The sequence below is a fragment of the Medicago truncatula genome, chromosome 3 (genome assembly GCF_003473485.1).
Source record: "Medicago truncatula cultivar Jemalong A17 chromosome 3, MtrunA17r5.0-ANR, whole genome shotgun sequence".
In the NCBI taxonomy this organism is placed as follows: Eukaryota; Viridiplantae; Streptophyta; class Magnoliopsida; order Fabales; family Fabaceae; genus Medicago; species Medicago truncatula.
The window spans coordinates 30,145,927-30,206,874 of record NC_053044.1 but is presented as its reverse complement, the minus strand read 5'-3'; the positions used below and the strand labels follow the sequence as shown (position 1 = coordinate 30,206,874).

The window sequence follows — 60,948 nt, the reverse complement described above, 5'->3', positions numbered from 1 at the left end:
TGTTTAAGAGATCCAAGTGACCCACCACTCTTTTCTGGAAACCCCTTTCATATATCATTTACTCTGTGAACTGAACTAATTGTTTAGCAAGAACATAAACAATGAAGTAATAAGAGATTGGACAAAATCGACACACAGAAGAATAAAATTGAGAAGAAAACTTAATTCCAAGTTTATAGGATGAAGTAAAGATATAATATAATGGAGTGGAGTGAGTTAGTTCGAATGTATAGGAGCATGGCAAGTTAATGGGCAAGATAGTCATGAGTTAGTAGAAGAACAAAAAAAAGAAGGAAAAGCTGCATAAGATATTTAATCTCATTTTAGAAGAATTAAGAGGAAAAGGAAGAGAAATACAAAGTATAGGCGAGTTAAATAAAAGAAGACTAAGTATAGTTAGTTTGGAAGTTAAGAGAAATATGATTGCATATGATTAAATGACTCGTTTATTTATAATACTGATTACTTTGGAAGTTTGGAAGAATTGTTATATTTCAGATAAAACAAGGTTGGGATACTAACAAACCCGCCAAAGGCTAGATGAATGAAAGGAGAGAACTCGCCAATCAACACGCCATAATTAAACGAGCATTGAAGCAACAGTCCCGCCATGAAAAACATAAAGATGAAACGCGGAGTTATATTCTAAAATAACCTTTTCGACCTTTGAGATTTGTTTTGCAGGTTTTTTATAAGAAGAAGAATCGACCGTCCGCTTATCAAAGGCGGCCCGATATATTCAAATCGACAATCCGCCTGTCAACGCGGCCCGATATATTCAAATCGACTGTCCGCCTATCAACGCGGTCCGATATTTTAAATCGACTGTCCGACCTGTTAAAGGCGGCCCGATATTTTAAATCGACTGTCCGACCTGTTAAAGGCGGCCCGATATATTCAAATTGACTGTCCGCCTATCAACGCGGCCCGATATTTTTAAATCGACTGTCCGACCTGTTAAAGGCGGCCCGATATATTCAAATCGAATGTCCGCCTATCAACGCGGCCCGATATTTTAAATCGACTGTCCGACCTGTTAAAGGCGGCCCGATATTTTCAAATCGATTGTCCGACCTTTTAAAGGCGGCCCGATATATTCAAATCGACAAAACGCCCTTGAAAGGGTTAACCTTTTTTAAAGGCTCTGACTCGGCGACCCAGTGAAAGAAAAAAAAAAGAAAAAAAAAGAAGAAGATCCATAAGTAATCAAAGAGGTTAATGATTCTTTTCTCATGAGCAAAATTTGTTCACAAAGAGTATAAACGGCGAGGACCGTCTTGCGATTTACATTAATCAATTGCGATCAAAAGCACCACAAAGGGTAGTCGCCCTCATGAAATTCCAGATGCTTCTGAAAAGCATCTAGTACAGGGAAGAAGTATATTCTAAGTAATTCGTAAGCTTCTAAAGCACCACGCCTTGTACCAAGACTTGTGCTTGGGGGCTGTGGACCGTCATTATATTCCTAAGAGTTTAGGGACCCACAGGAAGGACTTAAACACCATCTGTAGGGACCTAAGAGGTTCTTCAGAAAGTCTGTGAAGATTGGGCGCGTTATCCTATAAGAAGTCGCCACGCTACAGACTTCAAAACCCGCCTAAATCTATTCTTTAGCTCTAAAGCACCACGCCTTGTACCAAGACTTGTGCTTGGGGGCTGTGGACCGTCATAATATTCCTAAGGACCTAAGAGACCTCCAAAAGGGCTTCTTAGACCCTCAAAAAGGGCTTAGCGCCCTTGAAGAGAGCCCAAAAGCCCAAAGCGCAGAAGCCGCCTTTCTAACCTTCTAGAAACCGCCCAAAAGGCCTAAATACCCCTATTACTTGAAGACTAAGCAACCAAAACTCAAGCCCATAGAAAGCTATAAATACCACCCTTGAGAACACTCTCAAGTATCCAATATTCAGTCTAAACCCTAATAGACGATTCTTAACCCTAGAATCCTTATTGTACTTTTTCTGCAAGTACAATGACAAAATCACCTCATTACAGATAAATATCCAGACAAGATAAAGAGTTCAACCACCATAAATGATAGGAAAAAGCAAAGGTAGGACAGTTCGCTTTCAGTCACTAATATGATTGAAGTTTAATTTTATCTAGTAATTGATTTTGATTGAATGTTTTTGGTCTAATAATCTAACATGTTTAGCACTAATAATTTTCTAATCAAATATTAGATTATTATTATTGTTAAACATGTTAGATTATTAGACCAAAAACATTCATCGATATTTTTTTACCTACCTTTTAGTCAAATTATGTTTAAGCTAGCCTTCATATTTTGTAAAGAAATTTTTGAAAAATGTGTCAAATATTATGACAATCACTCCATAAAAACGATTGACTATGATTAAAAGTTGGGTCCTGGCACTCTTTAAGCATCCCAAATGTGAAAAATTATTCTTTTAAAAAAGTCAACTATTACAATTTTCAATGCATTTATTACATAACTTTTCATATAAAATTTACCATTTAAAGTGTTTAAAGAGTGCCTCTGAACCCTAGTTAACATTTCCCTTAAAAGTTATTTGTAAATTTGTACAAAAAAAAAAAGTTACTTGTAAATAAAGGGACTTACGTTTGCGTACATTCTTGTAAAAATAAGGTGAATTATAAATTTGTGTATTCGAATCAAGTTTAAAATTAAAAGCAATTTTTATCATTTTGTAACGTTAATTTTTAGTATATTATATTTTACATCAAACATATTACTTTCTAGTGAGGTTTTTCCCAAACATGTTTTTGCTCTGAAGATTCTGTTTCCGAGTGAACGGCGTCTACGTGATCGTGTTTTCTCCGGTTTATCTTCGTCATCTGCGGCTGCCGATCTTTCATTTATGGAGGTCTGTCGTGGTTCGGCGATTCAGTTACTGAATTTCTCTGATGCGGCGGCGATTATAATGAGGTTTTTCCCAAACATGTTTTTGCTCCCTAATACCCTTCTCTATGACCTCTCTATATATCTCTCGTAACACTTGTCCCTATCAATCCAACCTTCAAGCTCGCAATGTAGCCTCTTGAGGTAGTGGTGGGACGAGATCCTCCCTTTGCACAATTGTGCCTTTTCGTCAGGGTCGTTTGTCCGCCTTCTACCTTGTCGTCCCCTTTGGTTAGTCGTCATTTTCTTAGAACGTGGTGATTTGTGTAGGTTCTACTTTTGGCCTAATTGGTTGGTTTGTGGTTCTTGATGATTTGGTTATGTTTGTTTCATATCTAGTTTTGGATCTGGTCTCTGCATGTCTCACATTTTCATAATTCATTATTTTTGTGTCGATGAGTTTTCAGCACTTTTCGGCTGATGATGACACCCCAAACCACAAATGGGGTAGAGTAAGCAGCTGTTTCCATCCTTGGTCGCATATTGCCAGTTTTCATTTGTACCTTAAGCTCTGGTTAAATCATCATTTTGAATTCAACCCTCGATCTGAGTTCATCATGCGTTCTGGAGCTTTAAATTGTTTGGCTAGAAATGGTCGTGTGTTTTCTGTTGTTTATCACAATAAACAATTGGTGTGTGGATTCGTCACCGTGTTGGGGGACAGATTCTTTCGTGGTTATCAAAATATGAGTATGATTGTCATTAACTGATACATCTATATTTTTGCAATTTGGGTCTAATTTGAATTGTATTTCACTACATTGTGAGTAGAGCTGTCAAAACGGGCGGCCCGGACCTAGCGGGCTTCGGGCTTTAGCGGGCTGGGCCAAAAAACCCAGTTGAAAAAACGGGCTTGAAATATACTACCCGAGCCCGGCCCTACACGGACCGGCCCATATTAAAAGTTATATTTTTTTTTATTTTAAAAAAGTACTATAAAACACTTATAATTTTTTTATAAATAATATTTTTAATATGTTTAAATAATGTCTAGCACAAAAATAAATTGTAAACATTTTCGTACAAAATTCGTAAACTAAAATGACGAGGAAAATGATTTTAAATAAATTAGATATGTTATGGTTATAGATATTTATATATTCGATCTTTATAACTATAAATAACGAAATGAATAAGTATAATTTTATATTACATTTATATTTGTGTTAATTCATTGAATTTTCACTTTTATTTTTTACTTTGATAATCAACTAAGTAAATAATTATTTGAAATATATATATATAATTTATAGAATGTTTTTTTGTTATGCGGGCTAACGGGCTACCCGCGGCCCGTTCGGGCTAGCCCTAACGGGTACCGGACTTTTAAGGGCCGGGCTAAAAAGCCCTATTAAAATTCGGGCTCAATATTTTAGACCCAAACCCTATATTTATTCGGGCTAAACGGGCCGGCCCGTATACAGCTCTAATTGTGAGAGTTTAACCTCTTATGCCTGACACACCATCCGATTAGTCATAATGTAGTATTTGTAACGGTCACATTAATGTCTATTTCATAATTAATATTGTTATTTATTTTTCCAATAATGCATATTTTCCATGATGGTTTAACCCACTTAGGGAAGTCAATGGGTATCCATGGTTACGGATAGTATGATATATGTCCCCGCCCCGTTGGATAAATATGGTACTCGCGCCCGCCCCTTTACCCGTGCGGGTATCTCTATACGGGTAACCCACGAGTATTTAGATACCCATGGATATTCGTGGGTACCCATGGATTTTTGTATTAATTTTTTTGTATAAAAAAATACTTTTTAATTATCTACAAACTTCAACCTTTAAAGATCCGTACAAAACATATTCCATTCAAATTTCAAAATTCATACCATAATCTAACAAAAATCATGATTCTTACATAATCTCAAGCAAATCCATCATATCATAATGAATATGATTCTTACAAAATCCATATAAATTCTTGAAATAAAATATAAGGATAAAAACATCCAAAAAGATGATAATTAGTTTGATAATTGATTGATGTTATAAACTAAAGGTTGGTATAATATATATTATCAATTGAAATATTAGTTTATTCCTCTAAAATTAGAAAGCCTTAAATTCTAAAATCTTTAACAAGTAATTATGCTAAGGAAAATAAGAGGAAAAAAAAAGAGATGAAGGAGAAGGAAAACCTGATCGCAAAAGTAGAGGAGAGGAAGATAAATTTTTGAAAGAATTTAGTGAGAAAGAATAGAGAAGAGCGCCGTACACATAGTAAATTAGGGTTTTTTTGAGACACCCAACTCTTATATATATACACATGAATATTTTAGTAATTTACTTAATTTATTAATGAGTATGGATACCCGTTAGCACAATTATCATCAAATATGTGTCAGTGTCCATAAAGTAATGGATAGATTAATATCCGTTTATTATATCCACGGGTATCCATTTAGCTACCCGCCCTGTGTCCATGACGGATTTTATCTGCAGATACCTGTGGGCACGAATTTTTTTGCCACTCCTAAACCCACTTTTTTAACTCATATGCTTCACCCAACTTTCTTTCCCTCCCTCTCCAACCTCCCATCTCGATGAAAACACATTTCATGACTTCATTATTCATAGCTATTTGTCGCTATCCGCTACATACTCTTCCTCCATCACGAGGTTTCTACTCCGACATCATTTTGTATGTGATGTTCTTTTTCCTCTTTACCACTCATCTATCATATTTAAATGTTTTACTCATTATTTATTTTTGTTTTAGGTGTTTACAAATTGGAGATAGTTCATTAGAAGATTTTTTCTATTGTTTGTTTGTTGATTTAAGTGTTTTTGTTGGATGGACTCCTGGTAGCTAACAATAACGAGTTGAAATATCATATGGACTCCCTAAATTTTAATAATATTCTTTTTTATAAATCACAAAAAGAGAATTTTTATTATTTATGTTGATGAACACCAACATTTTAAAAGTAAACATAACATAAAAAAAGGACTATATGTTTGAAACAGACACACACTGAGACTAACTTATTAAAGACGCACATAATGTCTAAGACATTATAAACTAAAAAAAGTGAAACATGAGACATAGGCCAAAAATGTAACTAAACATAGCATAAACTTTCACGAGAATTATGGACTAGATAGATCCAAATCCATTTGGGTCGAAATCAAAATCAAAATCATCAAATGGTGGCATGAGGAAGTCCATAGGTAGTTGCTCATCACTTTGCAAACCATAATTCATGTTAGTCTCATAACCATGGGTATCAACAACCTCATCCATGTTATTCAGCGTATCTCCTCCACTCAACGGCACTTGAGCAATGTTTGTACTAGCCAACAAATCTCCATCCTTTATAGCTTCAGCTCCATTTACAACCTGCTCATCGGCTTGGGTTACCATTGAATCCAACCTCTGATCGACTTCCTTCATATTGTCATTAATTAAAGTCGTCAGATAATTGATATCATTTAAGCTCAGATCACCAATATTATAGTTACGAGTATGAATAAATTGACGTATAAAATTAGTCATTTCCGCCTTCTTGTTTTCCATCATTGCTTTCTCATACTTCTCTTTGGCTTTTTCAATCCTTTGCATCCAAAAGCTATATAGATCCACCATATTTTTGTTTCTTTTGAGTTCAGACAAATTCTCAAACTTGTGCAACACACGTTCTAGTCCTATCGCGGATGGCCAAACTTCTGCTTGACCATGGTTTTCACCATAGATTATTGCACATACCTCTACCCCACAAAGGGTGCTCAATTCATTAGCCTTCTTCATTATACCTATTGAAAAACATATATATAAATGATATATAACTGAGGAGGGAAATTAAAATTTACCCAAACATAAGAGGTTTTCTATTTACTAATAATAGTTAAAGCATAAATTTAAAATTTTAATATTTTTTAGTATTAAAATAAACAAAATTACTAACCTCAAACATTTTTTACTAAGTAGTAAAAACACTCAACTACATTATCAACAAGTACAATTTTTTTATTACACAATTAGAGGAAGTCATGACTGCCACCAACAACTTAACGTTTTATAAAATAAAATATAAAAAAACATCAAAATCATGGACTGCAACTAACATCTTATTTTTTCCATTTGTAATGACAGTGACCCCTATAGGTATTCATATCTAAAACAATCAAAATTAAACTGCAAAGCTATAAATAAATTAAAAAACAAATAATCATACAAAATATAATATTATTGGATATCATTTTATGAAAACTTCTAGGATTTGATCGATGTTCTTATCGTCGTTTCAAAACCAAACCAAATTGAACGAGAGTGCATATATATATATACACACTTATTTATTTTTAAATGTTTACAAATAAATACCTAAATTTATATATTTATTTTGAAAGAGGAATATGAATTCTGATGAGATATGAGTGATTTTCACAACAACAAAAAAAAAACAATCTAAAAGTATCCAACAATAATCGATTTTATACGTTTTTCAATTTTTTGTACCAATTTAAATCTTTTATTTGATTCGGGACACTCATAGCAGCTACCACTGACTTTGCCCTTTTTGAAAAAATGAAAGATAAAAAACCATTAATAGCAGTAATAATTTTTATTAACAATTTTTTAAAAAAGAATGAAAGTCTTGTGGTTGTTATCCACGGTTTTACTTTTTTTATCTTCAAAATAATAGGGTAAGTCATTGGTGGCAATGACGACATACCCTAATTGTATAGTAAAATCAATGTCACTAGTTAGATCATTTAGATGAATATTTTTTCTACTTTGGTAAAATATGATTCAAAAAACGATATTAATTTCTTATTTATTTATAATGGCAATAAATAGGTAACTATTTCATCAACATGGTGTGAGTCCAATCATGTATGTCGACGAAAAATTAGTTTTACAGTGGGACCTCAAGGGCATAAGTTCTAGAGATACCTTGGAACACACACCGAAGATCAAAGATTTTAATTACAATGGGATGAATAAAATAAAATAAACATGTGTGATGATATGAAATGATAATGTATGATTTAATTGAAACTAAGGAAAAGTTAATCTATAACCTTCTGTTCTTTTTCTGAATGTTGCCATCCGTTTTGACTTATTGATTATGTATTGAAGTTTGAGCTTCTTTCTGCCCATGGTAGTGATGACTCAAAAACAAAAAGAAATGAGCGAGAAAGAAATTCTGAAAACGATTTTTGTTATACTTTTCTTATTACTCGAGTTATTATGCTTTTATAGACACTGTATTCGAAAAAATATTGAATAATCACTCAGAAAAAAGAAAACTTTCTATGAAAAAATAAAAATTCAATGAATATTCATTCATTATGATATTTAATACATTACTTTTAAGAAATATAATATTTTATAGATTTAATTTATACAATAGTTTAACATAGTTTATCAGTATCCAAATTTAAAAAATAAATAATAATTTAAAGACTCACACACATCCATTTTCTGTTTAGGTTGGGATCCTCATCCCAAATAGGAATCAGGTTTCCTTACCTTACACCCTCTCCTACCATATATATAATTTAAAAATCATATTTATTGTAATTAATATGATAAATCATAAATACTAAACTATTATAAAATATTACTGAAATTAGTTTTTCTTTTGGGATAAGATCATACTATAATATTTAATTAATAATAAATAATATGAGTAAATATATGTATATAATTTTTTTTTTATATTAATAGACGGGTTTGGAGGAGGTTGAAGACACCCATGCTTTGAATATCGAAGAAATTATGCATCCACACCCAATCAAAGGATGGTTTTGTTTGGATGGATTTGGGTGGGTGCAATGAGACGAATGAATTATTATTATTTTTAACTAAACAATCGGTGGAGCTCAATAGATATATGAACTTCATTTAAAATAATGGTCATTCAAAAGAATTTGAATTTAAATCCTTAGTAGAACAATCATTAACCAAACTTTACCTACTCGACTAAACATCGGATTAGCATACCCTATTTTTTAAGAATCAGAGAATTAAAACAAAACAAATGTTTTTAAGTTAACTTTTATGATAGTTATTTTTAAGTCAAATTTGTTATAATAAAATGGCAGATAATTCTAAGTTAACTTTTACATTGTTATTTAATGATGATGAGTGTCTGAAACTCGCATTAAACATAGTTTTAAGCACAATCTATTTTATTAGTTAAAACTGATATGGACCGCACCAAATTACACAAGCCCCTTATAAATTTAGCAGGATCCATGTGAATTTAATCTAATAAAAGAGAAATCATGTTAAAAACTATGTGTTAGAAGTCCTTTCTCATTGTTAAAAGTTTTTTTTGAAAGAATTATTAAATGTTAACTATTATTAAAAAAAAAATAGTTAACATTTAATAATTTATTAAAAAAATAATTTGACAAGAAAATTATTAATTGGTCAATAGTTTTATGAATGAAAATTTTAATAATAAATACAATTATTTTTTAAAGCCACTCGGTATCGGCCCAAATACCGATTAATCTGGGGAGTGCAATCACAATATCCACTTATTGGGAGGGGGGGCTACCAGATTAAATCTTTGTATAGACTAGCCCGCCAAAATTGACACCGACTTGAATCGAACATGAGACATTGAGATGAACATACTTTAAGATCTGGTGTTAATACCACTAAGCCACCACAAAGAAACTTTAATACAATAAATGTTTACTAGAAATAGGCTAGACTTACCTTGTTAATGTTTGAAAAGTTTTGGTGTTAGTCCCCCCTTTCTTTTGTTTTGCTCTTTTTTCTATTAATGCATAGTTGATGCACTTTTTATATACAACTTTTAATAAAAATTAATTAATTCAATAAAATTAATAAATATTAATTTAATAAAAAAGTTTAAATTTAAATTTAAATAAATTATTTATATTTTTCACAAATATTTAAATGGAGAAATAAATAATAAAAACATTATAAAATTAGTATTGTCTAAAATACTTTTTTACCAAATGTATAGAAAACATTAGAAAATGAGTTTCATGCATAAATCTCCACACAAAAAGAGATTTAAAGGGAGAGACATTAGTACTCCATATTATTTTTTTCCCAATGTAAATCTTGATATTACTGCATTTTGAAGGAGTATGCATGTTTATCATCTAAAGGGATGATGACTTGTTGCACAATTTGAGATAAAGTAGGAAACATTTGAAGAAGCTGATAGGGAATTCGCTAGTGATTGTTAAAGATATATTCATTCATAATATATGGTAACATCTTAGTGATAGCATAAGGAAAATTGAGGGTTTTAGATAAAGGGGGGCCACACTAAGCATCATTCCTGACGTTGATGTATTACCATTACCCAATAGCCCAATAAAATTATCTAAGATAACCTTGAACTCTTCTTTTATGCTACTTCAAAGGGAAGTAAAAATGTGATGATTGATTGTTGAGTTAGATCTAAGCACTCTATCCTTAAGAAGAGTTTTCTAAGAATATTGAGAATGCAACATGGTCCATCATAATTTCAAATTATTTGCATTGCTGACACTAATTAAAGATTTGATGTTGAGGCCACCTTGATCTGCAAAGCTTCTTCCAAGATACAGAAACTAGCTTTCTCGAAGTCTTTGAGTATTTATACATGCCATAAATAAATTGAAAGACTATAGGTGAGCATACTTTGAATCATAAACCTCACTAATTGGACTCTACCGACCATGGTGAGAAGACTAGCTTTCCAATTTGACAACTTCAGTTTTATCATGTCAGTTATTGGTTGCAGATGATTGACTTTTAGCTTGCCTTTAAAAATTGGAACTCCAAAGTAAATAAAGGGGAGATAACCAATTTTAAAATCTAAAAGATTGAATATCTGACCAAGTCTATTGTGAGAAATCGAAGTGGAGAAAATAGTTAATTTTGCAGTATTAGTTACTTGACATGAACTTAAAGCATGTCTTCTGAATAAGTCTTTAAGAGCTTTCAATCTTGAGATTTTGCCTTTGCAATATATCATCAGATCATCTGCAAAAAATGAATTAGAAGGTACATAGATATTCCTTGTTCCTTGTACTCTTTCTAACTTTCCTTCATCCACAAGCTTTGAAATGCTTTTACCAAGAACATCCTCAGCTAGGCATAATAGGATAAGGGAGAGAGGATCTCCCTGCCTGACTCTTCGATTAGCATTGAAGTATCCATGTGATTTTCCATTGATATAAACTGAGAGGAAATAGGATTTTAGAATCAAATGAATCTAGTTACAAAAAGCATCATTGAACCCCAAAACTTCTAAGAAGTTTAGCAGGAAGGACCATTCTAGAGTGTCAATTGCCTTTGTTATGTCAATCTTAAGATCTAAATTTCTTCCATATGATTTGTTGTGGAGTAAATTAGTTGCTTTAGAGGCAATGAAGAGGCATAATTCTGATTATCGTTCTTCGGGATAAAATCAAGAACTAATAGATGGCTATCAAAGTACTAGGGAGCTTTCTTAAGGATTCTCTGCAAGTCAAGATGATGGTTAAAGTGAAAAGTACAAAGGCCTGGCCTAATTTCTTGAATTGTGACACCCATGAAGGACTCGAAAAAGTTTCAATTTTTTCCATCATCATATAAGACCTAATCGGCCTATTGGTAAGGAACGATCGATGAGGCGAAGAAGAGGATTTTCAATGGAAGCAAGTGTTTCATCATTGGGTCGTGTTGGAAAAAAAAGAAGCTTATTTATACATCTAGTCCCTCCAAAAAAGGGTCACTTAAGTTATGGTCTCTGAATTTGCTAATTCTTTCAAATTTGACATGCAAATATGAATCACTTTAGGTTGAAATGATATTGTTGTGATTCACTATGTTGGTTTTATTGATTGTGTTGTTGTTCGGTTTATCAGAGGTAAGGTGATAGTGGTGGTATGGTGTAACGCCCACTTTCGTTTAATCGTTTATTTAATCGAGTTTAGGTGATTATATTATATTTATATAATATATGTATGATTTTGATATGTTTTGATGATTTGTGGTGATTTTGGTGATTTGATTGATGACGTGTTAAGTTATGAGTTTTGGAGGATTTGATAAGATTAGAGAATTTATTTTATTGTTAAATAAAATAAAGATTTGAAAAATATTTAGTTGAGGGCTGTTTTGATATTTTAGATAGTTTTGGGGGAGAAAGTGAGATAAGATTAGTTATTAGAAAGAGATATAAATAGGAGATGACCTAATATTTTAGAAACTCATTGTACGTGAAAACTTTTGGAATAGGGAGAAAAAGCTTAGAAGGGAGAAGAGCATAGAGAGAGCTGCGATTTCTTCATAACCAGGTAAGGGTGAGACTAATAATTCAATAATGTTGATTGTTGTAATTCTGATGATTAATTGACAAAGTTAGGATTGATTTAGAGAAGTTTTGGAATTAGGTCAAAACCTAAAAATTGATGATCAAACGGTAAAACTTGTTTAGATTGATGTAAGAACCGTCCTTTAACCTTAGAATATGTTTAGGATGAATTCTGGAATCAAAATTAGGCTTTGAACCATGTTGTGTGATGGATTTTTGAGAAAAACCCTAGTCTGCCCGTGCTTCTGTTCATCGCTCGCCACGGCGAGTGATGATCCTCGCCTCGCGAGTGATGAACTTCATCGCTCGCCACGCGAGCCCCTTTCCTTCGCCTCGCGAGTTGTTTGGTCCAACTCGCCATGGCGAGCAACCCTTTCTCGCCTCGCGAGCTCAGGCAGAGAGCATGTCATGTTTCGTGTTTCGACCTTTTTAGTTGAACCTTGTATACCCTTGAGTACCTGAACATACCTAGTATTGATTAGGAATGAATGTAGGATCAGAGGGAACCCAGAACGACCTTAGTTTGGGAGTTGAGTGGTACTCGCCATGGCGAGTAAGAGCTCTCGCCTCGCGAGTACAACCAGGATGAACTTGATTATGTGTTTGTGCGATCTGTGTCGCACTTGTTGATCAAGAGTGAACCCCTAACTGGTAATGAGACCTAGTGATGTTGTTTAATGCAGACTGTAGAGTTGTTTAAGTTATATTAATATTAATTGGTTAAGAACTATTGTATTGTATATTCATGCAAAATGAGAAGATGTGATAATAATGCAATTTATGTGCTATTGATATAATGATATCATCTTGTTATGTGACCTGCTTATGCTGCTTCCGTTATTTAACTAAGTGCATAATTATATGATGAAGTTTAGCTCCAAATTATTGGATGCATGTTGATAAGTGATTACGATGTTTTGTTCATATGTGTCCATGCATAGCATATCATTGAGCTTAGTCCTCACCACGAAAATTAGGAGCTTTGTCCTCCGCACGTTTTATAGGAGCTTTGTCCTCCACACGATTAAAGTATATTAATACTTATGATGACGATTGGTACCACATGCATATAAGGAGTCTAGGAGCATTGTCACATTGTCATGATTAAGATGCCTTGTTGATGATGAATGGATACGTGATTACGTGATAAGTGTTCATTGATTATGTTATGTTGTTTATAATGATTTGGATATGTGATTACGTGATAACTGTTTAGCATTTATGCAAAGTTAATAATAGAATGATTATGATGTTAATTTATGATTCGCAATTACATTGATTAATGTTATTTTATTATGAAATCTCACCCCTTCTGCTTGAAAATGTTGCCCTTCGTATGGGTAACTTGCAGGTGATCGTGCTTAGTGTGCAGTTGCCGTCGTGAGTGGCCTTGCCTTCACTGTGTCGTCTAGGTCGCTCTGATACGTAACGGGATGGGGTTTAATGCCATAACATGCTTCATTCTTTTACGTGAACTGCCATGATATTTTATGCTTGATAAACTCTTTTGAGATACTTGTTGGGCCTGCATGCCAAAACGTTTACGATTTATGTTTATGATTTTCCGCTGCTATGTCAAAGATATTTGTGAAGGTTAAATTATCATTTAACTGTTTTTGGATTACGTTTCTATGTGATATCCCGTTTATGGTTTTTACTCTGATAATTGTTTATGAAATTTGTATATTGGGAAAACGGGGTGTTACATATGGCGGTGGGTATTGGTGGTGGATTTAAGGTTAAAAAAGATGAAGATTGGGATTGGTTTTCTGGATTTTTGGTTTGGAATGAAAATAATGATATTTTTGTCCTTTCACTTCGAAAACACAAGTCTGAAATACAGTCAACACTGTTAAGTCTGCTAATCAATGATGTGTCTATGATTAAATAACATCAGGGACCAAAACACAAGTGATTAATATTTGGACGTCAGATTTGAAAGGATTGGCAAATTCAGGGACCAAAACTCAAGTAACAACTATTAGGAGGGACTAAATGTATAAATAGGTCAATAAAAATTTGAACCCTAACGAAACTTCTTTTCGTTTCACTTTCGTGATTCTCACATGCACTCATCGTCTCATCTCCATCTTCTACTACTCCTTTGCGTTTTTGTATTTGACTTTTTGTGTTATAAGTAAAAACAAGTTCTAAAATTTGATATGTCGGATCAAGATCGAGAAAAGAACACGGTTGTGCTTGATGCTCTGTTGCGGTGGAGGTGATCCTTCACGGTGCTCTTCACGGTGGAGGAGACTTGTGCCTTCAAGCGCGTTAGAACTCTGATGCTTAAGTTAGTATGAGAATGAGGTGGATATGTGCAAAATGGGGTAAAAGTGAATTGTACCTTGAGGGTGACACTATGTCACCCTTATATGTGCGTGTAGGAGAATAACCGTCTCCATGAAATATGATGCCTCTGTAGGAGGAGGTTAGAGATTACCTTAACGACTCAGATGGACTGAAGTGTGCTCCAGTGTGGTGCTCCACATGGAGCTTAACCTGTCCCATCGCCATCGTGGGTCTGTCCTTACTAGGCCTTAGTTGATTGGGCCTTGGCTTGTCGGGTCTTGTAGCCGGTCAAGAACAAAATTCAAACCAATTTCTTGCACTAATTTTCAGCTTTTGAGCAACTTTGGTTGTAATTCTTGTTAGGCTTATTAGATCGTTTGGTCCCTTATTTAATTTCATGTTTTCATTTTTGTCCCACAATTAATAAAAATGGCAATTTAGTCCCTCATCTTTTCCTCTGTTTCCCAAATAAATTCTGACGGTTAACTTTAACTTCAAATATCTATGGTGTACCAACCTTAAAAGTGGTCTATCGTAGACCTCATTAATTTTATTTATTTCAACCATTCGATCTAATTATGATAAAAGGGACCGTTAGACTTTCACATGTGAATGGACTGTTTTGCCCTTAATGAGACCAAACACATGTGAAATTACCGATTTACCCCTTTCTTCTTCATATCCAAAACTGAACTTCCATTTTTCTCTTCTTCGATTCTTCTTCTTCGCAAAATAGAAATTAGAACAACACATAACAACAACATTCAACAGATTCAACAGAAATTCTCATTTCCCCTTTGATGATTTTCAACCAAAAATCTAATCTTTCGTGATTTTTTAATCAATTGCTTTGATGGGTTCCTCAAATCTTTGCTTATTTTTCTTCTCTTTTTTCAAATTCAACAGTAACATCAAGAACATTATGATGATTCCTTGAATCTTTATAAAGTGTGTTTTTTTTTTTTTGGATGTTGAATGTTGTTGTTGTTCAAAAAACTAGAACTTGAAAAGAAGAAAGGAATGGGTCAGATTTAAAAAAAGAAAAAACGAATGGTTCACCAACATACTGATTTCGAATATATAGAAGAAATGAATGTTGTTGTTTGTGTTTTGATATGGGGAAACGATGAACCCAAGGAAGAAAAGAAGAAGAAAAAGAAAACGTGTTTTGAAATCTAATCTATGAGAAATGGATTTTGAAAAAAAAAAAAAACCATAATTTGGAGAGAAAAGAATTAAATCTGAATTCATGTGTGATGAATTTGAGGTTTCCGGCGATTTAAAATAAGAAGAAAGGAATGGGTCAAATTTAGTTTTTTTATGGTGCTGGATTTGGGAGAAGAAGAAAGAAGTTTCATGGAATAGACCTGGTTCTTTCCTGAATGAATTTTTTTTTTACCCATTATTTTTCTGGGTTTGTTTGTATGAATGCATGATAATGGTTGATGAAGATGAAAATATAGAAGATGAAGAAAATGAAAAAAATTAGGTGTTGGTGGTACATCGTAAGATAAAATAGACATGCATAATCCAATGGTTCCCTTTTAAAAAAAAAATCAAACGGTTTAAATTAAAATAATTAATAGGATTTATGGTGGACCACTCTTAAGGTTGGTTCACCGTAAACATCATTTGAGGTTGAAATTAACAGTCGGATTTATTTGGCAAACAGAGACAAACGTGAGGGATCAAAACACCATTTTTATTAATTGTTAGACCAAAATGAAAATATGAAATTAAATAAGGGACCAAACAATCTAATAAGCCTTCTTGTTATTTGCCCTTTTACAAAACACAGTTATGTTCAAAAATTTCAACAACATAACATCCATTCAAAATTTTAGGGTCTCGTTAACGAATGCCCCAGAGCACTCTTTAAACATTCCTTATGAAGAAATTATTTTTTTAAAAAAGTAAAAACTTCAATTTTCAATACAATGAATGCACAAACTTTCATAAAAACTTACCACTTTGGATGTTTAAAGAGTACCCCGGAAGCACTCGTTAAAATTTCCCTAAATTTTAATACACAGTTACATTGCAATGGACTTAACCCACCTAAATTACCCCATTAGACACTACATACCTAATTTTAATACAAACAACCCTTTCAATTACTTCAATAATACATTGATCCTTTCAAAAGTACAATAGTCAACACCCAAGACACATTGTCCTTAATTAACTTCAACTTCCGTTCATCATCATAGTTTCTTGACACATTGTCCTTTATTCTTCAAATCATCAATCATTCTCAAAAGAGACAAAATATAACTTCATTTGATAGTTCTGTCATCTGCTCATCAATTCAATCAAACAAATTGGAAGTTTTGTACCATGTAACTGAAACAACAGAGAAGTCATGGAAGAAGAAAAAGAAGATTCAAACAAAACGAAGAAAAATCGAACATACCGAAGCCATGGAGGACGGAAAAAGAAGCTTCTAACAATAACGAGAATCGAACAAGAAGTACAACAATTGAAGATAATAACAAAGAACAAAGATTGGGGAAAATTCAACTGAGAGACCAAATTGGGAAAAATTGAAATAGAAGAAGGACTGATTTCGCTAATCTCGTAAAACAATACCCAAAATCGCAATTAAGCATAATTATGCATATACAATGTTATATTTTTTTTACACATGCCCAAAAAATAGGCAAATTTTATGGTACACCCAATATATTTGAGTGTATCGGTACACCAATTCTTTAAATTAATAGTTAAATGAGTTGTTTTTTGAAGAAAAATATTATTTTTTATCATTTATAATTATAATAACTAAATCTTATTCATCAAAAGTGTCAACGAAATAATTTTTTTGTTTTGAATTTTTATCACTCATAATTGAGAAAATTTATTATTTTTTACGATAATATGTAAAAAAAAGTACTATGATTCTTATAAACAGTAAAATGATGTTTTTTCTTATGAAATATTGTTCTATAAAATATAAATATTGACAAATAACTATTTACTACATAAAAAATAATCGTTAATTTATAAAATTAAGATGTAAGAGTACCGGTACACCTCATCTTGTGAGTGTACCGTAGAAGTTCCCCAAAAAATAACACTAAATGTCATGTTTTTAGGTTAGTTCCTAAAATATTTTTAAAATCATCTATGTGGCATGATATTATTCCATGCACCCGTAAAAAAGTTTTACGTTATTAGTATATAAATATAAATAAATTAAATTCTTTAACAATAAGTAAAGGCTATATAATAAAAGTTTCTAAATCTACAATTCATTGACTAGGAATTTTCTTATTCAAGTTATCAATTAACAACATGCATGCAATTACTGAAGAATCAAGGAACGCAATTTTATATTGATTCATTCAGGCATATTTGAACTAAAAGTCAACAACTCTAGCTTGCATTTTACACGAACTCTAAACTCCATCATTTAAAAGAAACAAAAATGATTCAATGAAAGTGAAACAAATACCAAACAACAATGTCTTCAGAGAAGCTCAGAGTCCCCATAGCCATCACGACTCTCAGAGCCTCTCTGATGAATCTCCACCACCATGTTCACCGTCGTCAATGGACCGAACTCATAGACCGTAGCACCATCTCCATTCCAGAATCACTCACGGAAGCCTTTTTCCGAATCCGGAAGAACATTTACTACTTCCGAATCAATTACATCATTGTGTTAACGTTGGTTCTCGCAGCGTTCCTCCTCTCGCGTCCTCTTTCACTCCTTCTTCTCATTTCCCTTGCTGGTGCGTGGCTTTTTCTCTACATTCTCCGGGCACCCGAGAAGAAACTCGTGATCCTCGACCGTGTGTTTTCGAAAAATGAGTTGCTGGTTGTGTTGATTGTAGCAACTGTTGTGGTGGTTGTGGTGACGAGCATTGTGTCGGTGATTGTCTATGCTGTGATGGTGGGGGTGGGGATTGTGTGTGCTCATGGAGCGATTTGTGTTCCAGAGGATTTGTTCCTTGAGCAACAAGAACCATGGTCCTGGTATTTTGGCCTTTTTCCCTTAGTTGAAAATGGGTCCAAATCTAGGAGTTCATATGATCCTAATAATAGTATAGTATAGTTTTTCTACTCTTTTTTACATTTATTACTCTTTTGGCCTTATTTTGATAGTCTCTTTAGTATTTTTTTCACTATCTTAAAATAAGTGTGGCTTTAAAATATCAATATAGTATTTTTTTTTTCACTAACATATCATTATTTATTGAATATGAGTTAGGATCGTCTTTATTTTAATGAATCAAGATTAGGTTAAGCCTAAAAAATTAATCACAATCAAATCAAATAACTTCAAACATAAAATTCATGTACAAAAATTAATGCAAAAATCTAAAAGGAAATGGAAGAGAAGAACACCAAAATTTTATAGTAGTTTCCCTTTCGTCCTCGCTTCGGGGTACGTCTACTCTTCTTGATAGAAAACGTATCTATCGAGGACTTCCACTATTGTTGACAATTGTTTACATATTGTTATGATTCTAATCTTAAACCCTAAGCAATCACAACACCACCAAACTTCAACTGACCCTTGATATTAGAGATTCTCTAAGCCTTCGAAGCTCGAGCTCCCATGCAATTCTTGGAATTCTTTCATCTTGAATTCTTCTTTGCTATGTCTGAAGCTTGGATCCCATGGAACTTGAAAAGATTAGAAAAACCCCTGCACCGCAATTCATCTTGGAGGTGGAAAGAAATCCCTCTTTTTCTTTGGATCCTTGATTCCTAACCAAGATCCTTGAAAGAAACTAATACACAGTCCCTATAACACCCTAGCAATCTATGACTCAAAATCCACAAAGAATCTTAGGAAAAGTGTTTAATCTGAATAATAAGTGGAGAGAGGTTTGGAGACTCTAGTATGTTATTTGCAATTGATTCAGTTGTTTGGAAGTGGTATGAATATAACTATATATATGCAGGGGTAACAAGTGCAACATTTTAGGCAAAAACAACGATATGATTCGATTCATATAAAGTGTGATTTGATTCAAACATGTATAAATGGGCAGATTTGGAGCTATGAAGGTTGATACGATTCAAGTAGTAATTGAATAAAAGCATCCTAAATGAAGGTTGACACAAATCAAGACCTTGTGATACAATTCAAACAAGGAAAACACAAGACCAGAGAAAACAATTGGTACGAATTAACACATTTTTGATTTGATTCATATATGAGACGATTAAAAAATTCATGAATTGAATCAAAATTGCATGAACACCAAAAGATAAGGACAAAGAGAATAAATGATACGATTCAAACTAATATGAATTGGATCAAGGACCTAGAAAAATGGTTTTCCGCACAAAAACAAAGGTTTTCCCATAAAAGATAAACTTGACACATAAGACATATGACACAATGAGACAAGGATTTCTAGGTGCTTTAACATGTTCTAGGAAATAACTAATGCTATCAAACATCATCAAGAGAATCTAGCAAATAAACATCATCAAAACACAAACCAACACTAGATGCAACTTCACATGTTTGCTTAAACTTTTTGCATGGCAAAATGACTTTAACCCTAATTTACAAAAAAAAAACACATCAGTACAAGTTTGGGTGATAATTTATTGGTTAGCCTGAGAACGTTAGAGGCCTAGGATTATCACTGCAATAGCAAGTAGCATAGGTTCTCCCATAATTATAGATGATATAACAAATAAGCCTATGTTTGATAGGACTTTTGCCCAATATGTGAGAGCCTTGGTTGACATGGATCTATCCCAAACCCTAAGTTACAAAGTGTTGGTAGAGAGAAAGTTTATTTTTTGTTAGACTTAGAATATGAAAATTTATCAGAATTTTGTGCTCATTGTAACATGGTGGGTCATTATTTGGAAATATGCAAGAGAGTTCAAGTTACACGCGAAGAGGTAGCTAATAAAGAACCAAGAAACAAAACTATTTTGCAGACAAAAGATGACAGGGTGCAACATGGCACTGACAAAGAAGAAGTAAACATTGAAAATCAAGCAATCAAAGGCGTTGGAAACACAAATAATGATAATACAAAACCATCTTTAGGGATTGTGGTCGGTGACCCTTTACCAAAATCATCTTTGTAGTTCTAATATCAAACAAATCAACAATTCGTGTAGCCATCTCTGTTGTGGTATTTTTACTGAAAATGAATCAACCACTTATTAAAAATTGATTATTTTTTTTTAAGGGAAAAATTAGTTAACTTGACGCTTCCTCACAAGCGATAATATAATTTTCAACAAGAATAAGGTACCGTTTGGCCAGGTTTTTTTTCGGTCTAAAAGCTACTTTAAAACAAAGTTAAAATAAAGCTCTTTAAGAAAAAAGTTAAAGTTGTTTGGTTTATTTATTTTTTTTAGTTCTAAAGTTATTTTTGAGTTAAAAACTGTTTGGCAAAATATTTTACAAAACTTTGAATTTATTATTTTTTTGTGGTGTCTGGGTTCGAACCCGGGACCTTGCATATATTTATGCATTGTCTATAAATAATTTTTTTTTGAATTCATTATGAATTAACATAATAAATAAAAAAATGTCTAAAATATTTTTTGAAGGGAAAAAATGTTTAAAATATAAAAGATATATTTTTACCAATATTATATTTACTCAATGACGTTTATTTTGTGTAACATGAATACAAATTTGTACAATATCTTTTCCAATTATACTCTATAACAAATTTTGTTATAAGAATACCATATTTTTTGTGTTGGTCAAAAAGATAAGAATTTATATTATATAATATTATATTTGTTACATTGCTGGTGTCATTGAAAAATATATGTTTAGTTTTTTTAATAAGAAAAAGATATGCATAGTTTGTTACAATACAAATGTGTAAATTATATATAAGTATAATTTTTTTAGGCAACTACACTTATACTTTTAATTAAAATCAAAATTTTATAAAAATAATTATACGCATTACACAACACTAACAAAAATTATACGCATTAGCATAACAAAAAAAAAAACAGAAAGAGGAACATAAAGTATTACTCTAAACGCTAACGTGTGTGTATTTCCGTGGTTGAAGAAAGGAACAAAAATATTCGATGTCATTAATTGGCAGCGTGAATACAAATATTTACGAGGTTGTGATGATCAAAAGATATTGAAATTAATATATAAGTGATAAAAAGATAATAAAATTCCTTAAAAAAAATAGATAATAAACTTAAATGGAACCTCATTAAAAAATTAAATGGAAGAAAAAAGCATATTGAAAAAATAAAACAAAAGGTTGCCGGCAGGAGTTGAAGAGAGGTGCTTGTGAAATAAATTGGGGAGAAATAGTTTTTTGAAGTAGCATTCAACAACTTTTGGTTAAAGCTCATTCCATTCAATTTTATGCATTTTAAAAAAAGTACTTTTTTTTCGAAGGTATTTTATTGATATTGTGTTTGACCTAACTTCTCCTTAAAAACGTAAAAAAGCTGAAAAAAAATCCAGGCCAAACGGTACCTAAGTTTTCATCGATTAAATATATTTTATATTCGGTATCTATAACAATATATAAAGAGAAAACACTATTCTTTTTTGTTGGACATTTTCTTTCTGGTTGTACCCCTTTATTTAAACTATTTTATCATTTTCTTTGTAGTTGTACTCCTTTATTTAAAAAAATAATTTAAAATTAGTTAAATTTCATTAAAATAGAAACACTTCAAAGTAATAGGAGAAACTATCAACAACAATATAGGAACAACTGTGGACATTATACAAATACATTATTTTAATTCTTTTTTTTTTGGCCTAGTAGCCTAATGGTTAGAGCTCACACATTTAAATGTGGAGAAGTGGGGTGTCTGAAGTTCGAACCCCGACCCCTGCATAAATTATGCAATGTCCATACCAATTGTCACAGAGACTATTTTAATCTTATTTATTAAAAATATTTAATTATTATATATAATTAAGTGTAATGGAAAATCGGATAAACATATATCCACTAGTATTACTATTTTTTCTCAACTTCTTTTCTTCTTCTTCATATGTTTATTCACTTCTTTTAAACTATTGTATTTTTTATTTTTATGTTTTTTGGTCAACTACTGTATTTTTTTTAGGGGGGGATTTAAACTACTATATTTATTTGGTATCTTATTCTGACATATTATTTTATTTATAATTTTTATGAATTTCTTATTTATTTTCCCTTCAAACAATTGAATTGAATTTCTTTTTTTTTTTTACAATCCATTAGTTGCTTAATTTTTTTTATACTTACACAAACTATTAGATGAATACATTATATTATATACTCCAAAATTTTATTATACTATTACAGAAATTAATCAAGTATTTTTAAAATATAATACCCTTATATCCGCAACATACATTCATCACGAAATCACAAACCAATACATGTCTTCTTTTGAAAAGCCGTATGATCGAACTTTCAATAATATATCTTTCGAAAATCACGGAAGGATAAAAATGAAACGATCAATCATATAAATTTGTTATTATTCGGAAGGATTTTGTTCGCGAGAAACAACATTTTTCTTTCAATGCTCCTTTAATTTACACATTCTTTAAATTTCATAAAACTAACACCAAGAGTTTGAATCTTTCATAGGCAAAATTTAATAGTCATATGAAAATTTGGTTCACATTTTTTATTTTTTGCAAAAAGTAAAATTTATGGTAGTCAAGGAATAAAACCACCTAATCGGATGTCGAGTTTGAATCCAACTTTAAGAATGCAATCGTGTTAGCGTCATCAAAGAAAGCTACGTCATTTATTTATTTTTGAAAGAAAGGAAAGCTCCGTCATTGTTAGTCTTTACAGTTGCGTTCAAATATCATTAGATATCTTTGTCAAGTACATTTGTATACGCCGGTCACTATAGTACATACTCCAAATCCAATCCAAAGGCTAGTTAAAATGCAATCGTGTTAAAATTGTATGAAAGCTCCATCGTTCATTAGTCTTTGCAGTTGCGCTCAAATATCCTTAGATATCCTTGTTAAGCGCATTTGTATAAGCTGGTCACTGTAGTACACACTCCAAATCCAATCCAAAGCCCAGTTACGAGAGTTTCACTTCGCACTTCGTTCTAATAACTTCTAGGTTTTCTCTCTCTCTCTCTCTCTCTCTCTCTCTCTCTCTCAAACTTCAACCTCTCCAATGGCGTCGAAGTTCGGCTTCGCCGGCGGCATACCAGAACGGAAGGTTCGTCCAATATGGGACGCCATTGATTCACGACAATTCAAGAACGCTCTCAAACACGTTACTACGCTTCTCGCTAAACATCCTAATTCACCTTACGTACTCGTAAGATCAATTTTCTCATTTCTTTGTGATTTCTTTGTAATAATCGCTTAATTCAGCTTAATTGAACTGATTTGTCTAATTTGTTTCGTTTTATTGTTAATTAGGCTCTTAAAGCTCTTGTTCTTGAAAGAATGGGGAAGATTGATGATGCCTCCGCTGTTTCACTCACTGCTAAGGAGAATCTTTTTTCTAATGATTTGCTTTCGATGGATGATCTCACTCTCAGTACATTGCAGATTGTGTTTCAGCGTTTGGATCGATGTTAGTTTCGTTCTTTTTCTTCGATTTTTTAGGGTTAAATGTGTTTTTAATTGCAATATAATTCACATTTAGGTTTTTTCAATTTTAGTCTCTATTTTGTATTTGTTGTAGGGTTTATATTTAGTTGGACGAGATTTAGTCTTGACATACATAGGGCTGTTTGAATTGGCTTATTCGAGCTTATCTACTGACATAAGTTGCGTGAAACTGTTTGAGAGAACTTGTGAAAATAGCTTATGACATTGTTCATAAACTGTTTTCAGCTTATTTTCATTGTTAGTTTTGTGAGACTGTTTGGGAGAATTTGTGAAAATAGTTAATGACATTGTTCATAAACTGTTTTCAGCATATTTTCATTAATTCTTCAAGATAGCTAATGAAAACAACTTATAACTCGTACAAACACAATTTAACCTTAGTTTATCTTTTGCTATAGAAACAATTTATACATAAGCACTTATATCATGATAAGTTTTTGTGCATAAGTTGCAAATTAGTTGTTTCTCCCCAACAGGACCATATACTAAAAATACTTTTTTTTTGTAATCTTTATTTAAAATCAAAATTAAACTTGAATAATTATGTTTTAGGATTAAACTTAGGAAGGATAAATTTTTATGAAGATTAGAGACATGTTTAACATTTTTTTTTTAAAATTTAATTTTGTTTTCTGTTTTTCCTTTATTACGCTGTCTTGTGTGTCTGGCATGTCGATTAAAGTTTGTTTGTTTGTTTGATTAGTGGATTTGGCTACTGAATGTTATGAACATGCCTGCGGTAAATTTCCAAATAAAATGGAACTCATGATGGGTTTGTTTAACTGCTATGTCCGGGAATACTCATTTGTTAAGCAACAACAGGTTTGTTGTTTTCTTCTATCAAGGGGTTTGATTTTTTGTTTGTTTAATTTATCTCATTTTTTTTTTTATATGTTTGTCATTTTCTGTTTTCTGATTTGCAGACAGCTATTAAAATGTACAAGCTCGCTGGTGAAGAAAAATATCTTCTTTGGTCTGTTTGTAGCATCCACTTACAGGTTCTCCCCACTTGTTTTCCCCCTTTATCTTATTCAGCGTGTGTTGAAGTGTTTGTTTTTGGTAACCTGAGTCAGCTTGAGAGGGGTTGAATCTGAATTGAAAGAAAAATGTCATCATATAGTGGATAGATGCAAGAAAGTAGAGTATATTAGAACATTGTGGACACTGCTGAGAATTTCGTAATGTGTTGATGTGTTTACAATTTTTGATGGCCTATGATTTACTGTAGTTTTGACTAGTTAATTTTAGAATCATTGTTTTGGTTCTCAATTACTTTTTCCCCATTTCTTTTGGTCAAGCTTGTAATTGTAAGAATGACTTTCTTAAGATATGATATAATGATTGATATTTTTTTCTGCCTAGAATATGGCTGCACAAAGAACATGCAACTCAGTTAAAGAACAAAAAGGAGTGTGTAAAATTATACATTCAGTTGCAAGAAAAGAATCTAGTTTATTTTTTTTAAAGAATCTAAAAAAAAGAAACTAGTTGTAAGAAGTTATTTTATATGCAGTTTGAATTGATCTCAAGGTCTCTATGTCACCAGAGCCAAGACCAAAGCGGCTGATGATTGCAGTAGCTCTAGAGTTTTGGTCTGGTTTCAGGTTCAAGAAGTTTTGACACCATTTATAATGAAACTGTATAAGTATATAGATGCAATACAGGGCTGCAATACAGGGTGTTTGAAGCTATAGCTATCCGCCATCCATTGTTATATTAGAATGTGTTGTAATGATATGGTCTTGAGTTGGGCAAGTTGTTGTCAACATTTGTATACCATTGCTTACATTATAATCTTTTCCAAACCAAACTCCTGAATGCCGTTTTGCTACTGTTCAACAATAAAATTTTGCTATTTATCTGTTGTTTATCTATAATAACTTTGTTTTGATTTTTAAAACTGGCCGGACGTTATGCATCTAGGTTCCTTGTGATGCTTTCATCAACAGTTCATTGATGCAAATTGTTCTGTTTCATTTTTCCTCCAAATAAATTAAACTACTCATGGTGATGTGCTGGATTTAATTCTGTCTAAAACATTTATATTGACTTCTTTTATGTGTACTGAACTCCTGATAGGTGCTTTGTGGTAATGGAGGAGATAAACTTTTAGTTTTAGCTGAAGGCTTACTTAAGAAACATGTTGCTTCACATAGCTTACATGAACCTGAAGGTGATCTTCTAATTTTATTATAATCGTCATCAATATAATTCTGATAAAAAAGAGATTCATTAAGACAAAAGGAGAAGATTACATAGAGATTTGAGGATAAGGGATCCTCCTATGTAAATGAAAAAAAGGGATTCAAACCTATCCTATTGTAGAAGCCAACACCTAATCCTATTGTATAGAAGCTTATTGCTCAGAGCTCTCAATGATACAAGTATAAAAGTAGATGCAGGCCTGGCTGTAATTTTGCAGCAAATATGCCACATACACTAGGGGAAATAGCCTTGTGTGCCGTACAAGCTTAAAATATTTTTGGTATTATTAACTAAATCACGGGCAAGGAAGCTGTTCAAATAAAAGATATATGATCTTAGAGGGAGCATTGGACTTCCGCATCGGTTTATTGAGATTGAAGGACCAAACTAGATATTGGAAGAAGGATTTAACACAAATAACAATAACACCCTGGAAGGATCAAGAGACTAAATCCTTTTATGTAGAGGGTAAAATAACAAAGTCAATAAAACCCAAGATCAAGATACGAAGAAAAATTCCAACCCAGTATTCAATATCATTGCATTACAAAAAATGGAAAAACATGTTGCAAAGCCAAATTAAAAGTGGACCCTCCTATTCGATGTTTCTTTCTTATCTGTTATGGGCAAGCATAAGACTCTGCTATGCCATTAAACAAAACATATGCACACGTGTTCTAAATTTATAAAATTGGTTGCAGCTCTTATGGTCTACATTTCCATATTGGAACAACAAGCTAAGTTCGGCGATGCTTTGGAAATTCTATCTGGGAAATTGGGATCACTATTGACGATCAACGTTGATAAGCTACGAATGCAGGTAATCTCAATAGCTTTCTTCCTGTCATGTAACTTCAGTTTAACTTTTGAGTTCTGCTTGCTATTTATTATGAATATAATTGTCCATCCTATTAAATTAAGGGGATATTTATATTTGGGAATTGGGAGGATGTTTTTCAATGGTTAATTTGGTGGAAGTCATATAGTAATTTGGTTAGTTTGGAGATGCTTAGCTAAATATAGAAAACTGAACAATGCTCTCATAATTAGTCATATAGTAGTGTTGTCCAACGGAAGACTTGACCTTAAAGGGAGCTTTGAATCTGCAAAGTGTTTTTTATCTGGAGAAATGGACAGAACATAGGAGTATGGTTTACCAAAAGTCACACCAGAAGAATCAGTATTTCAGACCCATTTGTCTGCATTAAAAGATAAATTAATTGAATCAAGCAAAAATATTGAAATTGCTTTGAGATTGTATTGTTTTCATGGATTCTCTCTGTTGCTATTCAGACATTTTTTTCAAGGTCTTTCTTGGTTTGACTTGTAGAGGGATTGAGAACTGGGAGGTTTTTTTCCACCATGTAGCCAACCCCATTTTAGTGGGATAAGGCTTGGTTGTTGTTGTTTTTCTATCATATCCTCTTATCCTTCTCCCTCACCCTTGTATACTTTCTTTCACCCTAAAATTGCTGCTCTTTTAAAAAACATGAAACAAAATACGGAAAATTATTTTCTTTTTTATTGTTTTGACTTTTCTCATTAACCTTTAAACTTTGACTTTAAGTTGACAGGGGAGACTCCTGGCTCTGGCGGGTGACTACACTGCTGCTGCTGACATCTTTCACAAAATTCTTGAGTCATGGTATGCCTTGGATGCTGATTTCTTGTTTAGATACGACATCTCAAAAGCTTAGTTGGTTAACCGGTGGCAGTTGTTAAATGTTAATGGATAATGAAGTAGTTATGGTAGGCTTTTCAACTAGGTGGGGTCAGCTATAATGATGAAGTAACACCGCAATGTTTATAACTTTATATCATAACTCATTTTCAAAACTAAATCTTTCTTAATGGTATGGCCTATTTCTAGGCCTTCCTCTACCCATATCCGTTGGAATACCTTTCATTTGACTTACTTTCCTTACTGGGACTTCTATAGGTCTTTTCGACTTATGCGGAAATAACTTAAGTTGGAATTCTGTTATGTAACACATTTTTCCTTATCTTCTCTTGTTTTGTGTTGCTACTTGTTAATCATAATTTTTTAATCTTTATATTATCAAACTTATCTTGTTGATTTTTTACAACCCAACATTTAATCCCACATAACATTACATGTTTAGTAACTACTAAGATTTTCCCTTAAGCTTGATTAATACTTTTCTATAACATATCAACACTCAAAGCACTTTATTTCACACAACGCATACCCTATGGCATAATTCTCCATCTATTTTCATATAATTTAGCATGTTAGATCCAAAATACTTGAACCATTTCATGTGTGGTATGATATCCAATTCTCACCTTTTAGTGAAATTAGTGCTCTTCTCACAGACTTACATGCTAAATACCCATTTTTACTCCTAGCTAAAGCTAAAATGTGTTTACAAAGCTTGTCACCGCATCTCTAACTTTCCATTTACTTCTATCTCTCCAACCATTCAAGACTACAGCATATATGCAAAAGGCATACATCATGGTTCCTATTATTGGATATGTTTTGTACACGTGATGAGTCCATACTTTTGAAAAGTCTTTGTGACCCGCTTGCATTCTCTCACTGTTCATGACTCGTAAGTTATCTCATTGCACATATCCTCGATCAATGTTAAACTCAGACCAGTCATCAGCTTGACCGCATTGTTGTGTCAGTGGGTCACTAGTTGAATCAATGGGTTGGGATTTTTTTTTCTTTTTTCCTACCAATAAAAACTCTCGATACCATTGGGCTTGGTTCGTGGATAATATGGTGGGTGATTTGATGAATCTAGATATACCGTTTTAGATTTTGAACCTAACTCAACCATACAAAACCACTGGCATGTAAGTTCAGGGTTGTCCATTTTTTGTAAACTCTTTATGCCTTTTCTCTAGTTAACGCGCGACTATGGTTTTCCCAATACTTATATTTCAGTTCCTTTCCTGCTTTTAAACTTTCATTTGTTCTTGATTTGTGCCTCTATTTTATGTCGTGCTTAAGATCTACCTTGTTAACATGTAGCTTATATACTAAGTTGTGCCTTCTCTGTATATTTTTCACTTGAGTCATGAAATGAATTTTAAGATATCTGTTCCTGAATAAAATTCATTGGCCAGCTTTTTCTACCATTGACGTTGCTTGTTCTTTTGGCAGTCCAGATGATTGGGAGGGTTTTCTTCATTACCTAGGTTGTTTGCTGGAAGATGGCAGCATTTGGTGTGATGAGGCTGTTAATGATCCAGTTCACCCTCCAAAATTTGTCAGTTGCAAAGTATCACACTTGACAGACGAACAGGTGAATATTTTGTCTTTGAGGGTGTTTTTAAGATAGCAATTCATTTATGCATGAAAGGGGCATTTACTATCTGCATGGAACTTGATTCATGTGTAATTCTAAACTACTGTGAGTGCAGTTTGATAGTCGAATATCAATTGCATCAGCTTTTATACGGAAGTTACAAACAGACACTGTTGATAATTCTGTAAGAGGTCCATACCTAGCAACTATAGAAATTGAAAGAAGAAGGCATTTGCGTGGGAAGGGAAATGATAACAACTTAATGGATGGAATTGTGCAATACTTTTGCAGGTACCTTATATAGCACAGAACATATCATTCTCATAACTTCTCAGTTTTATCCTTAAATGTCACACACAAAGATGTAGTGCTTATTGAGGTGGCATGAATGAAATTTGACATTGAGTGTTGGCTATTGCTGATGAGAAAAACACCCTGGATCTAGTGATCCTGGTGCTAGAGTCTGTTGATCCTTGTGCGAACTATTTACCCGAGAGCTTTCGTTAGTTTGTTGAATTATTGTGAAGAGTGAAAACACTAGTTTTGTATTTTTAAAAATATTATTATGCTGTTTGTCAAAAAAAAAATTATTATTACGTTGTTACCGTGATATTTAAATTCTACGGCAGTTTTCTAGTAGGTTTTAACATATTTGTAACTCTAGGTTGGCTAGCTATATAAATTGTTTTAGAAAAATTGATTCCGTACATATTTAAAGTTTGTTAATAAACGTGATACTTGTTTGATTAAGAGCTCTGTTGTTCTCAGGTTCGGTCACTTGGGTTGCTTTACTTCTGATGTTGAGATGTTTTTTGAAGTCTTCACTACTGATAAGAAGGCAGAGCTATCTGAGAAGTTAATGAAAATCAATGATACATTATCAACTCCACCAACCAAGACACTTGGGCTGTCTATAAGCCTTTTCAAAATTAAACAACAATTATTGCTAGGGGACATGTTTAACTCTTCTGCAAATGGTTGGTCTCTTATTGTTTGTTGCATATGAATACATATCATTGTTTATTCGCCTAGAATTTCAAATGTTCTGCCTTGGTAGAAATATAAAACATACCTGACTGAATGAGCCCTCACCTTATAGCTTAAACTTTCTGGAAGTCGTTGACAATATATCTGTTATTTGATCGGTTCTCCTACCTTTTGTTATTTCTTCATCCATACAACCAGAAAATAATTTTTCATGGACAACTGAGATTGGTGTTTAGACACCTGATTCTCAGTTGAACAAGTCTTACATAATTTGCATATATAAAACAAATAATAGTTGTTATTAACCTTCAATCTTGATCCATTTTGACAATATCTATCTTGCTTCTACTACCAAAATCGTCACTTCTTTTAAAATATTCTTAATTTTTTTATCCTGATAAATCGTTTCTTTTATAAAACCCACTTGGGTTGGCCTGGTGGTGTTGGCTTGGGACCTTGGAGTTTTCTCCTCCTCAAAGTCTGAGGTTTGATTCTACCCAATGCCAATTTGGGTGGGCTAATTTAACTTAAAATAAAATCGTTTCCTTTTCTGTTTCCCCCCTTGGGAGAGGTTAGAAACAAGCTGCTCATGTTTTCAGCCCGTGGTTTATAGGTCAAAGCCTGAGCTTCCATATTGAGTATTAATGTAGTTCTTCTTAACTTGTCCCAGATGTTGAGGTCTCATGTGTTCAAATGTTTGAAATGTATTGCAAAAACATTCCACTTTCAAAAGATTTGGATCCACAAGAGAGCATGCATGGCGAGGAGCTTCTTTCAATTACAAGCAATATTTTGGTTCAGGTATGCTATATTTCATTTGTTTTATTTTTTTAATTTTTTTTATCTGGCACGTTTTCAAATTTATTTTGTAGATATCCTACTCTTGCTATAGTTTTAATTTTAATTTTTAGTTTGGTTTCTTGTTTACACGTTTTCAAATTTATTTTGAAGATATCCTACTCTTGTTATAGATTCAAAAGATTTTGAATAAGCAGATTGTTTTTTGGAGGGGGATCGGGAGTGGTAGGAGACACATAGATGTAATGGTTAAGTGAGAGGGTTACCATTGAAGAATAGGCAGAGAGATGGACAATCTGCTTATTTTGTTTTGGTGTGGCAAATGCTATTTTTGACGAAGTAGTTGATGTGTCAGTTTTGGCTGCGGGTTCTCTCTTTTTCGTTTTTAGGTCGATATATTACCTTGTCTAAAAGCAACTATGTCTTGAGCTATGATGTATAGGTATGGTACCAGTTCCTGGTTCGCGATACAACATGTATGAATTTTTTTGAAGGTAGGATACATCAATATAAAAGATAAAAATAATCTATCAAATATAGATAAAAATTATATTGTGTTGTAAAGACATGTATAGAAAAATATAATTATCTAAAATATCGTAGAAAGGAGGGATTGTAGAAAACATCTGTAGAAAATAGATAATGATATAATAAAAAATGGAAAACAAGATTTTCATGAGGGAATAAAAATCAGCATGCTTGAACGGTACTAATAAAAAAATATATAATGCTCCTCACAAGTTCTTGCAAGTTGGCAGAATTTTATTTCCACTGCATATTACTTTGTTATCGTGTTAATTCCCCATAAGTATCCGCAGCGAGGCAATTGAAAAGTCGAGTTAGAGAGTGCTTCAACGTATTGATAGTGGATTTGGCTCATAACAGAAGCCCCAGGTTCTGCCATACTTGTCCGCCTCAAAACACCATATTGTGGTTGGTGCCACAGTCCTTAACAAAATTGGAGTGGCGGTTGGCATAAAAACAGCCACTGCAATCTGCCTTGGCCTGGCCGCATTTTAACAACACTGGTGTGTGTCGCACAGTTAGAGACTCACACCAGTATTGATCGTGGTGAACTGGAGAAGAAGACCCAATAACGTTTCCTGGTCGCAGACTCGCACCATTGTGGATTCCCTCTCTGCATTTAAAAAAACCTTAAATCTAAATTAATCATTCCTAGGTTGTGAACCTGATCCATTTTGTATGATCTAGCATGTGTGCTCTTGTGTTCGTGTACCCTGCTAAAATAAAATCTGTGGCACTGATATTACCATGTGTGTAATCAGCCATTTCTGATGTACGCTTTAGATGCTCGATGTGATCCAGGCTTAAAAAAAAAGGGCAACCCGGTGCACCAAAGCTCCCGCATACGCATGGTCCGGCAAGGGGTCCCACCATTTGGTGTATTGTACGCAGCCTTACCCTGTTTTTACACCAGAGGCTGTTTCCAGGACTTGAACCTGTGACCTTTCAGTCACATGACAACAACTTTACCAGTTGCGCCGATGTGATCCAGGCTTATTGCATATCTTTCTTTTTAACAATAACATTAGTTTTAACTTTTCAGAGGTCACTGTATTGTAGTAAATTTGAATGTTTCTGTTGACTGTTTCCTAAAAAATGTTCAGAATGGGATTAGTTATTGTTTTGTAGGTTTTTATAAAAAAGTAAATAATTTATTATTTTATCCCATCCATTACGTTTTTTCTCCAAAATAAATAACCATATAAATAAATGGGTTATAGAATTTAATACTGGTAGTTTATTTGTTTCTGAATTAAATTAAAACCAAATTTTTTTTACATTACATTACTTCAAAAGTTAAATTCGTCATTTTGCTTTGGAATTGTTTATGTTTCTTGTTTGATGCTTGGAAATGTCCAAACATTGTTGTGTTTTAGAACTGCATTGCAGGTAATTTTTATCATTGTAAATACTGAGACATCACTCTGACTGATGTTCACTACTTGTGATACTGTTGTAGTTATTCTGGCGTACCAAAAATGTTGGCTATTTGGTAGAGGCGGTCATGGTTTTGGAGTTTGGCTTGTCAATACGAAGGTCAGGCATAATTGTTTTGTATTATATCTTGAAATCTCCCATGAAAATGCATCAAGCAGAAGAAGCATTTCATTGAACTTGCATAGGTCTTTGGCTATCCATGTATCACATCTGGCCAATGTTTTGTCTTCACATCATATATATGCAATACAACAGTACTGTGTTCCGGCTCCTCTAAAGCGAGCAACTCACTTTAGAATGTAAAATGAGTATTATCATTGATTAAGAAATCAAAGGTGGGTATTATAGGTAGATCATAATAAATCACGTTTTTTTTTTTAAATAACATTTGATTTTCTCACTTCACTCGCTATAGAGGAGCCCAATTCAGTACTGTTATAGTTATACACCTTCATATTATGCATCTGTTTGAACTTACATTAGAGAATCTGCTTAGTGAGTATTATAATATAATAAATATATCTTTTATATTACATTAGAGGATCATATTTTATTTCCTAGGATTTATATATAATCTCAGAGTATCTTAGATTTTCTCTTATGATTAGTTCTTATATTTCATGTATACTATTTTGATTTGTTTCTTGATATCCCTATTTAGGGCTAGAGTCTTGTATCCCCCTATATATAGGGGTTAGTGTTTAGTCTTTGGTATCAAGTTGTTATCAATAGTATCCGAAGTTCCTATTATTTTCTGTCCTCCTTTTATATCAATTCCCACAACTTCAACAGTGAGAAGAATATCTACTTTATCAAAAGATAATAGTGTAAATTTTTTAAAGATCCTAGCTTTATAATCTACAATTTAATGCACTTCTTAGATTTTTATGAATTCAGACTGCTCTGTTTATTTTAGTTCTTGCATTAGAAGGGTTAGAGTTTATCATGATTAAGTTAGTTAGCAATTGGTATATAATGACTTTTGACTTGAAAACTTATGGATGATGCAAAATATCCTATAGTACAGCAGTCAGCAGATTGTTTGACTTTATTGGCCTTGTTTGCATAGTCATGCAAGAGTTTTGCATTTCTTATGTTACTACTGCATATTTCTTCTTATTTTTATACTTTCATTCGATAAATATGAACTAAATACATTTTTCTGAATATTAAATGATTTTTAATTTTAGTTATTTGATGGACACAATGCCAGAGTAGTCTCTATTCTTGAATAGTGTAGTGTATTATGTCTTCGGCAGGAGGACTGGGCGTGTCCCTGTTTTGATTACTTTCAATTTTGTTTCCTTGGTGTGTTTATACTCCTGCCTTTAATGCATTGGATGATTTGATTCAGGGGGGCAGATCTTAAACTAAATGGTTATGATTCTGTTGCAGGATCATTTTTTACTTTGAAATAACTGATGCACTTTTCTTGTCTTTTGCAGATATGTATCACAGTACAAGATATTGCTATTGCACTTGTATTGCCACTTTGGTGCTCTTTCAGTGGCACATGAATGGTAAGGTAGTTCAGTTAGTTATTTTTTACGTCATAGAAAAGTCTACATAATATTTGGGTTTGTTCTTTTGAATAATTTGTTGCCATTATCCTATGTAAAGTATTTTTTAATTCTTCTCTTCAGGTATAAATCACTGGATGTCAAGAATATCTTGATGGAAAGTATGTTACACCACATTTTGCCCCAGATGCTGGTCTCTCCACTATGGACAGAGTTAAACAGTCTGCTAAAGGATTACCTGAAGTTTATGGATGATCACTTCAGAGAATCTGCAGATTTAACATTTCTTGCATATCATCATAAAAATTACTCAAAAGTATGTATAGTTTAGTATTATTTCTAGAAACTATCCTTTTGAACTATATTATATACATGGAGCATGTATATGCATAGATCTGCAATTGTAAATCTATTTTCTTCAAAACATTTGTTCATGCATAGCATGCTAGATAATCGATGCCTAGTTACAACATTCTTATCTATGGAGATTATCAATCAGTCTGTTCTGTCTGCCTCTTCCAAAAAAAGTAACATAATTTTGTGGTTGAGTCTTTTGACAACATTTGACTAGGTTTAAATTTTTTTCATAATTGATGCAAGGCTAAAATTCAAATTGATAAGGGCAGAATGGTGTTCCTTTTGTAGAATATTTAAAAGATTTTTTTACTTAATGTCTTGATATCTGCTGAACCTTGTAGGAAATGAAGTCAAGATTTGATCATATTTTGTTGTATTCTTAGTGGAGAGCCATACTCAGAACATGATTAGTGTGCATGTGTCCATTTAGTGGTGTGGTTGAGATGCTGCTGCTCATTAACATAAAAATATATACACATGGACATTGTATGTTAGAGTACATCTGTATGGTTTATGTTTCTGTATAGCCTCTGTGTAGTATACTGTTTTGCACACATGATCTTTTAGCATGTTTACAAGTCAGTCAGTTAGTTTGAGTTGCTGTTATCCAACTGCAAGTGGGTTAAGCCTTGAATTATCATGTGCGATATATAAACATTCGTTCACAGCTCAGCTTGATAATACGGAAATCTATTCTTGGAAGTTGAAAATAATTCCGTCTTTATTCCATTGAATTCTCTCTTTTATCACCTTAAATTTTTTCCTCTATCTCATGTTGGTTTTAATGTAATTTCGAAAGCACCGTGTCCATGTTTTAGTTGATTGAATTGAGGCTTACATTTACTTCATATTCCAGATAATTGAATTTGTCCAGTTCAAAGATAGGCTGCAACGCTCCAGTCAGTATTTGGTCACACGAGTTGAAACGCCCATTTTACAGCTAAAGCAGAATGCAGATAACATTGAAGACGAAGAGGTGATCCACATCTTCCATCTTTGATATGTGTTGCCTCTCTTTATATACAGTGGCTGGGTTAACAAGTTCATATTTTCTTAGGGCATCCTTCAAAGCATGAAATGTGGGGTTGACTTCCTTGAGCTGTCTAACGAGATTGGGTCAAAGTCTTTGACCTTCAATGAAGACTTGGAGTCACGGCCCTGGTGGACACCAACAGTAGAGAAAAATTACCTTTTAGGTTAGTTTCTCAATGATATTTCCAGCATAGAAACCATTCATCTTGTATTCTTGCAACTACTCAAAAAGAAAATGAATCCTCAAAATATGTGAGTTAAATGATTATCAAATTGGTTTTTCACCTTAATGCAATACAAGTGAAAGTGTACGTGATACTGCATTTTGCCTAAGCTGTTCCTTAACAATATTACTTCAAGTAAATGACCTTTAGGCTTGAAGGGAGGTCAAAGTTACAATATTATGGTATTGTTCAGTTAATGAGGTAAAATTTGTTAATTATTTTACCACTCGGGCAGCAATGCACTTTTGTTTGATCAAACACTGCAAATAATATTAAAATAATATAGAAAAAGGCATACATACAATATTTTAAGTAAGCTAAGCAGTACTTCTGGCCCGTATCTTTGAAACGAGATTTTAAAGATGCAATTAAAGTTAAATTTGAAAATAATTGGTATTAGGATCTTTACAACTGGTGGGAGTTGAAAGGTATGTTCTGCATGCAAGCGACCATGTGAAGTTCCAAATCGTGTGGTTCATGTCAATCTACCACAAAATCTTTCTCCATCCCTCTCCATTTTATATAACTCTCTCTCTCAATCTTTTCATATTTTTTTTCCTTTTCTCTTGCCTCCCACATTTATTCCTCCTTTTTGGAGAGGGTCCTGAGCCGTGGTTCAGAGTCTTCAGATTTCTTATTATAATCTGGTTCTGATGTATTGTGGTTGTTGATTACTATATTTAAACTTAGCTGACATCTTCTGTTTCAGGGCCATTTCAAGGGATTTCATATTGCCCCAAAGAAATATTGGTAAGTCAAATCCGTCTGAACCATTTGTTATCGGATTATAAATTACACTGTTGCTTTAAAAACTAAAGCTACTGTTAGTTTTTTTTTAATATTTCCTTCTTCATTGCATGGTTTGTCAACACTGTAGACTAAAGAGAGGGAAACAAGTTTAAAGAGAGAAATTGAGAAGAAATCCCTACTCCCACGGATGATCTATCTTTCAATTCAAAGTGCTTCCTTATCAATCAAGGAACATGTTGAGGTCAATGGTTCTGTTAAACCAGACATCACTTTGGAGCTGAAATTATTGCTGGAGCGCTTTTCACAATTTTTGGGCTTTTCTCTTAGTGAAGCAATAGAAGTGGTCAAGGGGAGTTTCTCTAATGGTGAAAGATCTGTGGTATGAATACTTACGCTTTTATGCACTAAATATTTATAGTAGATCCATGGAACTGAGACTTTGTAATGTTTCTTTGATGTCCTAGCATGTTATACTCATACAACTGCAAACTTTACATTATTTTTCTAAATCGAAACTAAGTTAAAGTAACTATGTGATGATCTAGATATCTCGGAACACAAATGAAACGGAAGACATCATTGAACAATATTAATACTGGAAAAAATACTTGCATAGTAGATGCAGCGGTTGAAAACTGAGCTGTTCTTCATACAATTTAGGATAGGGCTTGCAGATTTGGGACATTTGTTTGAACTGCTGCATGTTATAATTTGGTGTTCTGGCATAATGTTTGATACAGTTTTTCCTTTTTTTTTATACATTCGAATATATTATTTATATATTGTTGCAACTTGTAACTAATAATTTGATTCATATTTTCAAAAAAATGTTGCAGGTTTCTGACTCCAACTTGATTGATTGGTTGAATTTCACTGTATTCTTAAATGCGTGGAACCTGAGTTCCCGTGAACTTGTACACCCAGATAGAAATGAAGGTAGGCCAATTATTTGGAATATCTTAGATTCATTGTTGGAGAGGTATATTTTAGAGAACGTTAGGTCCATGGAGCCCCAGCTATGCTCTCCTTGCAGCAAAGTTCAACTTCTGATGCAGTTAGTTACAGAACCTTTGGCGTGGCATGGACTTGTGATCCAGTCTTGTCTAAGATCCTGTCTCCCATCAAGTAAGAAGAAAAAGAAAAGTGGGTCGGCCTATCAGTCTAGCTCAAATTTGGCTCACGCCATCACAGAATCTGTTCAGCAATTATCTCTTGTATTGGAAGGTGTTATAAAGCAGATAAGTGAATCGAACAGAAGACCTGAAGATGAGAACTCGGATGGCATTCTTTCTCTTCTCCGGAAAGATGAGCATAATGATGGGCCAGGCCGGGTCTTTCATGTTTTAGAAACATTTATTTCGTCTATGAGTAACGCGGAAGTTGGTGATCGTATCTACCACTCACTTAAGTCTTGGAGTCCTGCTGATGTTGCCAGGAAAATGATGACAGGAAAGCTTAAAGTATTGACGGCGTTTTCAGCCATCTGTGAATCAAAATTGAAGTTATTGCAGTCTCTGAAACAGCAGATAGCTCAAGTTTGAAGAAATGTCATCAGTGTCTGGTGCAGGAGTTTTATTTCAGCTTGTCAAACGACTCATTAGTCAGTCCTCATATGAAAACTTAAATATCAGGGATCGAGAAAATGTGTTTCAGTTCTGCTGCTATTTTCGTTAGTTTCATCTACTGATTTCAAGTCAGAAGCTTCTGTTGAAGTCATGGTGTTTTATAGTTTTGTTGGTCATTCTGTAAAATTTTCTTGAGTGCACATTCAACCCTCTCCCCTCTTTTTGAGTCGTTGGTGGAGAATTTTAGCTTGTTTGTCTGAGCGAAAATTTTGGCAATGTATCATTGATTTTATTGTTTTGAATTATACATTCTTGATATTGTGTTGACCTTCGGTTATCATTCCAAAGCTCTATTTTTTGTTCGTCACATGTTGGGTAAGAGTACCTCAAATCCCTTACAAGATTATCCCCATTTTCCCAGTCACAGCTGGGATCACGGGTATTTACCATGTTAGCATTTGCATACGTTGATGTAAGTCTATATTTTATGGCTTAACTGCATTTTTAGTTCCTATGCTTTGCATCAACTATCAAGTGTGATTTAGGGCCCGTTTGTTACGGATTAAAATAAAAGTGATTTTGACATCAAATAATTTAGAGATTATATTTTAGAGATTTTGTGTAAAATTAGAATCTACTTTGCGTTTGTTTACTGTAATAAAAATCACTTTTTTTAAACAAATAATCTAGTTTGTTTGGATAACGATTTTTTTTTTGCAAAATTAGTTCAATTTTTAAATCACATTTCTCTCTCCTCTAAATAAAAATTTATTTTTTGAGAAGTTGTTATTTGAATCTGATTTTAGATTTTTTTTAGATTCTGATTTTTTTTTTAAATCTGTAATAAATGGATGCAAAACTCTTAAAATGATTTTTTTAAAAAAAAAAATTATAACAAACGGGCTCTTAATCTCCTAACATATTGTGTCACTTAGGTTCTCGTACTTTTTTGGATTAACTGCACGATTTTTCTCATTTGATTATGCAATGCCATAGTAGTTCAATTTTCATTGAAGATACAATGAGCACAACTCGGTCTCTTTTGGGTAGCCTGCAATTTAAGACTAATCTCAACAATACTTTTAACTTTCCCAAATCATCAAGAACCAAACATAACTCTTCTCCCATCATGCCTCAAGCCATTCCAGTCAGTCTACACAATGCAACAATCGTGTCATAGAATGAAGAACTTGCACCATGCAACCATGGTGACATTAATATCAAATGCATCGTTTTTGAACCTCTTGTCCTAAAAAGAATATATTTAATCTTTCGAAATGCATCGTAGTTTCTTTTGGCGCATCACATTTGGCAATAGCACCATCATCCATAGGCAGAATTACCCACATATAAGATGTATAAAATACTATTAGATGATAAATTTATGTTCTGTTTTAAAGTTCTTCAATGATCTGCAAAACTGGCAATATCACCATCATCCATAGGCAGAATTACCCACATATAAGATGAATAAAATACTATTTGATGATAAATTTATGTTGTTTTTAAGTTCTTCAATGATTTGCAAAACACAGCGTGACAATCTGCTGTTCCCAGTACCAGAATTAGCGATACTTCATTGAGCAGTGTTAGGGGTCTGTAATTGTAACCCTTCGAGAAGAAATAAAAGATAAGTGATATTCGTTATTCACCGTTAATTTTCAAGTTGGTTGAAAAATATTTCAAGACCAAACACTGGTTTTCACTTGGTCCTTCAGTAGAATTGCCCACCTGGTTTTCATTCTTGTAAACAATTATAAACATTGGCACTTCTTAGACCTATGTGTTGGAATTTATCAATATCTTCATTTTAAAAAATGAATTAACTAAGCACCCTAAGCAACTTACAATTAAGTGTAGAATTTTTTTTGGGTTCCTATAACATGAAGGATTTTGAATTTGGTCCTTGAAACATTTTTATTGGTATTTGCTGCTTCAAAGTTTAAGGCATTGGTGTTGGAAGGCTACTATGAAGCATGAACACCATATAAAGTTGATTCTGATACAAAAAGACATCATACCACCTCTAAAATGGATTGTCTAAGCATATGTTTGGTGTCACATGGTAATACTGCAGATATGGGATTACATTGAAGCTAGATATTGTAGCTTTTATGTATACAGATGACAGCCTTTCTGCCGCATAATCAAACACACTACAAATCTAAATCAGAAGTGTGTGCTAACTGTCATTGCATGTGGTACACATGTATATAAAATTAGGTGTTTGAACCACTTATCCAGCAAGTTTTAGCAAGTATACTTGAAGCTAGTCTTAGCATGATAAAGATGATCTTATAAACAATAGCAGCTTAGAACATCCTTAACAAGGCTAACTAAAACATAAACATTTTTCTGCTTGCCTTGAACCAGGTCAAGCAACTAAAACACTAATCTCAAAAGGGACAAGGGGTGAAGCTAATTCATTAAACAACTTGCTCTGTACATAGTCTTGGTGAAAATTGATACGAGTATATGACAACTTAAGATACCATGTATCCAATACTGGGCAGGGGGAAAAAATGTGGCATCAAACAAATGTTTAGGCGACAAATTTCAAGCATCGGGTATCATTGTGCACATTTTGACACCGATTGGAACAAAAGCGCACACCACATCTAACACAAGTGTAATTGGCAGAGAAACCACATACGGTACAAAAGTGGCGACGGGCGGTTGAGCTTGGAGGTCCAACAGCTGCTTTCCAATAGGTGGGAACATGCGGTGGCAATGATTCTAAGTTTGCCTGCATTTTAAGGACGAAGGTCAACTCATAAAACATAACAGAAGCAAACCAAGGAAAGAGTAAAATACTATGAGTGTGATGTTATCTCTTGTGGGTTTAATTCAATCACTAACTCACATCATGTAAGAGCTCCAGAAATGTTCTTGGGGCCTTCCTAGCTTCAAGAGCTTTTGCTTGTCTGGTTTTCCTTTTGGTGCCTTTAGATTGTTTTCTCTGCATATACACTGCAATAATAGAAAATTAAATTAAATTTTATTTTGGATTTAATTTATATGCATGCACTTAGTGTAAATAAATTTTTACACTTTCAATCAATCATAATCGTTGAACATTAAAAATGCCCGACCTTACTCGTAACTACTTATATTTAACATATGATTGATTGTAATTTTCTTTTTACATGGATGCTTTACTCGTAAGGCCTAGCTCAGCTGACAATGTCGAAGTTGCTAATGTGGATGCTTTCATCCGGGATGTTTACTACTTCTGATATAGACAAAAGAAAATATAGAAGTTGCCTTTTTTTGTTTTGTTTTGGAAACTCCGTGTCTAGCCCTAGGACCGACTAATTCGAGAGACCAATTCCACAATCCACTAGCTCAAGGTCTCAAGCATTCACCACTGACTAATCCATGTTTCAGTTTAATTACATATGTCTTAACATGTTTAAAAAAGTGATACTACCTTTTTCAAAATGACAACAATAATTACAGTAAATTAATTAAAAAAAAATAGCACAAGCATAATTTCAGTTATGAACAGAGACTTTAAATAAAAAAAGTAAATTAACAGCAATAAGAAATTTAATCAGAAAAAAGAACCTAACCTTGATCATCATCATCAAGAGAAGCTTCGTCATCATCAAGATTAGGATCTACAACTTCAAATCCAGCATTGTCATTCTCCAAAGCATCCAACCGTGCAAGAGCAGCCTGGGTACGGTTGTCGGAGCTAGCAAGTGCGGCGACCATTTTGGATGCAACTTTTCGTGTTCGGCCTGACGTGCGGCGGTTTGAATTCGAACCATCTTCCTCCATCTCTGCTTTCTAGGGTTTTCGTTAACACAGGAGTAGATTTGGTGACGATAATCGAAGGTAACTTCAAGGCTTCTATTTGAATTTGTGTTCGCGTGTTTACGTAAAAGGTACCATTAAATTGATTTTTTTTTTTTTAATCTTCTTTTTAGTGAAGAGACCGTTTAATTTTACTCAACTTATTTTTTCAAGGGTTAAATATGTTTTTGGTCCCTATAAATATATCAACTTTTCGTTTTAATCTCTTTAAAATTTTCCTTCAACTTTTAGTCCCTATAAAACTTTCAATCACTATTTTTGGTCCCTCTTTTAAAGTAAACTCATATGTATAATTCATATTTTTAAATAAAAATTTTCAGAAAAAATTCTTAATATTATAAGAATCTCTTCCTAAAAAAGTTAGAATTTTTTAACAAAACATGAATTTAATATGAATTTTTACATTTTTTACAGTTAAAAATTCATATTAAATTTGTGTTTTGTTAAAAAATTTTAACTTTTTTTATGATTTTGTTTTACAATATTCTACACATTTCTGAACAATTTCATTAAAAAATACAAAAAATAACTTAAAAATAGGGACTAAAATAGTGACTGAAAATTTTATAGGGACTAAAAATTGAAGGAAAATTTTAGAGGGACTAAAACGAAAAGTTGGTATATTTATAGGGACTAAAAACATATTTAACCCTTTTTTCAATGCACAAAAAAATGATTTTTTTTTTGTTGAATTTTTACCTAATACTTTATTTATGGATATTTTGGGTATGGATTATTTTTTTTATCATATCTGGTGTCAATAAATTAATTTTAAAATAGAAGAATGTTCTCGTGAGCTTAACTTTGTTCGTAGGGACAACACATAATATATATAAGGTCTGAAGTTCAAACACCAGCCACCACACAAAAAAACATTGTGTCAATTTTGCTTAGTTGGTATGACATTGCATATTATATAGAATTGTGTCATTTAAGATATGATTTTTTAACCACTAGACCCAAACACCTCTCACTTATTCACAATACAAACTTTTAATTACTAGACTACTCCATAAAAAAAATTGATTTTGGAACATTTAACTTATATTATATAAGAAAAAAATAATAAAAAAGTATTAAGATAAAACAGTAGTATAGTATATCAGTAATTATTTTGAAATGTTAATATGTATAGTAATATATATCAGTAATCACGATTGGATGCCTTTCTCAAGAACTTCCTTCAATTTTCTAGGAGTAATATAAAATTTGTATCTCTCTTTTCAGTAACAAACATTTACATTCTTACACCAAACAAATGTTTCATTACTAAGTTTAGATATTAGGATTCTGCCGAATAATGATTTTTTCTTACATTTTTAGATCAGATTCAAAACAGTTTGTAGATTACATTGTATTTATTAACCAAGACTAAATTTTTTCCTACATTTGTCTATTCACTCATATAAAGGAAGGAATACATGAATTGAGTCTACAAATAAGCTACACCATCTATTTTTTTCTAAAGTACATTAAACATACCTTCATCTAAAAACTAAACCTGAAATATTCACACATATCAAGTTAACTAAGCTATATCTTGCTACAAGGTACCCCTTGAATTGAAAGTGGCTAAAAATTTGTCTAATCTTAATTCTATGTTAACAAATTCCTATCAAGGTCATCTCACCGCCGTCTCCCAATTTTAACCGGAGAGTGTCCGGTGTAAATCCTCACCCTTCAATTCCCTAATCGGGACTTTGATCGCGTGCGGTAGAAATAAATGAATGATTGATATTTCATTGAAGAAAATTTAAGCGCGAGAGATATATTCTTTCAACTGATTTTTTTTTTTAACCTCTTCGGATTTGTTGTTGTACCACTAAAACAGAAGCTGAGGTAGAAAAATCTTGAGAACTAACATAATCACCAATGATTCCTAACTCATCACTTTCACTCCATTCAGATAACCCTGTAAGAAGAGAAGGGTTAATCCCTTGTTTCCTTCCAACTATCAAAAGATCATAACCAACATCTTTCATATCATGAATTGCTGCAATTGTTTCTTCACCACTTTTAACCACGACTTCTCTATACACAACTCTTTGATTCGTCTCATTCTTTACCCAAAACCATGTCACAATTCCATCATCGAGCTTCTTCTCCGAAACATTATCCCCTTCATTGTTGTGAGAAAGAAAACGTATCACCGTAAGTGACACTTCTTCTTTCGCAACCATCCTATCTGCATAAAAGAGTGCTTCTCTAGCATCTGCACCTCCTAGAAAAAACACGGCGATTTTATGTCTACAATGTTGCATCGAACTTCCTCCTACCACGATGTTTTCAAGAAGCCCTTTATCAACAAAAATTGCAATTGAGCAAGGTGCATGATCCAACACTTGTAAATTCGTTGTGTTTCTGATTCCATGGTCAGAAAAGGCTTTATTCATGAAAGGCAAGATGATCAGCGATGCTTCTTGTTCGAGTGCCAGTTCACAAATGTTTTGGAACATTGATTGCTTGGGAGCCACGGCAGTGAAAAATTGAATCTTCACAAACTCACTTTTGAATTGTTGATAACTTTCAAGTGTGTTTACCGTGTTTGTCCATTGATATATCGGAGGAACTTCTTGTTTCGCGTGATCAATGAATAAAGGGCTAGCGCGACCCTCAAGCTCGAATAGTCTAAGAGAAGAAACTGAAATTGGATATTCTGAGGTTGGATTTGTGACATCAAGTAGGTGGATGAGTCCATTTGTGTTTTCGGCGTCAAGAATGCATAAAACTATTCGAAGTTCTACCTCTGGTGGATTGTGTTGAATGTCCCTTCTTTGGTTCAACATGTATGGCCTTGTTGGATCATATAATATGGAGATTAGAGGAGTGAATATTGCTGTTATTGTTACTGTCATTATCAGCAATAATGTGAAGCCCGCCACGTTCATGATCTGTATAAGCATGCACACAAACCACAATGATTGGATTAGTACTTTTATTTTATTAGCTTTTGTGTACAAAAGGTAATTATAATATGTAGAAGGCAAGCGAGCAACAAGCTGCGCCGCTAGGCCTTTTTGGATGGTAAAACCAATCCTCGCAAGCACAACATTCATAAACCTAGGAGACATGACATTGCTATGCATGACCCTTTGAACTCTATGTAGAAGGTCAACAGTCTCTAGTGCTAGGAAATCGAAAGCGTCAAAAGCAGATGGTATAAAAGCATGTTGATTGTCACAACACGCTTTATCATATTTGACCATTTTACTTGAATCATGTGTTTTAGTTATTGAACTAAATTCTAAGTACAAATTTGATTGGAACTTACTTACCCTTTTGTCCATGAAATGCACAAACATGATAAGTTCACATTGTCCTCTTAAGCTCATAATGAGGCTAAATGTGAGTCCATCTCTGAATGGCATACGCCAATACATTGCAGCCAACCAAGTAACAAAGAATTTGGATGAGTATCCAGTCAAAATCAAGAGAAACAAAGGTTGCAAACTTTTCCAATCAGAAGCCCCCAATGCAAAAAAATCAAAATATTGTCCCACCATAATGAATGAAAATGGCATAAGAAACTCATTCATAATAGTCTTGGTCTTTTGTACCATTGTTGTTCCTAAACGAGGTCCATCCGGTGTAACCAAACCCAACCAGAAAGACCCATTAACAATTGCTATACCAAACATGTCAGTTATAAATGCCATCACAAAAACCCCTAAAATAATAGCAACAACAAAAGATTGATCCACTTCTTGTCCTTCTGGTGTTTTTCTATTAATCCACATCATTGTTGGCCTAATACAACAAAGTAAAAGTATTGCCACAACTACAACAGAAATCATGAACCACAAAGAATTCTCTGATTTTATTTCTCCTTGTCTTCCCGCTTCAAATGCTAAAACACCACCAATTCCAAATGCATCGCCGATTAACGCGGTCGATAATGCAAGTCGTCCGACATCTGAGTTTATAAGGTTAAGCTCTTTGAGAATACAAAATAGAACAGGAAATGCTGTTGTTCCTATGTACCCTGCTAATACTCCCATTGATGAAATTGTGGCTAATTCTTTGTCCATGGATTTTCTTAAACATAGTGCCAATACAAATACTAATGTTAATGGAACTGTTATGCTAGCCAATCCCACTGATACATGCATCTTTCCGGATTTTTTCAATAGGCCTGGATCCATTTTCACACCATAAACAAACATAAAGAACATGAATCCCATTATTCCTAGGTTGTTCATTAGGAATTGTGCCATTTCGGGTTTCACATGTCGATGATACCATTTACTTCGTCCTAGAAAGGATGGTCCAATAATGACACCACCCTAGGAAATTAAACAAGAAATAAATATCATCACATTAGAGAAAAAAATTATAAATATAACTATTGAAAAAGTTCCTCTCAAAAAAACAAAACAAAACTATTGAAAAAGTTGAATTATCTACAAAAAAAACATGAAATTCATCACCAAGTTTGTTCTTAAGAAGATTAACATGTCTCTATTTTGTTACTAAATATTAAAAACGTCGAAATTAGATCATCTTTGTTTTATGTCTATAATCTACATTGGTAATACTATATTGTATACGTAAATATTCATTGTTATTGTTACTATACAACAGAATTTGACATAAGAATAGAAATAATGAATGTATGATAAGAAGCTTACAATTATTTGAGAAACGATCATAGGTTGTTTGAGAGGCTTAAGAATGAAACGAACAATGCGGGTGATGGTGGTGACAAGAACGAGGTGCAACAGAAGTGCTGAGAATGTGTGACTTAAGGGATTGTCACCATAAAATATGCCATTAGGGTGAAAGTTTTGTGCTTGACACAAAATTTGTTCTTGTAGAACACGAGAAGGAATAGAATGTGCATGTTGTTGCCATTCATTTTTTGGTGTTTGTAGCAAACGATTTGCAGGGAATAGCCGAGTCATGCATGAATTTTTTTGATAATAAACATGAACATTCAAAATTACACATGAAGAATGTGTGCTTGTTTGAGAGAGAGAGAGGAGATGCAAACCCTAGAGAAGATTGTGGATATACGTCAAACTGGGAGATCTAGTGTTCCCATTTCATTCTAATGGTTAACCATTTTTTCTTTATTTGTGAGGTAAATATTACACTTAATATTTTTGACCTTTACACAAAATACTCTTCAAAAGAGTTTTATGTTGAGACCTAAACATTCGATCAAAGACTAATCCCATAACAGTCCAAAAGATGGAAGCTCACTAGGATACTCTATATATACCCTGATTACAGTGATTTTATACAAAAACAAACATGACATACGTGATTTTTGTTTTTTAATTTGACATTGAAACCACACAAATGTATTCTTCCTTGTATTTTAATGATTAGCTTTCTATTTTATGTTTTATATATTCATATACTTTTATATCTTCTGAAACAATTGTCTGTTAATTTATATATATTTTTTATTTCATTTAAAAAACTCAATAGTATTTATATGGTATTTTTGTTATAGTTCATACATCTTTATTTATTTTTTAGAGGATAGTTTTGTTGAGAATTGACATAGGTATAAAGTAAGCACTCTAATCAACATATAAATTCTTGAATATTACTTTTCCTATCATATGAGGTTCTTCACGCCCTATTTTTTTCCTTCAAAACTACCCTTTGTTTGGATTTTAGGATCCGAACTGCCTTTCGGATTATATAATCCGAACACTGCCTATATATAATTCAAAATCAGAAACTTCTCCGTTTTACACAATTTGTAACTATTACCCTAAAATATCTCTCTCTCTTTCTCTCTCTCTCTCTCTCTATATATATATATATATATATATCTCACTCACACACACACCAAAATCCAAAAACCACACATTGGACGAATGGAGGTTTTTTGCTCAAAATCATCACATTTCAAGCTTCATCAAACTCAAGGTTAGGTCTTATTCCCTCTGCATGAAATTGTTTGGGTTCAAAAGTTTTTTTTTTGTAGAGCCGAAGTGTACCAGTAACCATATTTTTTTTACAGTTTCGTGGATTTATGTTAATTGTGTGTATATTTGATTTTGCATGTTACAAGTATGGATCACATCAAAAATCAAAGACAAGCGATGCATGCTTCTGTTAGGCGAGAAAGGATGGAGAGGAATGAAGCGGCCGAGGTAGTAGGTAGGCGTGGTGGAAGGGGTAGGAGTAGGACACGTTGTGCTGATGGCGAGGAACCATCTCAGGTGAAAGATCATGAGCCACAATACGAGCCCCATATGGAGATGGAGGAGCAGGTGAAGGATGATGTTGAGCAGGTGGATTTGAAGCCAGAGTCAGAGCAACCGAATGACAATCCTAGTGGCCCACCTGACTTATCTGTGCTGACCATGTATCATGTTCACTTGGCCAGAAGAATGTCTGATGGAGTGATAAGACTCTACTCCTTTTATTTAATGTAAATTGAATTTCTATGTTGTTTTAATTATTGTAAGATGTTGTTAACTTTTTGCATGTATTATTTTGATTTTTGTGAAGTTGATGTTAATTTTTTGTTTTTAATTTTTGCAGCGGCGTGACAATTTAAAGTGCATAAACAACGGGAAAAGCTGAGGGCATTACATGATGATGAAAACAAGGCTCAAATGCAAGCACGATGGTTTAAAGATTCTATAAGAGCCACCACTCTTTAATGGCTACAAGATACCAACTATGATATTATTGACCATAAGCTGCTTTTTGCCTTTATTGAGAGATAACATGAGGACACCTCTAGCTTCCATCTTCTGATGGATGAGATGATAGTGACACTTGATGATGTGTTATGTTTGTTGCATCTTCCCGTCAAGGGCATGCTCCTGGACCATAATGGTCTAGTTTCCAGGACTGATGCAATTGATATGATGGTGCAGCTATTGTGGGCTGAGGTGGCCAAGGTTGTGGAACAAGTGAAAAAAAATGGTGCTCATGCACATTTTAGCTGGTTGAGGGATATTCCAGTGAGTGTCTTTGGGAGGCATTTGAGGTTGAGGAGGCTGGTGATATACTTGAGATGCAGCAGAAGTGGGACCAGTCTCTCTGTATCTATTTTCTCTACTTGGTGGGTATCATGTTGTTCACTAACAAGAGCGCAAACTATGTGGATGTGACATACTTGAGGTACTTCAGAGACCTGGAGCTTGTATCTAATTATGCGTGGGGAGCAGCTGCCATTGCACACTTGCACATGGAGATCAATAATGGACTTCTTGTTTATTCACTTTTATGTTGTTGGTTTTGTTGCAGGCTTGAATATTTCAACACTTCAGGGGAATCGGTGCCAGGGATGGATGGAGTGGATACGAGAACAATCAACATCCATGTGCCATGATGTATCTACCGCTGAAGGGTCAACTTCACCAAATACTTGCAGAGCAACTCTAGATGCTCTTAATCTGGGGGGTGTTTACATGTCCCATACACTGAACACCGTCATATATGTCCATTCGAGCTGGAGCAGGTGCTTTATCAATTTGATTTTTTCCAAATTGTTCTGAGGCATCCACATGAGAGTGCAAGTTCCTTGATGACCTTATCGGAGATCAGCTGCTGTTATGTGCACTATCTTGATTATATATTGAGAGATCTGGGACTGGGGGCATCCTACTATTACTGGTGTTGAGGTGGAACATGGTTACAAAAGATGATTTTCATACCATTTCACATCCACACATCATAGCTCCAGACGAGGATGTTCATGTCCCGAGGCCAACTGAGAAGGAGGCCCTTGATGAGATTGTTGCTGAACAGGAGGGAGAGCATGTGTTTCTAGAGCTGATCGGAAGGTTGGACTGTATCAGAGACCATGGCTTATCCGTCATGGGCAATGATTTGGCGGAGATAGGGACAACTGAATGGGGAGTTTGGAATCAATTCTGCATAAGGTTCACGGAGGACGGCTTAATCGTCGTAGGTGTGGCAGGGGTCCTAGGGCTACCCTGTAGTTTTATTGTGTTGTGGTAGTATTTTGAACAAATTCAATGTTTTTAATTTTATGTTTGAATATTTGGTTTGTAGCCTAAGAATAATTTTTGTTTAATTTGTACAATCTATGTTTAATATGTGTTGTTTCTTATCGTTTCCATTAAAGTATTATTATTTTTTTTTTTATAATTTCACAAATGCATGCTTATATCAAGAGATTATATAACTGTATTTATTAGAGAAAAAAACAAAGTCTGTTTCTGTTCTGATACTTTTCGGATTATATAATCCAAACTGTTTTATAATATTTCAGATTATATAATCTGAAATATATGTGTTTTTTTAACCACAAATTGCTTCTTCTGGGATGTTTGACACTTTTTGGATTATATAAGTAGAGTTATTTTAAGGGGTTTCAGATTATAGATTCTGAAACGTATGTTTTAATGAGACCTACACAAGCATCTTTAGGTTGCTTTGTCTTCCAACAATTTTTATACTGTTCAAATAATACGAAGTGCTATTCAAATTATATAATTCAAATAAAGGATATTTTAGGAAGATAAAAAATAGAACACACAAGAAAGCCACATGATAAAAAAAAGTAATAGTCTAATTTCTTCATTTCTTATTTCTTTCCCTCAACTCTATGATCATTAGGAACAAAAGTAGGCCCATAATTAAAACCAAATAATGTTGTTTTGACATCTATTGTTTCTTAAAAACACATGAAAATGATAAAGAAAAAATCCGCGGTAGTTAACTACTGCCATTTTTCTACTTTGAAGCCAGCGGTAGTTAACTACCGCCGATTTTCTGCTCTGAAATCAGCGGTAGTTTTTGATCATTTTCATGTGTTTCTAAGAATCATGGATGTCAAAACAGCAACACTCATTAAAACCTGTAATGAGGCCGTGATAGGGCCCATTAATTACGATCAAAAGTAGGCCCATCAAGAATGAATTTTTTTTAGCCCAGAATGAATTTTAAGCAGATAATCATAGTTTCAGAGGAATTAAATACGGTGCAGCTTAAGTTAAGCCGCCAGTGTCAGGGTGCAGAGTAAAAATAAAGTGTTGATCCCATTTTCCTTAATTTTTTTTTGAATCAGCAAAATTTTATTGAAAATCAGATCCTTGCACAAGACGAACAGAGACCGGTGATCCCATTTTCCTTAATGATACCGTCATGAAGGTTATGGTATGTTTGTTTACATAATAGTTGTCATATTTCTTTAAAAAAGAAGCTATCATATTTATATACTTCTACACAAGTATTGGATTTTATCCCTTCAAGAAAAGTATTGGATTTTATATAATGGATTAATGTAAAAAATAATCAATTTAATTTCACTAAGTTGAAAAGTGACGCTAGGCTTAGTGTTGTTGTTTTTTTCTTCTCATATGGAGTTGTGTTTAGGGTTATGCTAACTAGTACTTTTAGAACATTTATTAAAGAAACAAAAAAGAGTAGATTTGTATTAATTTTAGTAATATTTTAACTTTTAAAAAATTAAATTCATCACTTTTTACCATTTTCTAATATAATATTTATATTTTTATCCTATTAACCAATGTTGTAACGACATTGTTTATAAGAAAAAAAAATTGGCAAAACAAACGCACTGTCTTTGATACACCACTTTCTCATTAACTTTCTTCTTCAATTTTCATTTTGACCGGGAGTCTTGTAAATGCTGACGGAATATTTTAGGGAAAATATATAAGAGGTCATAATTAATGGGAACTTCTATGGTACACTTATAAAATGAGGTGTATCGGTACTCCTACTTCTTAATTTTATAAATGAACGATCATTTTTTATGTAGTAAATAGCTATTTGTCAATATTTATATTTTATAGAACAACATTTCATAAGAAAAAACATCATTTAATTGTTTATAAGAATCATAGTAATTTTTTTTACATATTATCGTAAAAAATAATGAATGTTCTCAATTATGAGTGATAAAAATTTAAAAAAATAAAAAATTATTTCGTTGACACTTTTGATGAATAAGATTTAGTTACTATAATTATAAATGATAAAAAAATAATATTTTTCTTCAAAAAACAACTCATTTAACTATGAATTTAAAAAGTGAGTGTACCGATACACTCAAATATAATGGGTGTACCATAGAATTTGCCATAATTAATTGTTGTATTATATAAATGATCTCTTGATTTGTTGTTTAGGTTAGTTTAAAGAGACATCACTATTAAACCAAAAAAAAAAAAAGAGATATCACTATTTTAACAAAAAAAGAAGAAGAGAGACATCAGTACTCTCGTTTGGTGAATATAAATAAAAAGCTGACTATTCCATTTGGTTAGTTGAACTCTAGCCACAAAATTCATAATTAAGAGGACAGTATACTTTATTTTTGGTCAATAAGAGGACAATATTCTCTCCCTGCATTTCTTCTTTAAATTGCTATGGATCCTATAATAATGGCATATGGACATTTTTAGGACATTATTATTGTTATGATATGTTTTATATTGTTTTGCTAAAAAATGATATGTTTTATATTGTAGGATTTAATTTCAATACACCATCAATATAATTATTTTTTAGAGGTGTGTTTGTTTTAAGTTTACCAAATTTATTTTTAGGAATAATATTTCTTGGAATATAAAGATGGAAATTTTATTTCAAGGTATTTAGAAAAAATATGTTTGGTTAACTTTATAATATTCATAGGAACCATAAAAATAGAGATTATAATAGGTAACTATTTATGAATTTATTCTCATCTCTGTAGGAACTTTATTCCCACCATTTTTCTTTGAATTTTTTTTTCTATTCCCAGAAACTTTTTATACCCGGGAGTAAACTTGTAACAAACATAGACATATATATTTCTATCATTTTATTATCGGTAATCAAATATAACTTGAAACAAACGCATTGAATCGCTTTATGATGCCATTTTTTAAATTTAACTAGTTATAATGTCAATGTACAATTATTTTAAGGGTGTGTTTGTTTCAAGTTATAATTGTTGATTCCCGGGAATAAAATGATAGGAATGTATATGCCTATGTTTGTTACAAGTTTACTAAATTTTATTCCCGGGTATAAAATGTTCCTGGGAATAGAAAAAATTTCCTAAGGAAAAGGGTGGGAATAAAGTTCCCATGGAAATGGGAATAAATTCATAAATAGTTTACCTATTATAATCCCTATTTTTATGGTTCCTAGGAATATTATAAAGTTAACCAAACATATTTTTCCTAAATTCCTTGGAATAAAATTCTCATCTTTATATTCCAAGGAATGTTATTCCTAGGAATAAATTTGGTAAACTTGAAACAAACACACCCTAAGGGTCATGTTAACTTGTGATCTTTGGGCACATATTAAAGCTTTTATAAAGAGAAAATATTTATTGAGAAACATTAAATTTCAATCTTGTGAGAAATAAATTGACATAATTTACGATGCATAATTTCTATCTTTGAAACCTAGTTAGCATTTCCCTTATTTTAAACATACTTCTTTAAAAAATTAAACATGCATTTAATGATATGTTGTCACATTAATTAATATGAAAACATATAAGTTGGCATACTCATTAATTGATATGAAAATTGTTGTTTCAACATCATATTCATTAATTGATGTTTCAACACATCATTGGATGCATGTGTAAACCAATTGTGCACTAAAGAGCCTACTAATTAAACTTTGTTTTTAGGTAAGTTTCGTAAATATCTACTCCCTCCGGTCCTTTTTATTATAAACAAAAGTGAGAATTTTTTTGGTCATTTTTATAAGAAGATTGATCAAGTTTCAAGTATGTTTGAAGCTAAATTTCTTTTGTGCCCTTATTGATTATGAGAGAGAATATTAAAAGTAAGTAAGTTGATGGAATAAAGAGTAATTAATTTAAGGGTGTTCATAGAATTTTTTTAACTGTAGAAGTGTATTAAATGAAGATGACTATTTTCAATGTATTTTTTTGGTGTTGATGTTTTATGTCTTTTGTTTCTTGTATAAAAGATCGGAGGGAGTAGTTAATATGATTTGATTAAATGCATGTGTAGTAGTACTATACACCAACAATGTTAGTAATTTAAAAGGGAATTTCACAAGAAAATAAACGATCGAATTTATAAGTACTTTACATTGATTTGATAATATGAATCATCTCTTTTCACTTTATCTCTATATCTCTCAGTATACTCATTTTATTATAAATTATAAATCGTTTTAGCAATTTCACATGTATTAAGTAATGAGGAATGATATGTGAACAATCAAATTGTACAACCAACAACTTATTTGCTATTTTTAATGATATTTTGCATGATTTTGTTTTCCGTGCTCCTCACAAAATTAAAAGTTATTGCATTGGTTGTCTAATTTTAGATGTACAAATAACATAGCTCTTAAGTAATATAATAAATTTTATTTAGAAAAGAGATATTATGAGTTATATTATAAAATTGTCTCTAATAAATGATGTGAAAAACATAAATTAAAGAATTTAAAATAAGAGAATGTAATAAATAATTAAACATAAATTATAAGTTGTTTGATTTGCTAAAAAATGAAGCATATGACATGACAACTCCACTTGTATAGTGTTTAATTTGTAAAACTGTTTAAGTGATATAACAAATTGGAGGCAAGAGACAGGACAAAAACTGAAATTCATGTCCCTTATAAAATCACAACAAAACTTTTTTGTCCCACATACAAGTTGTCTAAAATACCCAAAAGGACATTTGTCCACAAAAACATTATATAACACCAACAATTATTCAATACCATAAAAATTTGTCTTGTGTTGTTCTGCTTATGTATAGCAATACTGTTTTCCAACTCAAATGCAAACAAATTATAATTTAAACAATTTTTTTTTTCTTCTAAACATCTTGTAATTTATGATGGGAGAGTATCTCTCTTAATCTCAATTTCTTAATAAAATGATCAAGATAAAGATTGAAATTTGGAGATATATGTAAAGAAAAAGGAAGGAGATGATGCAACATGCAAGCTTCTAAAGGTACGACAACCTTGAAGTTACAAGTCGTACCTTTCAAGGTGAAACGGTTTTGGAAGTGGTCCCAAACATATTAGAAGGTGTACTTCTTCTTTCGTTTGAATTTACTATGTTTGTGTCGCACCACATGCACACTCTCAAAGGACACAGAAGAACTCAGAATTTGTACGAATTAATTCCTCAAACCCAACGTTTTCAAAAATGAGTCAAGATGACTTTTCTTCCCCCTCAAAGTTTGAGCCATTGATGGTAGAAATCATTCATTCTTACCAAACATAATCATGTTGGTCTGCCACTCTCCCTATACTCAAATGCGCCAACTAATTTTTTTATGTTAACCGCTCTCGAGTAACATTTGGGTGGCATAATATTTTGTGATATTTGTGACATTGATCAATCACAATCTTTGTAAAAGAGAAAGAAAAATGTCACTTATAATATTGTAATTGACAACTATCATCAAATCTTATGTCACCCAAATACTACCCCTTATGAAGGACATCATTCAACTACGGTTATACATCCTCACCAAATTATAAACCATGAGAAAAATTGTATCCTTGAATACAAGGTTCATTGCAAATTGTACCGGATATATTTATTGTTAGGAGGAGTGTGAATTCTTTTATTTTTTATTTTTTTTATATATTCTTTAATACCAGTTCTTTTATCGGGTTAAATTAAAGTGAGTCTCTTATGTTGGTGGTGGCTGATTTGGGGAGTGTGTGTCTAAGAAGTTGGGGGATGGTTCAGACACTTTGTTTTGGTTTGATAAGTGGTTAGGGTCGGTTTCTTTGTGTGAGCGGTTTCCTAGGTTGTTTGATCTTGCTGAGAACAAATCTATTACGGTGGCAGGATTGTTCTCTCTTGGTGTTGAGCAGGGTGGGGAGGCGTGGAGGTGGGGGAGGAGGTTGTGGGCATGGGAGGAGGAGGAGTTAGAGGAGTGTAGGGCTTTATTGACTGATGTTTCTCTGCAAGTTTCTGTTTCAGACAGGTGGGTGTGGTTGCCTGACCCTGTTGAGGGTTACACTGTTCGCGGTTCTTATCACTTGTTGACTTCAAATGATGCACTTCTTAGGGATCCTACAACATCTTTGATTTGGCATACCCAGGCGCCGTTGAAGGTCTCTTTGCTTGGAGGTTGCTACGTAATAGATTGCCTACTAAAGATAATTTGGTCCTTAGAAGGGTGATTGATTCAGAAGCTTCGATGTGTGTTTCAGTTTGTGGCATGAGAGAAACGGCGCAACATTTGTTTTTATCTTGTGATGCTTTTTCTTCTTTATGGCCTATGGTGCGCAATTGGCTGGGTATTATAGGTGTTGATACCAATGTTCTTCTAGATCACTTTCTTCAGTTTGTACACTTGTCAGGTGGTGGTAAAGCGGTTCGAGATTTCCTTCAGCTGATTTGGCTTTTGTGTGTATGGGTTTTATGGAATGAACGTAATAACAGACTCTTCAATAATGTTGTTACTTCTATTCTCAGGTTGTTACATAAAGTTAAATTTATGTCTTTAGCATGGTTGAAAGCCAAAAAGGTTGTTTTTAGGTTTGGTACAGATAGGTGGTGCTCAAGTCCTTTCCAATGCTTGGACATCGCTTAATGGTTTGTATTGGTTGTTTGTTTTGACTCTGTTTTTGTAGAGTAATTCTTTTAGCACACCTTGTGCTAGAGGAGTTGCTTTTGGTGTTAATATATATTCCATTTTTGATTGTTCAAAAAAAAAATTTGATGAGCAAGAGAATATTCGCATTTTTTCATTTTTTCATCGAATAAAAAAAAGTGTTAGCAAGAGAATATTCGCAACACTCTTCTTATTGTGTTACACACAAAATATCGCTTATTAAAACTAGGCAAAATTACAATTTTAGTCCCTCAACTTAATTTTAGGTAACAATTTGGTCCTTTATATTTTTTCCATTTTAATTTGGTCTTTTTTGTCCATTTTCATATACATTTTTAAGCTTAAAATTCATGATTTTATTTTCTTATGGTCTTTTAGTCTTCAAATCTATGATTCTTGTATTTGCATAAGAATATTAGATTAGAAGTTTGAAAATGTATATGAAAATGGACAAAAATACCAAATTAAAATGAAAAAAAGATAAAGCACCAAACAGTTATCTAAAATTAAATTAAGGGACTAAAAATATAATTTTGCTTTAAAACTACCACATTATCTTCGAAGATAAAAAATTAATATTAAGTATGAACATGTAATGGTACAATCCTCATTCTCTTGGTCAATCAATAAGAAAATCCATAAATACATGACATTAAAACCCAATATAGGAGACATGATCCAAGACCGTCTGAGGTGACCACGTCATATTACAACATGGTGCATCACATAAACTCACATACTAGAGTGGCTCAAGATATATAACCTATTGGGGTGTACCTCTTGAGTTGAGCTGTCAAAATAGGTCGGGTCTTATGGGCCGGCCAGAAAGTCCGAATAAAATGTAGGGTTTGGGCCGAAAAGTAGCAGTCCAAATATTTTTAGAGCTTTTTAGCCTGGCCCGAAAATACCCGTAGCCCGTTCGGGCTAAGGGCAGTCCGGCAGCCCGTAGAAGAAAAAAAAGTGGGTTATTTTTGACACTAGACTGGACGGACAACCCAAATAGTTATGTTCATTTGGTATTTAAGTCATTCTCTCTTCTAAAAATTGTATATAATTATGTTCATTTGTTTTGTTACTTCTAATTAAAATGAAGGAAAAACAAAAATCAAAGTGATCGTGTTCATCATTGTTTCTTAACTCTTGTTCTCCTGTAATATTAAAAATGTTATGCTTTTATTCCCCACTTTTAAAACCCTTTTGCTTATAGTTACATTGTTATTTCCTTTCTTCACTCTCAACTCAGTTTAGTACCCTTTATCTTTCTTCCTTTCTTCACTGTCAACTATTGTAGCTTCGCTTGTAGAAGGTTGCAACAACGAACCCCAATTGAATTGGATTGAAAAAGTGATCGTTCTATTCATATCCTATTTTTGAAAGTAGTACTGAAAAATAAAGAAACTAATTAGATGAAATCATTTAAATAATTGTCACTGTGTCTTCAAAATCAAATAACAATGCATAGATGCATATTGCATGCTTTAAGGATAACTTTTTTGACGGTTTTAACTTTTAAGGATAAATTTGTAATGATGGTTATCTAAGTTTTTAATGTTAACAGAAAACTTCTCACGATCCCTAAAAAGAAATTCATATTGTCCAAGAATATGATAACAAATTAACGATAATAAATAGGATTCCTCAGGATATAATAAATTTGATATAGTTTTTTAAACAAAAAAATATGAAATGCTAACACGTGTGTTTTGAGCAGGTGCTAATAATATATGGGTACAATTATGTTGATGTTATTATGTTTTCAGTTCTTAAAAATGAAAAAAAATAACCAAAACGGGTCAGGGCTGGCCCGTTAGCCCGGGAGTCCGTATAGGGCCGGGCTCGGCCTCTATTTTTCCAGCACATATTTAAACTGGGCTTTTTAGCCCGGCCCTAAAAATCCCTTGGCCCGGTCGGACGGGGTCGCCCGTTTTGACAGCTCTACTCTTGAGCATGGGTGTGTTTCATTCGCCGGTGATCAAACACGTCGTGATATGACATGCATGTCTTTTCGAGGTGCTATTTTTCCTGAGGTGGTGTAGGGATAGGATCTCATATAGCTTGACAAGGTGTTCACCTCGGTGGACCTTGACTTGACCCGTTTATTGATCTTTTATGTCATATTCTTAATGGGCTATGTTATCAGACGATTGTAAGAATAATTGGGTCATACACTTTAGGCTCGTATCTTTATAGTTCCTTTCACATTTTCAACCTTTTTAAAAAAGATTTAAAATGGTTCAAAACAATCATATCTTTGTTTTAAAAAGGGTAATGTTAACAGTGCGCCAAAAGAAGAAATTGTAAATTAAAAAAATACCTTTTAAGTTTTTAATGCATTGATTTCACAGTTTTCAAAGCAAATATTACTATATTTGTTTCCTTAATTTGTGTCTCGGGGTCACCGGTTAACATTTTCCTTTTAAAAATAACGCCCAAGTAAACCTAAAATGATCATTGACAATTACCAAACCACCTTTTGTTTTTTGCCGCCAAAACTTGTGGTTGTGGCAGGACTAAATAAATCTATGTGAAACAATTCAGGTGATTTATTTGCCGTAATAAAATCTTTCTGAATGGAAACTACTTTTAACTTTTTTTTATACTTTCACACATACTTCGCATATTTTATCTTTATCAAAACATTTCTTAAGAAATCCTCTAACGAGATAAAGTTTAGATAATCTTAAAATAGTCTTCATACTTACATGGTTAACTTAACTCTTTTAGTTTGATCCAAAATCATTCCCTACAAAACTGGATCGATAGGCCGCATGGTCTGACTTGATTGCTTTAAAGTTCTGTGTTTTGATAGATCCTTGGTTGGGGGATCCTTGTTAGTTATATATCCTTGTCTCTTTCTTTAGAGACGTAGAGAAAGGTTGTGGTGGAAGGAACTTGGGAATTGGAACCGGAGGAGTTTTTATTGTTGTAGGAAAGCTTGTTTAACTTTTCTATTTGTCTTTATGTTGCATATATGTGGGGTTAAAAGTTGGATCTCTCTCATAGTTTCTCAATTACTTCTTGTTATTCTACTGTAATTTCCCCCATATACGTGCATTGCAAATTATGGCTCAAGTCAAGTCGATCTCATCTAAGTTTCTAATATTTTCTTGGAACTTGCTTATTGTTAGATTGCAAACTAGAGATGTTTTGGCTTTGGTTGTTATGTTTTGTTTTTATTGTATTTGTGCTGAAATACCCTATGTATTTAGTTTAATTCAATTTTGCTTAAAAATAAGAAAAGAAATGAAAGAGTGATGTGCTAGCATTATACTTTGTAACACATACTTTTTATCATTTTTTCTATTGATTAAAAATCATATATGCAAATTTAGGTAGGTTATATATAAATTTGATGAGATTTTTGAATTTTAAACAATAAGATAGAATGTGTTAAAAATGTGTGATTAAAAGTGTGATATTAGTATTATTCTTTTATTAATTTCTAGAACTAATTTTTTTAATGTCTCTAATTTTCGTCTGAAAGATTTATAATATGAAATCGAGTTTTATAATACTTTCTCCGTCCCACAATGATCGGTCGTTTTTGGAAATAATATTGTCCCAAAATAAATGAGTGTTTTGATTTTCAAAACAATGTTAATTACTTGTTTTTTTTTTTTTTAATTTTAGCCTCTAATTAATCATCTTTCACTACTTCCTTATCAATATATGTCACTATGAATGTGGTAACGATGATTACATCAATGAGAAGTGCTATCAGCACTTTCTCTTTCAAAACTCATTCTCTTGTTGGATGAAATTTATGTAAGATCCACACCTTGAAGATAAGTATTCATAAAGTGATGAGACCCACATGAGTTTCGTCCAATAAATTAGTAAGTATTAAAATGAGTATTGAAAAGAGAGTATTCTTACC

At 32.9% G+C, this 60,948-nt stretch overlaps 4 protein-coding genes across 4 annotated transcripts; 2 read left to right on the top strand and 2 right to left on the bottom strand.

The window, feature by feature from the left end:
- Positions 1-5,999: 5,999 nt before the first annotated feature.
- Positions 6,000-6,650, bottom strand: LOC11409256 (agamous-like MADS-box protein AGL80). The gene has a single exon (XM_024778894.1). The coding sequence runs from the start codon at positions 6,648-6,650 to the stop codon at positions 6,000-6,002; it is 651 nt and encodes a 216-aa protein (XP_024634662.1).
- Positions 6,651-17,935: 11,285 nt separating this feature from the next.
- On the top strand, positions 17,936-18,529 carry LOC11409766 (PRA1 family protein B1). Its single transcript, XM_003599226.3, has one exon. It carries the CDS (start codon positions 17,936-17,938, stop codon positions 18,527-18,529), a length of 594 nt encoding a protein of 197 aa, XP_003599274.1.
- Positions 18,530-23,588: 5,059 nt separating this feature from the next.
- On the top strand, positions 23,589-39,082 carry LOC25490988 (N-terminal acetyltransferase B complex auxiliary subunit NAA25). Its single transcript, XM_013604901.3, has 19 exons — positions 23,589-23,735; positions 23,840-23,996; positions 24,738-24,856; positions 24,958-25,032; positions 26,114-26,207; positions 26,941-27,059; positions 27,814-27,884; positions 29,376-29,517; positions 29,636-29,811; positions 30,289-30,497; positions 31,178-31,308; positions 33,290-33,366; positions 34,713-34,787; positions 34,911-35,103; positions 36,001-36,120; positions 36,202-36,340; positions 37,110-37,150; positions 37,278-37,529; positions 37,987-39,082. The coding sequence occupies exons 1-19, from the start codon at positions 23,589-23,591 to the stop codon at positions 38,689-38,691; spliced, it is 3,042 nt and encodes a 1,013-aa protein (XP_013460355.1). The 3' UTR covers positions 38,692-39,082.
- A 1,820-nt stretch (positions 39,083-40,902) lies between these two features.
- Positions 40,903-42,609, bottom strand: LOC25490987 (SWR1 complex subunit 6). The gene is made up of 3 exons (XM_013604900.3): positions 42,288-42,609; positions 41,579-41,685; positions 40,903-41,461 (listed from the first exon to the last, which is right to left on the bottom strand). The coding sequence occupies exons 1-3, from the start codon at positions 42,496-42,498 to the stop codon at positions 41,258-41,260; spliced, it is 522 nt and encodes a 173-aa protein (XP_013460354.1). The 5' UTR covers positions 42,499-42,609; the 3' UTR covers positions 40,903-41,257.
- Positions 42,610-60,948: the final 18,339 nt, after the last annotated feature.

Coding starts and splice junctions, on each gene's coding strand:
- LOC11409256 (XM_024778894.1), bottom strand. CDS start 6,650: ATGAAGAAGGCTAATGAATTGAGCACCCTTTGTGGGGTAGAGGTATGT.
- LOC11409766 (XM_003599226.3), top strand. CDS start 17,936: ATGTCTTCAGAGAAGCTCAGAGTCCCCATAGCCATCACGACTCTCAGA.
- LOC25490988 (XM_013604901.3), top strand. CDS start 23,589: ATGGCGTCGAAGTTCGGCTTCGCCGGCGGCATACCAGAACGGAAGGTT. Junction 29,812..30,288: donor ATTGTGCAATACTTTTGCAG/GTACCTTATATA, acceptor TGTTGTTCTCAG/GTTCGGTCACTTGGGTTGCT. Junction 34,788..34,910: donor CTTTCAGTGGCACATGAATG/GTAAGGTAGTTC, acceptor TCTTCTCTTCAG/GTATAAATCACTGGATGTCA.
- LOC25490987 (XM_013604900.3), bottom strand. CDS start 42,498: ATGGAGGAAGATGGTTCGAATTCAAACCGCCGCACGTCAGGCCGAACA. Junction 41,686..42,287: donor TCTTGATGATGATGATCAAG/GTTAGGTTCTTT, acceptor CTATTATTGCAG/TGTATATGCAGAGAAAACAA. Junction 41,462..41,578: donor TTCTGGAGCTCTTACATGAT/GTGAGTTAGTGA, acceptor CTTAAAATGCAG/GCAAACTTAGAATCATTGCC.